Raw genomic sequence first — 72,089 nt, 5'->3', positions numbered from 1 at the left:
GAGCAAGTACTACTATATTTGTATTTGCTCACGTGGATTTACTCTCTTTTCTCATTGTCTTCTCTCTAATATCCCACCATTTTGAAAAATAATGAAGATAAGTGAAAATAGGATTCTTCCCATGTCAACATCCCCCCTTGCCATATATAGACAAGATCTGGCAACAGTAGTGATTTGAAAGTATTCTCTAGTATGCCAATGAGAGAGTCTCAATGGGGAGTTTCAGGCTGTTTGTAACATAACAGTGGGGGTCTGTATCTTTAGGCTTATACCACAGAAGCAAAATCCTCTTTGTGGAGTTCAAAGGAAACAACATATACATGATTGTCAAAAACATCATGTTTTGAAACTTTATAAATTTAATTAGTCATCATGTCTAAACCCTATCACTCTTACAGAGCAGAGCAGAGCTCTGGCACAGAGCTCTCCCAACACAGAGCCCAGGCAGTCATGTAAGTCCTCTCTCACTAGTTCTTACAATCACCCCAGAAAGATTCCAGACATGTCACTAAGAGTAGTAGGCATGCATTAATTAGAAGGGCTAGAAAGAGGGAAACCAGGGACTATTTTAGTCAGCTGTTTTCACTGCTATGATCAAAAGACCTGATAAGAACAGGTAAAGTTTTTTGGAGGCTCATGGTTTCTGAGCTTTCAGTCTATACATAGCTGGCTCCATTCCTTGGGGATCAGGGTGAGGCAGAACATCAAGGTCAAAGGATAAGAGAGACTGAATGACAAAATATATATCCCAAAGACATGCCCCAAATGACCCATATCCTCCACCCACCTTTTCTAGCCCTATCAGACTTCAGTTACCACTCAGTTAATCCCTATCAGGGTATTAATTCACTGATAGGGTTAAGACTTTCAAAATGCAATCATTTATCCTCTTAACCTTCTTGTGTTACCTTACACGAGAGCTTTTGGGGAGCACCTCACATATAAACCATAAAGGGACATTCTCAAGGGAGATAGTGACTCTTTTCAGAGAGAAGAGGGATGGCACATCTCTTTTGACTTCCAGTTTTATTGGAGTTTCAGGGAAGTGTCCAGAGAGTCCTGTCTAGGTCCACCTCTTTTCTTTTGACTGACAGCAGGATTTCCTCAGCCTTTCAAGTCTGTACATGGTAAAGGTCCAAGGCAACTCTGGGTCACTTTGACCCACATTGATTAGTTCTAATTGGATCTTGTTCTTACAGATTTTGTGGTTAGGGGCAATTAAATTATCCCTCTGAGTTCTTGGATCTGGTCTATGTAAGGGTCACAAAATTTACTCCCCTTCAGGGTAACTTGTGTCCCTCTTACAAACAGGGAGGAGACTTTCTTCAGGCCTGCATTCCTCCTACAGATAACAGGCTGTTTGTTTAGGAAAGTAACTTGTCCTATTGACTTAAGTGAGGCAGAGCTTCAGGTAAATTTCTTTTTAAAAGAAAGCATGTGTTGGGCTGGGGATGTGGCTCAAGTGGTAGCGCGCTCACCTGGCATGCATGGGGCACTGGGTTCGATCCTCGGCACCACATAAAAATAAAATAAAGATGTTGTATCCACCGAAAAACTAAAAAACAATAAATAAATATTTTTAAAAACCTATCTTTCTCCCTCTTAAAAAAAGAAAAATAAAGCATGTGGGGTCAGCACAGTAAGCTCAGTTTATAGAATTATCCCCTTAACATCATGTTACCACCACTCACATCTTTCTGTTCCCTATCACTACTAAGTACACATACACCTTTCTCATTCTTTAAGAGCAGAAAGTGCAAATGTTCCTCAACTTACTAAAGGATTATGTCCTGAAAAACCATCATAAGTCAAAAACATTGTATGTTGCAACTGCATTTAGAAGCAGAAGAAACAGATGGGCATTTTGTAGACATGACAGGATGTAAAAATGTAAAACACAGTATCCTAAAATTGCTAGCAACACAGAACACTGTAGACTATTAGTTTTTTACCATCATGATCACATGTATGACAGGAAGCTGCAGCTTGCTGCCACTGCTCAGCATGGAGAGACAGTATTGTATCACATATCACTAGCCCAGGAAAAAAAATTTGAAGAATGGTTTCTACTGAATGTGTATAGCTTTTTCATCATCTTAAAGTTAAAATAAAATATCATAAGTGAAGCAACTCTATGTTGGGATTCATCTGGATTTAAGGAGAAAGTAAAGGAGAACTATTAAAATCTAGATTAAAAAAATCTTTGCGGACCTATGGCTTTGTAGATTTGGGTCAAAACTAGCTTAGCAAATTGGTGTGAGTTGAGGTGAGAAATGATAAAATTGTCAATGAAAATGGCACACTCCTTATTGTTTTCTTAATCCCACTTCTTTACGTGCATTTTAGTGGAAAAAATTTCAGGAAGGTGATAATAGAGGCTTGGGAGAAAAATGGGGCACATTCATTCATACCCATACAATTTTGATTAGTTGTATTCTGTTATGATTCTTTAGTTCTTTGTTTCAACTTCAAATCTTAAAGAGCAAGAACTATGCCTTCTAGTTCACTACTGCATTCATTCATTCTGCTAACATTGATTGTCTACTATCTGACAGGCATTTTACTAGGTCCTAGGTCACAGTAGTGAATGAAAAAGACAAAAATTGTCACCCTTTATATTTGCCACAATGCCTTCCACAATGTGCATGCCAATGAATGAAGGTCTTGACCCCAAACATGCCCTGCAAGGAATTGAAATGCTTGCAAAAGGATAAAAGAAATGTATTTTACTGCCAGTTTCTTATATTTCTTTTGGGAGCTTAAATTGGGTGGTTAATTTGAAAGGATAGTTGTTCTTCTGTTTGACAGTCCTAATATTCTTAGCATCTTGGCAAAATTTTCTGTGGGTTGGTAATGGGCTGTATCTATAGAGGGTTCTTAGACTCATTCTAATTCAGTTTCCAAACTTAAATAATAGTAAGAAAACTGTAGGAAAGAAGTGAGTGGGTCTGGGAAGAGAGGTAATATTTACTGAGTATTTTCTTTGTTCAGACACTATGCTAAGTGTTTATGTCAGCTAGTAATAATTTTTCTTCATCACAAAGAGATTGTCAGGTTCAAAAATTGGAAACCACTTTTTTTCTGGGTTCAAGGCAACAAGAACAAGACACTTCTTTTTAAAAAAATTACCTTTATTTTGTTTATTTTATTTTATTTTTTTTATGTGTTGCCAAGATCGAACCCAGTGCCTCATGCATGCTCAGCAAGCACTCTACCACTGAGACACAACCATGGTCCAATACTTCTTAAAACAAATTTGGGTGCATATGTCACCACATTTTGATAACATTTATGTATCTTTGGAAACTTACATTCCTTTGTATTTTCCAGGTTTATATATTGTTATGGTTTCAATATTAGATGTCCCACAAAGGTTCACTGTGAGATAGTACAAGAAAGTTTAGAGGTGAAATGATCAGGTTATAAGAACCTTAACTTAATCAGTGCATTAATCCACCTGAATGTATTAACTGGGTGGTAACTATAGGTAACTAGGCTGAGTCTAGAGGAGGTAGATTATTGAGGGCATGTATTTGGAGTATACATTTTGTGCTCTGACCTTATCCTCTATCTGCTTCCTGGATCCCATATTCCTAGCTACTCTTTTTGCCATAATGTTCTATTTTATCTCGGGTACTGAGCAATAGAGTCATCTACCTATGAATTGAAACCTCTGAAATGATAAGCCCCCAAATAACCACTTTTCCTCCTCTAATTATTCTTGTCAAGTCTTTTGGGCATAGCGGCAAAAAGCTGCCTAAAACATGTACTTTGGAAATATGGAATCTATTTGAAAATGGGAATTTCTGATAAAATGTGTTATTCAAAATGATACTACAAATGTGGAACATTAACAACAAAAAACATTGATAAACCTTCATCATTCTAAACAATACAAACATCCCCAATGGTAATTACAAATTATTTTCAAATTGTTAGAATAAATGGAAAAATGTCTTGTTCATTTGGAAGTAACTTATGGCAATAATTGTTTCGTAAGTTCAGCTAATTATTTTTTAGAGGACTATGGAAAATAAGTAGGAGACATTTCAAAGAATGAAGGCTTAGAGTATAAAGTTCTGTGCATATCAACTGTACTTACTGTACATAGGCAAGACATGTCACTTTCCTAAGCATTCTCACTCCCTGTCATCACTTCTTTTTGTGTCCAAAATTTCTCTCACCCTTTGCTGCACAGAGGTTCCCCCTCCTCAATCATTGTCATACTTAGACCAGGAGTGGCAAAATGAAAATCCTCTGGGGAATTGGCAGACAATATGAAGTGTTACACCTGGTGTGAGAGACATGGTGGGTGATTGGGACTGTGCCAGAAGAAGGTATGTGCCCTTTCAAAAGTGGCAGCTACCATGCCAGATATTGTTATGCAGGAATGCTGACCTACTATTTCTAGATCTGATTTTTCAAAAGAAACTAGAAATCCAGATTGTCTTGTGAATTATCCCCTCATGGAAATGTTAGCTTCTTTTCTACCACAATGCCCCACCCCCTTCCATACCCACCCAGAGATAAATAATAATCTACCTATTCTGTGTTTTCTTTTTAGATTCTACTGGGTAATATCATTCACTAATCCTTGTTAAGGTGTTTACTTTTGACAGTGTTTTAGTATGCCTTCAAAGCTAGTTTGCATTTAAACTGGGGATAATGCTTTCCTTAGGAAGGGTTTGATATCTAATGGTAGCTGGCTATTAGGATGAAGAGTTGTTTTCAAGAAAGGGTTACTGTGGGTTCTTTAAAATCATAACAAATATAAGGTGGTTGGCTCTGCCAATATATTAAGCCTGCCATGCTCCAGGCTAATCTTACAGGTGTGACCTGAGCTCAATTCAATCCAAAACACATTTATTTATTAAAACTCTACTATGTGCTAATCAACTTTAAAAAAAAAAAAAACTGGAAAACTTTAACTTAGTTTTCTTTGAGGAAAATGCCTTTTTGTGGAGAGGGGAAACTTCGGTTAAAAGAATGGTAGTCAGCTCCTGCAATCATAACAAAATATTATAGACTGGGTCATTTACACACCAGAAATTTGTTTTCTCATGGTTCTAGAGGTTAGAAGTTCAATATCAAGGTGTAGTATGTTTGGTTTCTGGTGAAGGCTCTCTTACTGTCTTGCAGACTGCAAACTTTTTGCTGTGTTCCCACATAGGATAGGGACAAGGGTAGAGAGTAAGAGAAAGCAAGTGTTCTGGTGTCCTTTACAAGTATACTAGTTTCATTGGGAAGGTCCTACACGCATAAACTCCTTAATTGTCTCCTTAAAACTCCATCTCCTAATACATTTAGTGTTAAGATTTCAACACATGAATTTGGAAGGGATATAGTTCAGTCCATATCAGTAGGTGATAAATGTTATAGAATATAGGAATATTTGTTTAAAATCTTAATCTCTTAATATACAATAGTAAGCTATTCAGAAATAATAATAATATGCATTAGTGACCTGTTCTGTAATTTGTAATAATTTTGTCATTTAAATTTATGTAGGCCAATTTTAAAAAGCAAATTTCTTTTTACAAAGAAACAGTCAATATGCTGATTTTGTTTCTGTGTATTTTATATTCTTTTCCTACTTTATTAGTTATCATTCTGGATCTATGTTCATGAAGGAATTTAACCAATGTACACAATAAAATCTGTGCCTGAATTAATAGTCCCTTAGCAACCATAAATGCTTCAAAGTTTAGTCTTAGAAATTATTGACATTTTATTTTTTAATATATTTTTAAATCTATAAAGTCAAAAATTAAGTAAAGATAAATATAACTTTTGCCACTTCAACCTGAAATAAGAAAATATGCCAACAGAACAGTAACTAATATGCTAAGATAAACCCTCCTCTGACTTAGTTTGTGTTCTGTTTTTTTTTTCAGATGGTTAATTTAAAAACAAAAATTAGGCAATTAATATGAGCCTAATCCATAGCTAGGTACCACAAAGTAAATAAAAGCAGATAAGGCATAGTTCTTGTTCTCAAGTAGATTGAAGTTTATTTGGGAAAGGGTTTCATATGCACAGAATACATGGAGAACCGTTAAATTAAAGTGTCCAGTTCAGAATATCAAAGCATGAAGAGTTCTGAAAGGCATATAGTTGGCCTGAGTTAAGTAGCCAGAATGGCTGAGTATCAAAATGACTGAAAACATTAGATGTTGGCAAGGATATGAAGCAGCAGGAACTTTCACTCATTGTTGGCAAGAGCATAAAATTACACAAAGACTTTAGAGAAACATCTGAGAGTTTCTTATAAAACTAAACATAATGGATGCACCTTTTAGGGTGGCTTAGAAAACCATACTCCAAAGTATCAGCCTTGAGCATGCCGAAAACTTTGAACTAAAGATTAGAAGATCTCAGAAGTAGACTCAGAACCAAAGACTCTATGAATGTATCCTATATGTAGCCCATCTTTTTCCCCCTGAAATGAATCATAGAAACCACAATTCCTCTTCCCTAATGTGTGTCTTTTGTAGTTTGGATATGAAGTATCCCCTAAAATCTCCTACATTAATGCAAGAATGTTCAGAGATGAAATGAATAGATTCTGAGAGCTGTAACCTCATCATTAAATAAATCAACTTGAAAAATTAATAATTTGGACTACTGGGTGGTTAACTGTGGGCAGGTGGGACATGACTGGAGGAAGTGGGTCACTGCAGGTATGCCCTTGGTGACTATATCTTGTCCCCTGACTCCTCCCTCTTGCACTCTGCTTTCTGGCTACCATGAGATGAATAGCTTTCCTCCTCTGGGCCCTTCCACAATGATATTCTGCCTTACCTAAGGCCCAGAGCACTGGAATTAGCCAATCATGGACTGAAACTGGGAGCCAAAATAAATTTGTCCTCCTCTGAGTTGTTCTTGTTAGGTATTTTGGTCACAGTGATAAAAATCTGACTAACACAGTGTCATAGAAATTAGAAACCCTCTGCTCAATGTAAGACATAAAACCTGGAAATATTGTTCCAATGTTCCCCTGCCTTTCTGACTTGGCCATTAAAAAATCTGACCTACTATGTTCAGTAGTAGATCATAAAATTCTCATTTAGAAGTGATCCATAGCTGAGAGGTAGAAATGCTACAGAGGCAGAAAGCCAAGAAGAATGTGAACAGATAAACCTTCCTTGATTTTTACCTTCAGTTTACTACCATTAGATCATATCTTTTGCCCGATCATATTTCTACACTGCTGTACATATTTATTGGAACTAAGCATAAAAATATTCAATTTTCTCTGGGTCTTTGGGTCTTCATTTCTGAAGGCTCCTAAGTCATGTAAAACTTTGATCCAATAAATTTGTTATACTTTATTCTTCTTATCCTGTCTTTTATTAAGAGTGTCAACTATGACCCATAAGGTGGGTGAGGTAAGGCATCACATCTTCTCATCTCATACCTTGAAAACCTTATGCTAAATGAAATAAACCATACAGAAAGGCCAAATATTAAAACATTCTACTTGTATGAGGAACGCAGAGTATGCAAAATCAAAGAGAGAGAAAACAGAACAGAGGTTACCATTACCAGAGGCTGAGGTTTGAAAGGATGTGAAATTATTTTAAGTGGGTACTCAGCTACTGTTTAAGATGATGAAATGGTTCTGGAAATGGACAGTAGTAATGCTGGTACAACACTGTGAATGTATTTAACACAACTTAATTGTATACTTAAAATGGTAAGTTTTATATTGTATATATTTTACAATAATTAAACAATCACACAGAGTGAAGTGAAAAATTTAGAGCATATTACAAACCAAAACTCAAAAACCTATATATAAACCATCCCAATTATTCAGCAGCTCCAAATTTAGTAAAAGAAATAAAAATATGTACAAAGCAACCTACAAAAACATTTTACAAGAAAGTAGAGTTATTTATACTAACCAAATCCTGGAAACAGATCAAGGTATTCACTGACAGGAAAATATATGAACAAACTGTGGTGTAGGCATACAATATATTAGTATTATTCATAGAGCAACATGGATTAATGTCAAATACATAATACTGAAGGAAATAAGACAGTATATATGTAAATAAAACAGTATTGACTGTCTGAACTCATCTATATGAAATTCTAAAATGGCAAAACTAATTTATGATGGAAATTATCAGATTAATGTTTCCCTCTGTGGATCAAGGAATTGATTCAGAAGGGACAGAAGAAAACTATTGAGTGATGGTGAAGTTCTACATCTTGATAGGCCTTTGGTTTCCACATGCATGTGCATTTGTTAAAACTCATTAAATAATAGTCACCATTTGTATATTCCATTAAATAAAAATTTTTCCTAACCAAAAGGAATGTAAAAAATATTGAACTCTAGTTAATGACATACATCCTAAAGATTTGGAGATGAAAAAAACGATGTCTTAAAATTTGTTTTGGAATATATCAAAAAATAAGATGGATTAATGGATAGATAGAAGGAGGTGGAGATGGAATAAAACAAATAGAGCAAAATATTAATTGGTTATAGAATCTAGGTAGTGATATACGGATCTTTACTTTTGGCTTTCTCAATGTTGTAAATGATATTAGTGGAAAGTGTGAGAATTGAAGTGGGCCTTTAAGTGTGGGAAACATTTTTATTGGTCTAAGGAGAAGACATATCATTGTCTGCCAGGGTAATCATGGTTATTAAAGGCTCATTGAATAGAATGGAAAGGTAATGGAATGGTCATGATTACCATAGACATAGCTGTACATATCAAATTGACTTCAAGAATTTTAAAGAGGACTACAACATTTTTCTTATATAATGAATTTACATGTACATACATCATTTACTGTTAATATCTTTTGGTAACACCAAGTGAGCTAGCCAGTTAATATGTTCATGATTTTTGTGGATAGCAGACAGGATCTGCAACAATTACCCTTGTTGTTCTTGCTGCAGTCTGGCTAGGCAAAGTAATCGGGAGGTGACAAGCAACTTGAAGGTTGAAACGGGAACTCCTTTCTTACGGAACAAGAGAGGTATATATAACCAACTGATTACACACAGCTTGACTCAATTAGCATCATCCAGATACAGCAATCAGCCAATAAGGAGTCTCCATCATCTTAATGGCTCTGTGGTATTGCCTCACAAACCCCTCCTCCTGGCAAACTGCCAGGTGCCATCTTGACTTGGTTGCGGCCCTCAACAGTTCTCTCATGTTTCTAAGGCAGATGAAGCAATGTAAAGTAGGAACTGTACACCTCAAAGAATGATTATTATAATGACAGAGAATCATAAAGAGCCTAGTAATAATGTAGAACTATTAGAACTTAAAGTTTGATGTATTACAACATGTTTAAGTAAACTAGCTATTGAAATACTGTATACTGTAGGCCACCAGACAAAAAGGAACAAGTAGACTGTAAATGATATGAAGGCATATAAAAGGCTTGTAAAGAGGCCAAAATGGAAGTAGTAATAAGAGAATTTTAAGTATCTAGGGATAGATTGGTAGCATTAAGTAGGAGAGACAAGACTGAAACATTTTTATGGGTTTGAAACATGATTACTTTTTGACTCAATCTGTATCACCCACTAAGATTAACATGATGTTAAATAATAATCTGTGAGGTGAACAGAGAGCTTACATCCTGTGAGAAAATTTTTACCCCTCACACACCAGATAGAGCACTAATCTCTAGGGTATATAAAGAACTCAAAAAGCTAAGCACCAAAAAAACAAATAACCAAATCAACAAATGTGCCAAGCACCTGAACAGACACTTCTCAGAAGAGGATATATAATCAATCAACAAATATATAAAAAATGCTCATAATCTCTAGCAATTAGAGAAATGCAAATCAAAACTACTCTAAGATATCATCTCACTCCAGTCAGAATGGCAGCTATTATGAAGACAAACAACAATAAGTGTTGGCGAGGATGTGGGGAAAAAGTTACACTCATACATTGCTGGTGGGACTGCAAATTGGTGCAGCCAATATGGAAAGCAGTATGGAAATTCCTTGGAAATATGGGAATGGAACCACCATTTGACCTAGCTATCCCTCTCCTTGGTCTATATCCAAAGGACTTAAAAACAACATACTACAGGGACATAGCCACATCAATGTTTATAGCAGCACACTTCACAATAGCTAAACTGTGGAGCCAACCTAGATGCCCTTCAGTGGATGAATGGATAAAAAAGTAGCATATATACACAATGGAATTTTATTCAGCAATAAAAGAGAATAAAATCATGGCATTTGCAGGTAAATGGATAGTGTTGGGGAAGATAATGTAAAGTGAAGTCAGCCAATCCCCCAAAAACAAAGGCCGAATGTCTTCTCTGATATAAGGAGGCTGACTCATAGTGGGTTAAGGAAGGTGAGCATGGGAAGAATAGATGAATTCTAGATAGGGAAGAGGGGTGGGAGGGAAAGGGAGGGGGCAGGGGATTAGCAAGGATGGTGGAATGTGATAGACATCATTATCCAAAGTACATGTATGAAGACACAAAATGGTGTCAGCATACTTTGTATACAACCAGAGATATGAAAAACTGTGCTGCATATGTGTAATAAGAATTGTAATACATTCTGCTGTGATTTTCTTTAAATTAATAATAAAAAAATAACATATGGCTGAACACCTACAAATACACTGAAGGATGTTGTGTTTTGGTGACAAGGATTCTAGTGGTGAATAGGAAAGGAGTATAACACCTGGCTTATTAAAAAAAAAAAAGATTATTAGCAGAAGGGTTTAGAAAGTTACCTTTAGAAAGGTCAGATACCAGACAAGTGCCCAGCTTTGGATATATGTAGCACTAAAAAAGAAACATAAGTGTTTATAGATAGAACATTAGAGAAAGAAACATAGAAGCATACAGAATTAATTAGAAAATGTACTATAGCAACTGTGACTAAAAAGGAAACTAGGATTAAAATAAATATGCAATGTTTTAAAGGGAAAAATATCAGAAGGACAGGCAAATGATGATTACAGAGTACCAAGTTGCCTTGCTGATTCTTTGGTCTCAGATTTGTAAAGAAGTTGGGTGTGCATGGGTGTGGACAGGGGAATAACTGCATTAATCAGGATAAAAAGCAGGACTATCATATCTGGACTGAATGAGAAAGGGCAAACTTCTGGGGCTCACTGGCTGAGAGCTAGAACGAAGAGGAATTGGAGAGACCATGTTCCCTAGCCTCCAGGTGGTTAGGCCTAATGAAGAGATCAATCCATCAAGCCACAGACAAATCGAAAAAAACCAGAGGAACTCTGAGCATGGCCAAGCATAAGACAGGGACTGTCCAGCATGCGTTACAGATTTACACTTCCTGTAAAACAGTAAATTTCTTGGCAGCTTACAAATTCCACATGTATGTTGGGAAGATTCTAAGTGTATTTGATTTGCTCAGGAACAGGTGTAATCCATCTAAGACAAGTAGGCCGAAAAAAAAAAAAAAAAAAAAAAAAAGAGAGAGAGAGAGAGAAATGAGAAAAAAAAAATCCTTGAAGCAAATAAGTGCCAGTGTTGGCAAGAAAATCTTCCTGATCTCATCTGTAGTTACAGCTGAATAAGTACTAGCAATTTTTGGATACATGTGATTTCACCTGTCAAAGAAATGAAATTAGAAATCTGTGCCTGACTTTGACTCACTAGTAGCATTCAGGTTTCAGTCCTTTGGAGGACATTGAAGTCAGAAACTGATGGATGAATTACAAATGATACAAAAGTAGAAGGTTCAAAGGGTTTATATACCTTCAAACTATACTTGCAGGTCTCTTCACAATATAAAGTGTGCATTTCCCATTTTAAAAAATATTTAATTGTTCTTTTTTTTCTAAAATAAAACATGATTTAAAGGGAAGGCAACAGAACACAGAAATAAATATTTGCAGATTCAAAGTGTGTTAAATACTGAAATAAGAAGAGACAAATCCAACAAGCCCATACAGAAACACTGCAAAATAAAGAACTTGATATAATTTATTCCTTTTGTTTAATTACAGAAGGATTAAGTTAAAAAATACAACCAATGCACTAGTGTGAGTATGGATATTGGCTAAATAATTAAAATTTGCATTTTCATCATCTGTATTATATGCTATATTTAGCAAATATAGCATCTGATAATTTATGCAGAACAATTATTCAGATAATCTGGTAATGAAAAGAGTTACTTTGCATTCATAAATGCTTTGTACTTATATACTGCAGTGCTTTTCAATGGAGGAGATCCAAGCCATCTGGGGTATATTACTTGGAAGATTGTTTCTGTCTATATTACAGCTAAAATCAGACACAGTACTACATTTAATAGGAACAAGAATCTATTTTCTTGACTTCCAGTACACTATCATATTCAGTAAGTCTAAGATTTTATGTAGAGAACCAGTAGGGGGTTTATATGATCCTATAGCCACAGTAAAGTTCCTTTAATTGAGAAAAACTTGCTTAAAGTTAGCTTTAGCTATAAGGTTAACCTGAAATTGAAAACAGAAAAGAGCTGTCATTGAGAATTGAAACACAAACAAAGTTAAATCTGTTCCTACACACAGACCAACCTTTCATATAGAAATCTTTTCTTTATTATTATTATTATTATTGTTGTTGTTGTTGTTGTTTTTAAAAATGATAACAATCAGCAACTGTGCAAGTATTACAGGTAAAGAATTGGGAGGAAATTTAGCTTGTAATAGGCAATAGCAGGTTTTCTGACATGTAAGAAAACTGATAAGTCAAATGCAGGTTTTGGTTTCAGAGAACTCCAGGTATTAGTGTTCTGTGTAAAGTAAATAACCGTTTATTGCCTTAGACTGATGGATTTTAATATGTGAAAAATATTCTATAGAGTCTAGAAACAGAAAAAGAATAGGCTTAGCCAACCCAATGTCTATGTGGATGTGTTTGGGAAAAGTTCCATGTTTCCTGCAGCAGGTGAATTTTGTTATTAATAATGGCCCTCTTTCTAACTTTCACAATTCTATAGAAGTAAAAGTCAAAGAGAATTATAGCTTTAAATATATGCTTCCTGAGCATGAGGTTAAAAAAACACCCTAACTCTTATGCCAATCAGTTTATGTCTTGAGGCATAAGTTTGATTGTCCTTATCTTAATATACATAATAACAAATGTTATTACTGACCAGAAAACATAGTGCTGATTGAAACTGCTGAGTTTTGAAAAGAATTATTTCCTTTCAGTATTCAGGAAAGAAGGTAACATCTCAGTCATTTTGATATAAATTTCCCAAGGAAAGAGGAGAGACAAAGAATGTAATGTTATAGTGATAAATAAGTAATGTTTATACCCCTGAACTGATAATTAGAACATCTATCTCTAAAACATTTTGGGCCAAAAAAATTACCAGGCTCAGAAAAATTCAGATGAAATAGAAGAGAAGTGTTGGAGAATTATAGCACTTCGCTAGAACAAGTTGGTTGGGTACCAGAAATGTACTTTTCTAATAAGAATGAATATGCTTATCCTTCCTCTTCCTCTTTCTCTTCCCCATTCTGTGGATTGAGGAGTACCTCATGTGATTAGCGAAATTCAAAGGAATGTCTGACTCTTTGGTTCTGCTGCTGAGTGGAAAGGTCAGTTCAACTTTGGGCTGGTGCAAGAAACACCAATTGTTACTGTAGGTTGTGTGCAATCAGATTTACAAGCACTACAGACAATATTTTGATTCCTATCTGACTCCTGTGTGCATTTTTCAATTGGTTCAAAAAATCTATAAAAAAGGAGATCAGTAGGATCATTGACTTTGGAAACCGTGAAAGTCTTCTAAGAAGATAGATGCCAGGGGCTCCAATAATCTTCAGTCTTTGTTTCTCACAAAAAGTTTTTCTGTCAAGCTAGGGACAGTGCTGCATGCTGTAATCCCAGAGAGTTGGGGGCTGGGTGGGGCAGGAGCCTCACAAGACTGAGGTCATCCTCAACAATTTAGCAAGACCCTCAGCAACTTATCAAGACCCTGTCTCAAAATAAAAAGGGCTGGAGATGTAGCTCCATTGTGGAGTGCCCCTGGGACCAATTCCCAGTAAGAAACAAAAACTAACAAACAGGAAAGAATTTTCCTGTCATCCACAGTTAAACTAACCTGGGAGGCAGTCAGTATAAGGAGGTGCTTCAGAGCTTGGGTTTTGGAGTCTTACTGGTTAGTTTGAATCCTATATTCACCTTTATAAGCTTAGGCAAGTCACCGACCTACCCTAGGCTTCAATTTCCTTATCTGCAAAATGAGGATTGTAAATAACAAGACCAAGCAATCACCACAAAATAAGAAGTTTTATAGTGTTTTAATAATTTTCCTTTAATACACTTGGATACTAACAACCTATTTCATACAATTGGGGAAAAGAGGAAGCATTTCTAAAATGATTGCCTCAAACTTTCTAACAAATATCAAAGTACTATTGTTAGAGATGTGAAATTACATAATTCACATTGATGGGTCTGTTACAAATTACATTATATATCCCATCCCCTTACAGGTATATTCGTTTTCTGTTGCTTCTTTTACAAATTGCCACAAACTTAGTGACTTCAAAAAACACAAACTTTATTAAGTTCTCTAAATCAGACATCTAAAATTGGTTTCACTGAGCTAAAATCAGGAAGCTGGCAGGATTGTATTTCTTTCAAAAGGATACAAGGGAAAATCTATTTTCATATCTTTTCCATAGACACTGTATACATTCCTTGGCTCATTACTTCTGCCCCCATTGTCATTCATATTGCTCTCTGACTCTTCTGTTTCCCTCTTCCACTTTTAAGAACCTTTGTGATTGTATTAACCCCCTCAGATAATCCATTTTAAGATCCTCAACTTAATCACACCTGAAAAGTCCCCTTGCCATAGAGTCTAATACTCACAGGCTTAGAAAATTAGCATATAAAATCTTTGGTGGTTGTCAACAACAATGAATAAGGAAATTGAGGCTCACGGTAGATAATCAACACTCTAATAGTAAAAAAATTACTGCATAGTTAGGATGAAATTTTAATGTGTAGTTAGGATAAATGCAAAGGTCTCTGCTTTTTCTAGCATGTTTGATTGAAAAAATTATCTCACATTTGACTGTTTAGTAAATTGAGGACTGCAGTCAACATGGGACTTAGGCTATTGTATACTATTTTGACCTTTCTTAGGGTTAATTAAAAGAATTTAGGATGTTAGGAAGGCTGTATGTTTAGCTGCAGGAAGGATTAGCTAGATCTATTCTATTTATTCAAGTACAAAAGGTCATAGGCTAGAGAAGAAGTGGTTATAATATAAAATCTGAGCTTGTCTAGGGTTATTAGAATATGCAAATCCAGTAATTGAAGAAACGGTTATCAAACTTAGAAGGTGGAAGGAGTAGACTCAAATTAGGTATAATGTCAACAAATTCAGAATTCCTGAGTTTAGAAGAGTGCCACTTGTCCTTTGAAATGCTTGTTTTTCTGAAAAACAGAATACTTTCGCTATTTTCATACAATTGATAGAAAATTCTGTGAATAATTCAAATAAAATAGAGAATGTGGTCACTATTTTGTAGTTTGCTGTCTAACCACTAACCCCAAAACAAAAGAAAATGAAAAAAATAGGGAAAATTAAATAAAATTCTTGTATGCTAATGGATATGTGTACAATTGGTTTAGAGAAAGAGGAGGATCATTGGGCTACAGTGTCCAGAGAAAGCTCCATGGTAGAGCTAAATCTAGCCTTTGAATCACTAATAGAAGCTTCAAAAACATTGACACTCCTTGACCTAGTAAATCCACTAATAAAAATTTAGTCAGAGGTATTAAAAATGCAACAAAATACATATTATTGAAGCTTTTAGCAGTGAAAAATCCTAAATGCCTCCTAAATAAGGAAAATGTTGAATAAATTATAGTAGAGGAATATATGGGAATAATATATGACTTTTGAAATTATGATCTTGAAGAATTGAAAAATTTTGCTATATTGTTATGCCAATAAAAATAATACAAAACTATTTATACTGTATTTGTTAAGATTTATTATTTTAACACAGAATCATCTTTAAAAGTCAATAAAATTCATTGTTTTTCTATTAGGAAAAGAGTAAGGTAGAAAGTTGCCTCAGAGACCAGAAAAGCTACTTGGTGCAGTGGCCCCACCTGTAATCACCTTAGGAGGCTAAGGTGGAAGAATCTCAAAGAGGATTGCAAGTTCAAGGTCAGCCTCAGTAACTTAGCAAGACCCTGTCTCAAAAATAAAATATAAAAAGGGATGGGAATGTAGATTGGTGGTAAAGCATCTCAGAGTTCAACCCCAATACTGAGACAGAGAGAGAGACATAGAAAAGAAATAGAATCACAACAGAAGTTGTCCTCTGCCCTGAGGAAGCAAGTTCAGTTACTGATGGCTATCCCATCTTCTCCTTAGGACTTCTTAAATCTAAGAAACCCTGTAGGAATTTACTTTAGAAAAGAGTCTTGCCACTACCCACACCAAAGGGTGGCAAGCTCAACTTATCTAGGATAATATGGGGTAAAGCAGGGAAAATATCCAACAGGTGAAAATGCACTAGATGCTAAAGTGAGTGCCAGGTGAGATTCTGTAGCCATAATAACTCTTGTTTGGATGGCCAGGGGAAACATTGTGGGAGATGGAGTTTGTAGATGGGAAGGAAAAAGGTAGATAGGTAGGCAACTGATGGGATGAGGCAGTGTCATCAATGTACTACATAAATGATGTTCTGAGATGCCTGGAAGTACTCTTGGTCCAGGTTCAGGTAAGTCTTAAAGCAGGTTAAACCAATAATTTTGCAGCTGTGGTTGTACCTCAGTGGTATAGTGCTTGCCTAGCATGTGTCAGGCACTGGGTTCAATCCTCAGCACCACATACAAATAAGTAAATAAAGGTATAGTATAAAGTTAGAATTAAAAATTTTTAAAAGACCAACAATTTCATTCCTAGACATCTATCCCACAAAGAAAAAACTAAGTCCACACAAAAAAACTTTTACAGCAATATTCCAAATGGCATTATTCATAATAGCCAGCCAGTAGGAAAACAAATTTTCATGAACTTTTCAATAAACAAAATGTGATATAACTATAAAATGGAACATTATTCAGCAAGAAAAAGAAATTTTGATGCATGATTTAACATGGATAAAATTTTAAAACATGATAAATTTAAAAATCCAAATGTAAAAGGCCACATATTGTATGATTCCTTGTATATGAAACGTGCATAGTAGGCCAATCCATTGAAAGAGAAAGTGGTTACTTAGAACTTCATATGGGGTGATAGTGATGGGGTGCTACAAGTGTGGGGAATGCCTATTTATAGGTATGAGGTTTCTATTTGAGGTAATGAAATGTCCTAGTATGACATGGTGATAATTATTTCATAATGCTGAATTTATTAACAATCATTAAATTATATACTTAAAATAAGCAAATTATTTGGTATTAACTTATACCTTTATAAAGTTATAAAAAATATAAACATCTTATTCAGAACTCTCCCTCAGTCTGTAGGATAAGCTCAAAGCTATATGGCTTCCTGGCCTTCAACAAAGAAAATTTCAAACCTGATACTACACTTTTATACCTAGTGGAATAGATAATCTTCTGAGTTTCAGAAGGCTTCAGATCACAAGGGTTCCCTTGGAGTGGGCTTTCCACATCCAACCTGTTTTTACTATAAAGCAGTAATCTGTTATATTTTATGAATGGTTCAGAGAGAGATTGGCTTTGCTCTGCTTCTGTCACAGTTGGGCCGGATACCTGTAGAAGGTGAATTGGACCCAGCTCAAATGACAGGAGAAAGGAAACAGGATGTGATGACTTAAGGCTTGGCTAGAAAAAAAGGCTTGTAGGTCACTTGGTGAGATCATACCAAGGTAGCTGTTGTTAGTATGGCGGTTTCTCAAGTTGACTCTGGCTAAGTATGCTCCATATATGTATAGGCCTCTAGGCAGCATGTGGTAGGCAAGAAGCAGCATTATGCTAAAGTGGGCATCTACTGTCTTCCAATAGCCTAGTTAGTAAAATCTCTCCTCAATTCCATGTTTAATAACATCCTAGTAGTAGTCTAAAATCAATTGTGGTGAGAGTATTTACCCCGTGGAAAGTGGCAGAATCTGCCAAGTGAGGCTTTGTTTTGATAGTCATTTGTTAAACACTGAACAAATAACAGGGGCCATGAATGTGTTTCACATACGTATTAATATGTTGACAGTGTGCCATTGGCTCCCACATTCAAGGTAGGGGGTCTCTCCAGCTGGTGGCTGTGGGTTGTTTTATTTAAAGTCTTGAAGAAGTGGGTGTAGGAAGGCTGCTGACCCAATCTTTAAGATTCTGGATCTGAAGATTAAAGAACATGGCATTGATTAGCAGTCTACATCCTAGATTAAGAAAGACACTGGACATACTGCAAGATTTTGAGCATCAGCAACAACTTGATAGAAAATCCCTGCAACATCTCATCCTCCATTTACTTACTGTTCTGAAACCAAAGCAAATGGAGAAAAACTGGTTCAATGGTCTTAATTTCCGGAATGCCTTTGACAGCCTCTATGTAGAAGCACAGCTGTGGTTTTTTGAAAAGACATGTGGGAATGCCACTGATGAGTGCCTGTAGGATAAGAGAGTATTCTTTTTTGTTAGGATGGAGTACAAGGACTGAGTTTGCACTGCATAAATATTGATGGGAGTGAGAAAATTGCCAGGTGCTGAGTTTCTGAAATCGAGGCCAAAGGCAAAATATCTGTAGGTAGATGGAACCATTGGATTGTCAATTTGATTGAATTAAGGGCTGCCTCAATTAAGAGACTTCTTGGTATGTTGATGAGGGTTTTTCCCAGAAATGATTGTCATCTGGGACAGAAAACTGATGGAAGAGACTCACTCTGTATGTGAGAAGCATAGTCCAAAGGCTAGGGGCCTGAATGGAACAAAAAGTAGGAGGAAGCCAGCTCTATTCTTCTTGAATGGGTGTTTAGATTGCTGCTGAGGTGGCCTGAGGACAAATAGATCCCAGTTCATTCACTCTTCCAAAGTACACTCTGACCAGCAGTTCTCTAGGGTGTTTCTAGGCCTTCAACCTCTGACAGGTGCTGCATCATTGGTCTTTCTTCTGAAACTCCAGCTTCTTGGACTGAGCAGTTCCTGGTTCCTCCAGCCATCTAATCGGTAAACAACAATTGTAGGACTATTCAACTTCTGATTCTGTAAACAAAGCTAATAATTTTCCTTCTAAAAATAGAGACATGCTATTGTGGTCATGGCAGAACAGTTTGTTTTGACAAGGTATCTGGAAAAACACAGGAAGCTGGGCATGGTGTTGCATGCCTGTAATCCCAGTGATTTGGGAAGCTGAGGAAGAAGGATTGCTTAGGGCCTCAGCCACTTAGTGAGGCCCTAAACAATTTAGAGAGACCAACTTAACATTTTTAAAAGATGAAAAGGGCTGGGGATGTAGCTCAGTGGTAAAGCGCCTCTGAGTTAAATCCCTAGTAACAACAACAAAACACCATTAAAAAAAAAAAACAGATTGATTAATTTCAGGTTATTTTGGGTTACTTTCTTTGTAAGGGTTAACTTAAAGCAGAGGGGTCTTTCTTATTTACATTATGTAAAACTGGCCTATTTGGGGATTTGGATATTATCTTTCCTGATATTCTTAGGAAGATGGGTAAACTTATTTTCTGTTTGCAAGGTGGAACTTAAGCATGAGTGACTCCAGTTTGGTTTGGTCCCTTGGGGTATAGTGCAGGAAGTCAGTCTACATCAATGGTCTCCCACACATTTTATTTAACAGTTGTTTTGGGAGGTTCTCCACCTCCACATGTCATAGGGTTATTGAACAGTGTCATTCTATTCATATTTTTTTCTGCATTTTACAAAATTTCCAAAATAAATGTACTTAAATTATTCATTTTATAATCAAATTAATGTTATCTAAATGTGGGATTGTTTTTTAAAAAAATTAGAAGTCAAAAAAGAGAACATGATAAACCAAAGGAAAAGCATGAAGTAAACAAGGTTCAGGACAGAATTAAAATTCATGCAGATAAGTTAGGATTTAATAGCAATTTTGAGTTATTATATATTCTTCATTAGTTGCCACAAATGTGCTTCAAGGGCCAACTTCACATTGTTTAGAGCATACCCTTCCAGGTTATCTAGTTCTAACCTTTCATTACCTTTAAGCATTTTATAACTCTAAATTGTAAGGAACTGCTAGCAATAATGCAAATGATTCTTATCTATGTACATGGAAATGAATCCTATGGTGGAGGGGCGGGAGACAGAGTCAGTTTACCTGTATTTAAATAATTATTTCAATACTTCAGATCTTTAAATGTGTCTATTGTTTGGATCTGTTGTAAAAACTACCAGATTCTTCAATTAAAAACCACTCATAATCTTGAACACATGGTCAGTTTTTATCTAAGGTCTTGGTTTGCCTTTTAATTTTCAAAAATTATCTTGTAATATTGGGTAAGTGTACAGGCAGAGAGAAATGCAGCTGTAACATATGGGCAAACTTCCCCAATGTGAGCTGTCTGATGACTTAAAGGGAAGGCACACTGAACACTTAAAAAGATAAAATTATATAAGGAGTTCTAGGGTAAAAGCAATCTAAATTTGGTTAAGAACAATACCAACCTGTTTTCTTCAGCAGTCTGGTTGCTATGACCTTTGTGCTATTGCATTGAACAGTGTTTGTTTTCCTTTTTCATTGCTAAGCTGAAAAACAAATCCATTAGGAATCCCATCTTTCTTTCTTACTTGGGACCAATGTGTTTAAATATGATAATTTCTAAAATTAATAAATGAACTCTCAATTATCTGTGTGGACCTAGGGGAATATTAGCACACTGAAGCGTTGCTAATCAGCCCAAAACTTTCTCTCCTACCACTACATTATTGAAAGGGGATCTAAAAGATAGGCACCAGGGAGATCCCAAATGTCTATCCATGGACCATCAAGTCCACCTAGGACACTCTAAAAACAATGAGATACCCAGGGTACTACTCTATAGATTCTGATTTTGGAGTCCCCAAACTCTGTATTATTAACCAGCTTGCATGTGATTTTCATCCCAACCCAGAATGGGAATAGTGCAGGTGATAGAGTGAATTTAAATGTATCATTCTCTGATGACTGTCTCTAATTGGGCTTTTAAGAAATTCTTTCTCTTGTTGCAACCTGCAACAAGATAGTGCTTGAAAGTCAAACACATGCTACTCTAACTTGGTCATAAAGAAGAACTCTGGAGAGCAGGGAGATCCAACTAGGTTATTACCAGTAAAACTAGTCAGGGTGTTAGTGGAAGGCTTAGGGGGAAAAAAAATCTTTGTGTCCGCTATTTCTCACCTCCCAGATGACTTTCTTCTTCCGTAATTGGCTGGGACAAAGGAGGCATTAAGCCGTTAGGAGAGAAAGCAATGAAATGTAGGCTTTGTAAAGAACAGAAGGGAAGGCATAAAAAGCAGTAGGGAAAGCCCATGCAGAGTGAGGTGGGTGGGAAAGGGGACCATGAGATCAGCTAAGTGATGAGTGGGAGGTGGCTCCCTGGGAACATGCAAAATCAAAATCTTTAGTTATTGCTCGATAGGAGATGAGAAATGTTGGAAACAAAGCAGTCTTTTATATATCTGATAAAATAGTTTCTCATGAAGCTATTCAGAATATACTGCTTTGAGTTACGTGTTCTTTAAGGGTATTTCGAGCATGAGAGTTTGATTTAAAAAGACTAAATTACAATCTACTCTTTAGTATGGTTAATTTCCTTCCAGGAAGCTCGGTAGACATTGAGCCAGTCTGGGCTTTTAAAGAGCTTGATTCTTCACAAAGGTTTACCTGTAAAAACTGTAACAGCACATGATACTTCTTTCCAGTCAAATATTGTGCTGTGTAAATTTAGATACTATAGAGTGAAAAATACACATCCTGACAGAATCACTGACCTCACCAAGAAAAGACGACTAATGCATATGTGTGCAAGACCAACTACTAGCTGCAGGCTTAGTAAACAAGTTAAGGAACAACCATAATAAGAATGTAAGCCTTGTCAGAAACACTGAAATGTCTGGTAAACACTTGAACCAAGAAAGTGACATTTAGTCTATAGGTCTACCCATAAGTGGTCATCAGCAAACTGCATTAAAAAAGGAAAACAGTATGAGTTTTATAATTTCATATCTAGATGTTTACTACAAATAGCAGTGTTTTAAATATGTATTTTTCCAAATAGATGAATAGAAATATAATTACTTTTTTACTTTTTTGAACACTTGCAAATTCCTTCAGAGCCTCAAGGCCTGGTTCATTTCTGGGTCTTCAGGTTTCTCATGCTCACTGAAGACTTAGGTTGACTGATCTGGAGAAGAAAACACAGGACAAAAGTGGATTTTCCTTGCATCTTCTGCTTTGCCAGAGGTAGGCCAGATCCCTTACACTCTCAATTTATTAGCATTAATGGAATGTGGCAGAGAGGGTTATTTGAAAATGACAGAATACAGACAAAAGAACTAGAATGTTACCAAGACCAGTTCTCCTCCCAGATGTATGAATAACACTGTGATACTGTTCATGAGAATAACAATAGTAATGGCTGAAATTTATTAAGGCCATGTTTGATATGTGTAGGTAGTATTGGTCTATGTTTTTTTTCATGTGTTATATTTAATTGACACAATGCACCAATGAAGTGATTACTATTATTGTTTTTATTTTATAGATGGAGAAATTAAGGCATAGAACAATTAGATTAAAGGCCTTTATATTTTATTTATGGAAGGGAAGGATACTAGTTCTGTCTATGTTCTAAAGTTCTTCTGAGCAATAAATGCTGAGCACTTTCCAAGGTTTTATAATATTTTTTAATACAACATATGAATCCAATAACACATTTCCTGCCTTCTACTAAATTTACCCTAGGAAAATATCACCAGCTGAAATGTACTACTTGACTTGGAATTCATCAATTCTATTTGCACCAGAAAATATAAGGTTGCTTATTTAGTTTTTGAGGTATGCCTCTAAATTAATGAAACTAATTTTTATTTGTCACCCAGGAAACCCCTTCTATTCATTTCATAGTCATACCTGTAAGGCAGAAGCATGAAATAATTATCCATATGATAAAAGTTAATGATAAGAAAGAGTCAAGACCTTTTTATTTTCAGCACTATGACACCTGATGGCACCTATACCAACAAAATATAAACTAATACCACCAAAAGTTACTTCTCTGGTGGTGCCTAAAACCTTATGTCTCCAGATAATCTCTCTAAGGACATACTTCTTATAATTATAATGTGTTTCCTGGTATTGCCTGCTATTATAATCACTGTTGTGATGTTGAATAGAACATTCCAAGAAGATGAATTCATTTTATAATCTGTGCTATCCAGTATAGTAGCCACTAACCACATGTAGCTATTGAGCACTTGAAATGTGACTATTGCCACAGAGGAATATAATTTAATTTAAATTAACTTATATTTAAATAGCCACAGATAGCTTAGTGACTATGATATTACATAATGCAGAGTGTATTTTTGAAAATATACATCCCTGGCCCTACCCTAAACCTACAAGATCAGAACAATTAGCTCAATGTCATTTGAATTCATATTATTAACATCATATTACTTGATTCTGACTGAACACTGAGTTTATTTAGACTCTTTCACATTGATGCTGATTTTCAAACTCATAATTCTAGGCTACTTCTTTTTTCAAATGTAATACTGCATGTAGGATATATTCAGTTATTTATATGTAAAATTTACTTTAATTATAAAAATAACAAGTTGCATTGTTACCAAGAAACACAAGTAGTCTGTACTTCCTATATAGGCCTAGAAGTGGTACATAGCTTTAAGAAAGTGCCATATGAAAATTTGCATTTTCAAAAAAAGAGAAATTAGGGACCAATTATTCATTTTACAAAAGAATTCACCAAAGGGCTACTTTAAATAGCTAGCTCTCTGAAAATGAATTCTAAATAAGATTCAATTAACAAAAATTCAATTTGCACACAACTCTTCAAGAACACATCTGTTTCGTCAAACCAGCCACACCTGTGGATCATTTATTTGCAAAAACTCTGGAGATTGCAAGAGGTATAAAGCTGTAATGCAGGAGTTGAGAATATTCTACAGTTTCAAGCATTAACATTCACTGTGTAGAAAGAGAATCCATGCTGTCTAGCGAATTTCTTTCCTGAGATGCTAAGCACTGTTTACAATATTTTGCTCAATATGTAGCACAGAATAATGCATTCAACCAAAGATTCCACATAGACTTGCTTCAAAAATGGAAAGAAGAGGTAATATCTAGACTTCTAGTTTCTGGTCTGGTAGAAGGATTTCAAAAGTTGATGCTCCATCCTAAAACTAAGAAAAACTCTGAAGAAACTGATAAGTCAATAACTCTGCTTAGATCATCATAGAGGTGAGGTCACAGGGAAAAACACTCTCCCCCAATCTGGAAAGGCAGACAAGCAGATACAGAGAATCACAATTTACCAGAGCAAAAACTCACAAGCAAAACTGCCTCAAGAACTAGAGCCAAGACAGGAAAATCTGAACAGAAGTTGATAAATTCCAGAGGTTTAGTGTGGACAGGTCTATAAGTTAAAATGTCCAGATAGATCCATTCATGGAAGGGGTCCCCACACAAAGGAATTAAGTTAAAGATCAATTACAGAAAGATAATAGGGAAGTCCCCAAATACTTGGAGATTAAACAATATATTTCTAAATAACACAGGAGTAAATAAAATTATCAAAAGAAATTTGAGAATAGTTTGAATTAAATGAAAATGAAAATAAAACTTATCAAAATTTATAGAATACAGTGAAAGCAGTGCTTATAAAGAAACCAATAGCATTGAAAGCCTATATTAAACAATCCATTTAAAATCAATAATCCAAGCTTCTATCTTAGAAAACTAAAAAAAAAATCATATTGAAAATTCTGATCTGTGAAAGACAATGTCACAGATTAGGAGAAAATATTTGAGGGAAATAAACCCCACAACCCCACATCTGAGAAAGGACAGTCATCTAAAACATATGAAGAATCCTTAAAACTTAACCATAAGAAAATGAGCAACCAGATTTTAAAAAATGGGCAAAAGACCTTAACATACATATTCTTAAAGAAGATATGCAGATGAAAAGAGATATGAAGAGATATTCAACATCATATGTCATTAGGGAATTGCAAATTAAAAGAGTAAGGAGATACTACTATACACATATTAGAATGGCCAAAATCCAGAGTACTGACAATACCAAATACTGATGAGAATGTACTACAAAAGGAATCCTTTTCATTACTGGTAGAAATGCAAAATAGTATAGAAACTTTGAAAGACATTTGGACAGTTTCTTCCAAAACTGCACATACTCTTACCATACAACTCAGCAATCATGCTCCTTGGTATTTACTCAAATGCACTGAGATCTATGGGAACACAAAAAAACCTGCATATTGGTGTTCATAGAAGCTTTATCCGTAGTTTCTGAAACTTGGATGCAACCAGGGTGTCCTCCAGTAGATAAAATATATTAAACTGTGTTACATAAAGATAATGTTTATTACTTAATGCCAAAAATGTGATTTCAAGCCATGAACAGACATGGAAGGAACTTAAATACATATTCCTAAGTGAAAGAAATCAATCCAAAGCTGCAACATATTATATGATTCCAATTATATGACATTCTGGAAAAGGCACAACTGTACAGTAAAAAGAACAGTTGCCAGGGGTTAGGGGAAGGGTGAATAAATGGAGAATAAAGGATATTTAGGGCAGTGAAAGTACTCTATGTGGTACTAAAATGGAAGATATGTGCCATTATACTTTTGTCCAGACTCAAAGACAATAGAAAGTGTGAGCCCTAATGAAAACTATGAACTTTAAGTGATAATGATGTGCCAACATGTATACCACTCTGATGGTAGATGTCCATAGTAGGGGAGGTTGTGTGCATAATAAATACATGGAAACTCTGTTCTTTCCACTCAATTTTTCTGTGAACTTAACATGCTTCAAGAAATTAAGTTTATTTTCAAAAAAAAAAAAAAACTAATATGCTAGTGTGAAGTAGTATTAGATTGACAAATGATCACATTTTGCCCAGAATGACCCCATCTATACCCATTGTTATTGCATAATTTTTTTTAAAGAAAGAGTGAGAGAGAGGAGAGAGAGGGAGAGAGAATTTCAATATTTTTTTTTTAGTATTTGGCGGACACAACAACTTTGTTTGTATGTGGTGCTGAGGATCGAACCCGGGCCGCACGCATGCCAGGTGAGCGCGCTACCGCTTGAGCCACATCCCCAGCCCGCATAATTTTTTTAATAGTGACACTTTTTTTCTCAAAATATCCTGGCTTGCACAATAAATTGCATGCCTCTCCCCATTATCATACAGTCTTTTCGTGGAAATCTCATTTGTGCTATCACAGTGTTTTCCAAATATCTTGTTTAAAATTTTAAAATTTTGATCCCTCCCTTGGAGATTCTCATTCAGTAGCTCTGAGATAAAGGCTAAAAATCTGTACTTTCAACAGCATCCCAGTGGATTTGCATGACAACAACGCATTAAACCAAACACTTGATTTAGGCAACCTTGAATTTCATGCAAAAGTGGCATGTTTTATTTATGTATTTTCGATTAAGATTAAGATTGGCTCTGGTCATAGAAATTTTATTACTGTTGTTTATCAACCACCATAAGTTATTCTGACAAATTTACATTTTAATCTGGTTAATATTTTGGTTTGGGGATAGTTCTCACAAAAGTAAATATGTGTTAGGACTTGAGAATATGCCATTACCTTAACAAAGGTAACACAATAATGTCTAACAACAGCCGTCTAAATATCTATAGTCTTTTCTTTTTTTTCTTACTGCAAAATTATAAAGTGTATTTTATGAGGAATGTTGATTCTGCTCTCGGAATATTGATAAAATTTACAGACAATAATTGCAGAAACAGAGTTCTCAATGAGGATGAAAAATCTAAGCTACTTTCTAATCAGACAATTTGGAGGTTGCCATTACAACTGCAAATCCAAATATTATTTTCTTTTTTAAAAAACATAATTTTGTTACTTGTGTTCCTGTTTGGGAAATAGAGATGACTATAGGTGTTAGGTGCAAGCAAACCAATTTCTTCAATTCCCTCAAGCCTCTGACAGGACCTATGTACTTGTACCCTATTTTCCTTACCCCAAACTCAAATGCAAAGCAAAGCAAAACCTTTGGAATACAAACCCTTTCATGGATGTGTTTGCAAAAGCTTTTGTCTGGAGGTGTCTCTGTTAAATAGCACACACTGTATAAAGACATCTCTTATTCATGTCTACTTCTCTGGGTGGCCAAGCTGAAACAAAGATCACATTTCAAGCATGCCGTGATATTTCAAGCATGCCGTACTGGCTATGACATGCTGGGAACTGTGCAAAATTTCATCATTTCCATCCTTTTAACTTAACACAAAAATGCAAAGAATATAGATCAAAAGCTTTTCATTCTGTTTCAGATTTTATCTTTCTTTCCAAAATTGATATTTTGACATGTTTAGTACTGTTTCCTGTCCAGTAGAAAAATATAAAATATTTGCCAAAATCCTACATAATTGTTCTCTGTTATGCAATTTGAATTCAAAGGATAGATAAACCTGGTTAGTAACAGATGCTGCTGCAGTGAATGGAATTTGGCCAATGCAAAGCAACCTTGAACATGTTCACATGACCAAGTGAAAGCTTTATAAAAATTCTGTGCACCTTTTCTATCTAATTACTCTATTATGTTTCAAGTAATCACAATGCTGTGTATTTTCTTTTGAGTGGGAGAGAAAATTGAATATGCCTTGTTAGAGTAAATAAAGAAAGGAAACTAACAACAACCACCCTACTAGGAAAAAAAAGCCTGTTGAAATATGAATAATCTTTTCTCTATAAATGTTCAATGATAATTTTTCATATCTTCCTTATAAATAAGTTTTTTTGTGTTCTCTATAAATTACCAAAATATAATTTTATTCCCTAGTTCAATTTTAAAGGGAAGATAATTTTTATTATTGTGAAAACTAGAATTATTTAATGGAATATGACTGCTGCTATGTATGTGTGTGTGTGTGTGTGTGTGTGTATGTGTGTGTGCGCGCACGCGCATGCATAGAGGGATGTAAGGGGAATACCCATCTCTAATTCATTTCTAAGAAATTATACCTTATGCCTTATTTAATTATCTGAAAATTGCAATATATTAAATCTAGTTGCTAATTAGAACTACAAAATTTGAACTTTATCTTTTAACTATTTAAGTGTTACTTAAATAATTATTTTTTCTCTGTTAGAAAAAGCATATGGTATAATTGAGTTTGGTAATGGAGATAGTAGCTGTTAACACAGGAAAAGAGTTTCAACTACGAAATACAAACATACAACCAGTAATGGAGTATTTATTCTTTGCCTCTGCCTTTTAATTTAAAAACAAATCTAAATTTTATGTGTTTTATGATAAAAATATATTTTTTTCCACAAAATGGAAAATATTAGGAACAAGAATGTTGCTCACAGTTGACTAATCTAAAACTGATTTGGCATTGATGTTGTAACCTAGGCATTACAAAAAGGTAGTTAAATATGGTGTGCAACATGTTTTGTTTGTTATATAAAGTGTTGATCTTCTCTTAGAATTAATGACAAATTAACCAAGAGATCTTACATAAAAAATCTTTATTGAAAAGTTGAAAACTTAGGAAATAAATCAACATGGAGCCTTTATTCCTTTAGGGTAACAATGATCAAAACCCAAGGAGCAATTTCTTATTCCAGATTGCATATACCACAGATCCCACCACTCTTCATTGCTCCATGATAGTGAAACCAGTTGCCAATTCCTGATAGTCTTTACTCATTCATTATTTGCCTTGCCTCAGGAGGCAATAAGTTTACAGTTAGAGCATATCAACAATTTTCAAAAACGTATAGTGAAATCCTGGGCTTCCATGGTAGTGTTTGTTGCCAAGATTGACAGGTAGCTGAAAGGGTAGACTCTGGGAAGCTCCACACCTTCTCCAAAAAATATGTATTTTTAAGAACTTTTATGTAATAGAGTTTCTATTCATGATTTTAAAAATGCTCCTGTGAATATAAAAAGTTAATTTGTAAAGCCATTTCTTTTGACCAGTAGCTTCCAACACTTTTTTATTCATTTATAAAATTGAACCCCTTTCAGAACAATGGCTTTGTTTCCATCCCATAGCACTATTGGAAAGTGATGGAACCTGTAACAGATGGGCCCTAGGTGAGAGTCTTCTTGGCATATGGGGTATGCCCCTGAAGGGGATAAGGGGAACTTTTTCCCTCCTCTTTCTCTTTTTGGCCACCATGAGGTGAGCAATGTCTTCTGTCATGCTCTCCCTGTCTTGTTGTGCTAACTTGCACATAGCTACCATGGACTGAAAACCCTGAAACTCTGAACAAAAATAAACCTCCCTTCTTTGTAAGTTGATTATCTCAGGTATCTTGTCACAGTGTTGGAAAGCTGACCACCAAAGTTTTATAGGCCAACTAGGACTAGGCTGTAGTATTTTGTTTTTTAATAAATACTAATGTAGTTGTTGTGAAGGTATTTTGTAGATGAGGTTAATATCTACAATCACTTGATAAAGGGGATAGGCCAATCCAACACATTAAAGAATTTAAGAGCAAAACATGAAGTTTCCCAGAGAAGAAAATAATTCTGCCTCGAGACTGCACTTTAACTCCTATGTGTCTCCAAGCCCCATAAAGATAGTAACCAGATTTTTACAAATCTGTATCCCCCCAACACACACACGACCCTTTGTATCTGCTGGTTCCATATGGTGGATTCAACCTATTGCTGATGGAAAATATTTGGAAAAGAATTACATCTGTTCTGAACATGTACAGACTTTTTTCATAATTCCCCAAACAATACAGTATAACAACTATTTACATAGAATTTACATTGTATTAAGTATTAAAAGTAGTGTAGAGGTGATTTAAAGGATAGAGGAGGATGTGCTTAGGTTATATGCAAATACTATGCCATTTTATATGAGGAACTTGAACATCTGCAAATTTTCATATCTGTTGGGAGTCCTGGGAACAATCCTCCATGGATACAGAGGGACAAGCATGTGTGTGTATACATGTGTGTGTATCCTAAGAGTTGTTTTTGCTGGAGAATTCTGACTAATAAAATTATAGTATGTAGAAATAATTTTAAGTAAAATTTTATTCAAATCACTATATTATCAAGTATCAAATTATAAAGTTAATTTTAAAGAAATTCATTATATATTAAATATCCATAAATATACATCTATATTTTTAATTTTAAATGCTATTCAATTTTAATTAATTTTACGAAGACAAACTATGATTTGCTAACAAATAAATGGCATGTATATTTTAAGAAGTAAATATATTAAAATGTAAATTGATTGTAAATGTAAATGTTAACTATAGAATCAAGTAGACAAAAATATTTTTATGAATCCACATTCATAACTGTTGTTTTGCCAATAAGAAATGAAATAGTTAGGCTTTTGTGATTACACCCCTGACAGTATGATAATACTCAAAGGTTTGCATTTTTTGAAAATGTATTTATTACTGATACACAAAAACATAAAATTGTACATATTAATGGGATACCATGTTATGTTTTAATACATGTATACATGCCATAATATTTAAATCAGGTTAAACACATTTATCTCCTTATATCTGTAGCATTTCTTTATGTTAAAAACTTTCAAAATCTTTTCTTCTATCTTTTTGAAATGTACATCATAAATTACTATCTATGGTTATGTGCATTAACACACAAGAACTCTTTGTTTCTATGTAAATGTACCCATTGATCAACATTTCCCCATCCTTCTCCTATTTCTTGTCTCCCCAGTCCGTGGGAAAAGATTTGCATTGTAAACACTAGTCTATAAAAGATATAATGTTACTCTATACAATATTCATTCCAAATAATATTAAGAGAACAAAGGACATATGTTTGTCCTTAAATTTTTTCATACCAATGAAAATTATTCATAGTAGCTCAAATATTACCATAACTTGAGTTAATACATAGAATTCTTTAAAAGTTTTAAGTTTTTATTTTAATTCCATAAAATATATCTGTTGGAAGTCTCCAATTTAGTAAGTTTTCGTAAATGTATAGGGTTTTTTAGTCTTACCACAATTAAGGTTTAGAGCATTTTCATCATCTCAAAAATGTTTTTTCATGTCAATTTGCAGCCACTCCCTAATCCCATCCCAATCCACAGGTAACTATTGATCTCATTTTTGCCTCTATAGCACAGAAGCTTTAATTTTAGTTACTTCCATATCAAGTTGAAATCATACTGAGGCAAATGTATAAAATTATTACCATATTTATGCTTTTATTGTCTCATTCATTTATTCAACATATTGAGAATCTATCACATGGCTGATACAGTAATAGATGTACTTTATGTCCATTATGATAGACATATTAAAAAGAAGGAAGTGTGAGTTGAAATGAAATAGAATGTTCCATAAGGCAAGGAGAAAAAAGCAAATAAAATCTCTGCTTCACTATATATATATATGTTATTGATGTAAATTAAATGATATATTGCTTAGAATATAAACAATATAAATTGATAGTATTCAAAATTACCACAGCTCTTCCAAACTCAATAAGTAGAGCTGTGAAAATACTGTTCAGATATCTACCAATTCTTTTATGTATTAATACAGCATGCCATGGGATGTCTTTAAATTACTTCATTTTGTGGGGAATAATTAAGTAATTTCTTTATCTTCATTTTATGAAACAGAAAGGACATGTACCCAAATTATTTACATATATATATATATATATATATATATATATATATATCTCCATAGATTTTCTAACTTTCTTGAAGCCTTGACCCTAATTGCATATTTCTTAGTCCTATTAGTAACATTTACCATTATTCCCTTGTTGATGTATTCAACAATATTTGTTTTATCTTTCCTATGTGCCTGGCACCATTCTGGATGCTGAGAAATTAGTATTAAAGACAAATACAGAATCCCTGCTGCTCTGGAGTTCACATTATAGTGGGAGAGACAGACAAGAATGAATTAAAACAAGAATAAGTTAAAAGGTAATTGAAGAAAATAAAGCAGAGTCCTGGAATAGGTAGTGATGACTGAGGGGAAGGTAGATTACTTAAGTTGGGTGGTCCAGGCAGTTATTTATGAGAAGCTTATTTATAAACAAAACCTGAATGAAATGGTAGAGTAAGATACACACTTTCTGGATGAAGAGAAATCCAAGATTTCTGAGAGAGGCCCTGAAGCCAGAACCTGCTTGACCAACTTGAGGGACAGAATGAGGCTAGTGAGGCTGGTACTGAGAGAAGACAGTGCATAGAGATCAGAAAGGAATCTATAAATGTGATCATGTGTGCCATGGAGACTATGCCAAGTGTTTGGATTTTATTCTGAATAACATGATAAACCACTGAAGTGCTTGGAGTAGAAGAGCAACATAATCTAATTCACATATTAAAAATCTAATTCTTGCTGTTGTGTGGAGAGTTGACAATTCAAGATTGGATGCCAAGAGTGGAAGCCCATAGACTAGTTAAAAAGATAATGCTTTAAGAGTTATCCATGTACAGGTGGTATTTCAAAGCCATGAGTCTGGATGAGAGGTTTGGGGATTTAGACTTGGATAACTACATGTTTAAAGTTTAGAGAGATGAGAATAATCTCATAAGGAGGATTGTGAAGGAATATCCAGAAATGTTGAAAAAGAAGAAGGATGGTATCCCTGAAGCCAAATGGAAAAAAAATTATATATATATATATATATATATATATATATATATATGATCACTGTTATAGAATGAGGTGAAAGGAGACAAATAATTATAAAAAATTGTTACTAGGGCTAGGAATATAGCTCAGTTGGTAGAGTGCTTACCTTGCATGCACAAGACCTAGGGTTTGATCCCCAGCACCATACACCCACACACACACACACACACACACACACACACACACACAAAGTTACTACTTATTTTATATATATATATATATATATATCAAGTTTCCCAGGACTTACCAGCTGTGGGAGGACATTGGATGCAGAAAACATGTGCCATAAGATAAAATTAAAACAAAGTTAGCTTAAAGATCTAATTGGCTTTTATTTGTGATTCAAGAATCAGGCAACATTTTGTTCTGTAAAATGGAATGGGTATTCGGATTAGCTGAGCAGAGTCATTTGGTTTTGTACGTAGAAAGAGGCTGAAGAAAGCAGAAACAGAGAACAAAAAAGTGTATTGCTTGTTTTAAAGTTTCTTTCCTTATAAGGTTAAAACAGAAGTGACTCGGATTGACTTGAATTTTGTGTTTGAGGAAAACTGGCCCATTCAAAGTTGAATTTTGTTATGTAGCACAGGTAATTCCATTTGCGTTTGGTCTAGTTTGCTGAGCCCAGTGAAGGAGGCTAGACCAAAAAATTGCCTCCATAAGATTTGTTTACTTTAATAGTACATAAATTGTATAAGCTTTATCCTCTGATGCTAGACTGCTATTTAGCCCTCTACAGATCTGAATAGCAGGAGCTGTGCAATATTATATATATATATATATTTTTTTTTTTCTTTTGGAATAATTCCTATATTAGTAAGTTATATTTTATCTTGTCTTTGTATTTATGTTTAAAATATAAATTCTCTTATGGAAATTCTTCATTATTTCTTCCAATAAGACTTTTCTTTTGTCCATACTTAAGAGTTGCTTGGCATGCTCAGATATGTCTGAACCCCAACAGTGGACACAGTTGGAATTATTTTTCAGAAGATTCCTCAGCAAATAGACTTCAGTTCAGCCTGTCTCATCAGTTCATCAGAACATGTCCAAACATGTGTGAACCCCTAGATGGTCCTGGTTATATACTTACCAAGATCTGGATTAAATTTTCAGCCAGGTTATGTACAAAATACAATAGAAAAAGATACTTTAAGAAAACAGGACAGAGGATTGAATTTTGTTGGGGAATTATCATGAGAATTGTAAACTTGGACAATAGGAACATTTCAAAAAAAAAAAAAACCTCTGACCTTTGAGTCATTATATATATATATATACATATGTATGTATATATATATAATTTATGTATATATATATATATTTAATGAAAAAAACTGATATATTCAAGAATAAACAAATAGGGGCTGGGTGTATAATTCAGTGGTAGAGGACTTCTGAGCATGTTTGAGGTTTCCATCCTCAACACTGCAAAAATGAATAAGCCACATAGCCTCCTTCTTCCTAGGGTACAGAATTGATGGATGAAATAAAAATTAGGAAAAAATTCAGATCTAGTCAGAATGTGAAGAGTTTCTTGCATTATGTGAAGAAGTTCAACTTTTATTCTAATGGTAATGGACACACTGAAGTTTTGTGGGCTTTTCTTTTTTCAAGAAGGTTTCTGAACTGGGGAAATGAATTATTGAATTTCTACTCTAAAAAACTAATTCATTATTATTTAGAAAACAGGAAGAGAGATGAGAAGTATTTGAACCATTAAATGTTAGTTGAAGTCATTGACATGAGGGTCACCTAGGGGAAAATATGATAATTTTTTAATTAATTAAACATGTTCCTAACAAGCAGGTACTGAATTCTAGGTGTTGAGATGGGAACTAAGAACAAAATTGTTAGATAAGAGACTTAGACTCTTGCTTTTTTAATTTGAAACTATATTGCAATCTTCTAGGGAGACAGACTTCAAACAACAAATTGTTTAAATTAATGAATTACAATTTCAGTAAGCGCCTATGAAGAAATTTTACATGTGCTAAAAATATCTTATAGCATAAGGACCCAAAATAGATTTTAGAGATTTTAGAGGGTAGAGGGGTCAAGGAAAGGTTCCTAAGGAAATAACTTTTGAGATTTGAAGTATGAGCAGAAGTTAAGAAAGCAAAAAGAAATGGGGACTAGAGGAAGTATTTTAGGGAGAAAGAAATTTCTCCAAAGTTCCAGAAGGCAGAAAAAATATAGAATTTAGTAAAACAAACAGTAGGTCAGTATGCTTACAGTGAACACAAAGAGAAGATGAGTGTGTGTATGTGTGTGTGTGTGTATGTGTGTGTGTGTGTGAAGAAATATTGGGAATTATATAAAGAGAAAACTTTCTACTATGAAATATCTAGTGGTGCTGGATAATGCATAATAAATAGACTTTTATATGCATATCAGAACTTGCAGTAAAAGGAATTGTTTTGGAACTGTCAACTTATGATATATAGGGAGTTATAAACAAGTTTCTAATATAAATGTGAAGTGAAGATGTGTCAAAGATTTATTTTATTCAGTAATGAGGTAAAAAGCAGGATGGTAAAGCTGGATCAAAGAAGAGTTATAGGAATAGGACTGTTGTAGTCCTCCAAGAAAGGCAAACTGAAATAATATTTTTGGATTGGACACAGAATTGGTTAGTGTCCTATCAGTAAAAATAACAATTATCTTTGGGGTTTGTTTCCTACAAGATACAAATTATTAGCACATCTACTAGACATAAGGAAAGAAGTTACCATATGACTTTATAGGTTCAGCTCTATACAATAGTAAACCACATTTCAAACAAAGCACCTTTCCCTAATAATAATTCTCAAGTAGACATTTATACAATGTTCCAGTATTACATTGAATGGTCATATAGTTATTCTAGCACCTAATTTTTGAGTTTTGATATTTTCTAATAGTACCCAAATAATTAAGAACTTCAATACAAGTGTAGTAAACATAAATTCCATGAGGGCAGGGACTTCATTTTATATACTGCTATTTATCCAATTCTTCTAAATAGTACTTGGCATTATAGTAATTTACTAAATATATGTCGAATGAATAAATTTGCACTTTAGTTGATCTGAGCAGATTTGCTTTTCTCTATAAATTTGATTTGGATTTTAATGGCCACACAGTGACAGAGGGTAAATTTTGGTTAAGTGAGGCATAAGAATTTGAAGTCTATCCATTTTGCCCTGGTTGCTAGACAGTAAATTTTTTTTCCTTTCTAAAAAACAATTACTACAACTCTTTCCTCACAGGAGTTTTGTACTACCTGCGTATTCTAGGAAAACCAAAGCAAATAAATTGACATAACAGGTGATCCTATTCTGTTGATATTTCCAAGGAATTTGTCAGAAGCATACCCAAATTTCAAATGTCCCCAGAAGGTCACACTCTCATCCCAAAATTGGCATATAAGATACCCAAAATAAAAACAAATAAAATAAAACAAAACAAAACAAAAATCCAGCAAGCACAGACTCATAAACCATTATTACAAAGCACACCAATACATAGATTGCCACCAGCAAAAGTTAACAGAACAAATAAACAGCAGACCCTGAAGAAATACTCCACAATGCAGCCTAAAGAAGCATTGTTTATTAATCAATCTTAGAAGAGGTTTAGGATACATTCAGAGTGTCCCATATGTATTTCATAGAAGGAAGGTTCCAGCAGGAAATAATAATTGATATGGAAAGAGAAATATTCAAATCAATAATGGTTAAGAATTTTCCACAAGTGATGGAAGACATATATTCTTATATTAAAAAAGAATAAACAACATATTTGAAAACAAAGGAAAAAGGTACCTGAGAAAGTGAACAGTTACATAAAGACTAGATCGTGGAGGACTTTTGAAGATCATAAGAATTTCAATCTTTATCTCAAGAACAATGAGAAACAACTCATTTAAGAAGGGTCTTGAATAGGGAAGTAATTTAGAATGGGGATAGGTCTTAAGTATTAATCAGATTTTACTTGGATGTAAAATGAGATTTATATGACAACAATATGAAGATTAGGTTGATTGGAAAAAGGCAAGACTAGTTTCAAGAACACCAAGTTAAGAAGCTATTAGAGTTAAGAGATTTTGTTGGAATGAACTAGAATGGTTATGTCAAAATCAGAGATAAATGGATATTTAGAAGATGTAATTGATGGGCTTTGATGGTGAAGTGCATATCATTGTGAAGAAGAGAGAACATTTGTTTTAGTCAGCTTTTTCACTACAATTGTAGAGGAGGAAAAGTTTATTTGGGGAATCATGATTTCAAAAGTGTCAGTCCACAGATAGCCAGCTCCTTTCCTGGGGGCTCGAGGTAAGGCAGGACATCATGAGAGAAGAGTGTGAAATAAAGAAGCAGCTCATATGATGATGAGGAAGCAGAGAGAGAGAGAGACTCCACTCACTAGTTACAAAATATATATACCAAAGACATGCCCCCAATGATCTACTTCTTCCAACCATACCCTGTCTATCTTCATTTACATCTCAGTTAATCCCATTAGGGGATTAATCCACTGATTGGGTTAAGGCTCTCATACCACAATCATTTCTCCTCTAAACCTCCTTGAATTGTCCCACACATGGGCTTTTGGGGGACATCTCATATCTAAACCATAAAAACAGTCAAGAATGTCATTCAATTTTCTGGTTTGTAAAACCAAACAACAGTAACACTTTCTGGTTTAAAGAGTATTACATGGAGTTTAGGTTTATAGAAGGGGGATGGGGATTTTTTTGAGGGGGTATTTATTTATTTATAGTTGTAGGTGGACAGAATTGCTTTATTTTATTTTTTAATGTGGTGCTGAGGATCAAACCCAGTGCCTCACACAGGCTAGGCAAGAATGCTGCCACTGAGTTACAGCCCAGGATGGAGATCTTGACTTCAGTTTTCAATATAAGGAATTTGAGGTGCCTTTGAGACATAGAGAAGGGAAACTTTTGGGGCACTACCATGAAAAATGTGGGTTAAAAATGTATACAGCAGAAAAGTTGGACCAAGAAAGAGAAATCATAGAAGATGGAGGAAAATAAATAGACCATGATGACTTGAAACACAGGGAAGGAAAGATTCAAGAAATTTTCAAATATTGTATGAGGGTAAAGAAGGATATGAACTGAAAATATTGCATTGTATTTAGAAAGTAGCAAGTCATTGATAATCTCAATAAAGATCACTTGCTCTCATTTAAAATAAAAACTCATCAGAATGAATAAAAAATAAGAGAGTTTCTAGAGTGAAATACCACTGTGGTGATATCATTTTATTAAATGCCATGAGTCTTAATTCATGTCGGGAACAATATAAGCATTTCCATACTTTAAACATTAATACTAATAGAAAAAGACTTGGATATTACTAGTGGTTCCTAAAACATTTTAGGGAAAAGATCTGCTAGAAATCAGATTGTTCGATGGATTATTTACTGGAATGTATACATAAGGATTAAAAATGGCCAAAAGACATATAAATAGTGCAGGAGAGAAAAACACCATATAATGCTACTTGTAAGTGATTTAATTATGAAATGATGGGGAGCAATAGCAAATGTACAGAATAAGGTAGTGATTAACATTAACTAGTTGGTTCATTCAACCAATTTTGTGCAACTACTGAGAAAAGCATGGGGGACACATAATAGAATGTGCTTGCATAGCCATAGGAAAGAATTGGGACTATGTTGGGAGTCACAGATGTTACATGCCATATTTGGTCATTAAAAAAAAGATGACAGTTTAATGGTTTATGTTTTATAATCTGTCAAATATGTCTGTTTTAAAACAACTTTTCCCAGTAAGCATCATCAAAAGGTCTTCGCATCAAAATGACTGTTAAAATGACTGCATTAAATTGTTTTATGTTATGTACCCTAATGGGAGATAAATTCATCTAAGTAAATGTCATTTGATTAAGGAGGGTCTTAAATGTCAGGTAGAGAAGTTTGGACTTACTAATATAGGTAAAAAGAAACTGTTGCAGATTCTGAGTGCAAAAAAGGCATGATATACATTGTATTTAAGAAAGAATCATTCAGGTAAATTCAGATAGATGTATTAGGCTGTCATGACTGGATGGCACTAGCTATTAGGAATATACAACTAACTCTTCTTGCTTAGATTTCAGGTTCTCCAAAGCAATATCTGTTCCTGATTTGGCTTCTCTTATAAATGTGCCTACAGGGATAGAGGGTACTGTGCAGTGGACATTAACACCTGAACAGTGGATAATTATATATCTTATTATAAATTAATAAATGTAATCACTGATTAATGAATAAAAAATAAATTCTTAGCCTGGTGGCAATAGTTGGATTACAGCCCTATCTTCAAATAATCTCAAATTACAAGGAAACTCCTAAAGGTATTTTCATTATGAATATTAAAAAAACTGGAACTAAAGAGTTTTATAAATGAATTAAATAGATTTTGAGGGTTGGAGTTTGTAGCTCAAGAGTAGTGAAGAGCTTGCCTACCATGTGCAAGGTCCTGAATTTGAATACCAGTACCAGAAAATAATAGATATTGAAATGTGCCAGCATTAAATACAAATATGTATTATGAATATAAGTATTATGTTAAGTATTAGGTTAAGTGGAATAAGTCAGACACAGAAAGAAAAATGTTGTACAATCTCACTTATATGTAGAATATAAAAACAGTTAAATACATAGGTACAGGGTATAATGGTACTTACCAGGGGCTGGGACTAGAAGGAAATGGGGAGTGGTAGGTCAAAATGTAAAATGTTGCAGTTATATGTAATGACTAAGTCTAGAGAACTAATGTACCACAGGAGTATTACAGTTAGTGATTTTGGATTGTAGACTGAAAATTTGCTAAGAGTAGATTTTAGATGTCACTTACCACACATGCAAAAAGGTAACTGTGTGAGTATAGGTATATTAAAACATCATATTTTACACATTAAATATTTGCATTTTTTTAAAAGCAGGAATTTCAAGATTCACAGTACAACATGTAGGTTTAAAACTTTCCACCTAGTACCCTTTGCTCACATTACACTGTGATGACTTTTCTACTCTTCTCCCTTTCTCCTTTCTGTCCCTGGTCAATTTCTGTTTTCCTGTTATCCTTCTTGAAAAACCAGCTTATATGCCACCTGCAACAATAAACCTTTCTCAAATCCCTTGAGTCAATATGACTCTTTCTGGGGCTGGGGATTTTAGCTCAGTGGCAGAGCACTTGCCTAGTTTGTGTGAAATACTGGGTTTGATCCTCAGCACCACACAAAAATAAATAAATAAAACAAAGGTATTGTGTCCATCTACAACAACAACAACAAAGAGCAGTTTAAAAAATTACTTTTTCTGCTTTTGCTCCCATAATTAGGACACTTAGCATCTTTACTCTATGTTAGAGTTTGTGGTTGTACAGATATGCATCTCAGGGTATTTTTAAAGAGCAAGAATCATCATTTTCCCAGAGTTGGGGCCAGATAAATTAGTACTAAATGGACTTATCCTGATAAGGCAGGGGTAACTTTATGATCTGTACTACTATTGTCCAATAGCACTTTCGGTGGTGATGGAAATGTTGCTAGTGTGATTGATGGACTGAATTTTTAGTATTATTTACCTTTAATTTAAATTTAAAGTAGTCATATGTGAGTAATGGCTAGTCTTGGACAGTGCAGAATATGACTGTAACAATTCAGCAGGTGTGTGACTCAGTTCTGTGAAGTATTAATTAATTCTTTATTGTCAAGAAGAGTCTAAACAATCAGTTGATTGGCAGGCTGTTCTTGCTTCACTTCACGGGTTTTACACTGTGCACAGAGATCTTTCATCAACACTGTAGGGGAAGTCTATGCTAAGCAAAATGTGAAGAATAACAACAAAAGCAGCCCCTGGCTTCCAACAAGTAGGCATTTCATAGAAAAGATTATAATTTAGGGGCATTAGAACACGTAAGACATTTAAAAAATCTTACCTCCACATGCTAAGAAGTAAATTATAAAATTTTTAAGAAACACAGCACAGTCTATAACTCTAATTTGGGGAAAACAGTTTTACGGATCACTCAGTAGGGTAGAGTTCACTGTTCCAGTGTCTGTTACAGAGAGACACAGCTAGAGTGTTTTAGCTATCATCTACCTCTCAGAAGTATACAGCTTAGCACAAGAGAAGCACAAGAGAAAATGGGGAGCACAAGAGAAAATGCAGGGGTGGCACAGTACACACCAGTCCTCACAATCAGAGAAACAATCAAAAGCTACAACAGAGTGAGTGGAGCCCAGTGGTTCCTTTGAATGCAGAGACAGCTCACCTGCCAGCAAGCGCTTGTATGGTGGCTTGCTGAGAATCCCTGTTGCCAGGGATATCCCAAACTCAGAAAAAGCTCCTAGTCCTTCTGCCTCAGTGCTATCACTCTTTCATTTTAGAACTTGTTTGGAACCAAAGAGATATCCAGTGGTTAAGAAGAGTCCTTTTTAGGCCATGTTGATCATCATTATTTTGTTGAAAGATACAGAAACTTTGGCGGAACTAGCCTCAAAGATATTTCACTATGTGATTTTCCTCAGTAAGTTTCTTTTCCTGACTTATTATATTTAATATCATTTTTGGCCTACTGAGCTTTTCATAGAAGCTGTTGGTACACAGAATACCTCCTCTCTGCCTACTTCCTCTACTTTGACTTACTTTTATACTTAGTTTTATATCTAAGCTCCTAGTAGAAAGTAGAGAACAGGCCTCAGAGAAGGATACTGAATTGCTACAAAAAAATTAAGAGGGTGAGGAGGTTGGTAAAGCTGATGCCTCCATATGCTCTCCATCCCTACAGACTTGTTTTGAGGGACACTATTAAAATTTAAGAGCATAGACTGTATAGTTAGATAGGATCAGTTTAAATCCTGGTTCCTTCCTAACCAGCTCTGTGATATGTCTAGAACTATAAAATACAGATAATAATAGCTCTTACCCAGCAAAGTAATAGTAAGAACAAAACAAAAGCAAAAACAAAGCATTTAGCATAATTTGGGGTATCATCATAACTAGAATATTAGTTCCACATAGCCAAGGACCATGTCAGTCATTTGCATTGCTGTATAACTAGCAACTAACCCAGTGCTATCACTGAAGGAAAAATTGGGCTCCACTCATTCTGTTGTGGCTTTGGAATTCTTTCTCTGATTGTGAGGACTGGTGTGTACTGTGCCACCCTTGAATTTTCACTTGTGTTTCTCAGTGCTAAGCAGTACACTTTGAGAGGTAGATGACAGATAAAACACTATCTGTGTCTCTCTGTAACAGACACTGGAACAGTGACCTCCACCCTACTATGTGATCCCTAAACCTGTTTTACCCAAATTAGAGTCATAGACAGTGCTGCATTTTGTTAAAAAATATAACATTATAAAAATATAAAATATAACTCAGTGAATGACTGAAGAGTTAAAGAAGAGGGGAGTTATGGTTTAGATATGAGGTGTTCCCCAAAAGTTCATGGGTGGAGACAATGACAGAAGGTTTAGAAGCAAAATTATTGGATCATGAGAACTTTAATCCAATCAGTGAATTCATACCCTGATAGGGATTAACTGAGTGGTAACTATAGGCATGTAGGGTGTGGATGGAGGGTCAGTAGGGGTGCTTTGGGGTATGTATTTTGTCCTTGTTAAGGAGAGCGCTCTCTCTCTCTCTCTCTCTCCCTCTCTCTCTCTCTCTCTCTCTCTCTCTCTCTCTCTGCTTGCTGTGATATTCTGAGACACTTTCCTCCACCACACTTTTCCCTCATGATGTTTTGCTTCCCCTCCAGCCCAGAACAATAGAGCCATCCATTTATAGATTAAGACCTCTGAAACCATGAGTTCCAAGTAAACTTTTCTTCCTAAAATTTTTTCAACAGGTCTTTTGGTCACAGTGATCAAAAAAGCTGACAAAAAAAAGAACTATAGGAAAAAGAGGAACCTGTTGAAAAGAGACTGCAAGATTTTAGGTGAAAACCGTGGCAAATAATTGAGAAGCAGAGAGTTTTCACAGAATTCAGAGTTTGCTTTGGCTCAAGACAATTGCTGGGACGACCTTGTTTGAGCTTTGGGGGCAGGTATATAGGAGTGTTTGTGATGATTAGTTGCTGGGGTGTGGCTCCTTGGCTTTCTGGCCTTTCCATAACCCATGGCATATGGTCCAGTGCAATATTTAGTACATTGTACAGCTCTTAGGAATTTTTTTAGTTGCTCAACCTGCCCTATCACATTGAGGATCACATTTAGGATTCAAGATGTTGCCAATCCCTGTTAGATACGATTGCCTGGTAAATAACTTCAGACAGAATTTTATACTTATTCAATTTCATTATGAAGAGCAATTAGCAGCTACTTAAGTGTGTTAAATGAAGCTATGTGGTCCAAGAGGAATTACAAATATAAATTCATTTAGTTTTTCCTTGAAGTGGCACTTACTTTTATAACTTATACATTAGTTTCCATATATTTTAAAGAAGGAAGAGCAAACAAAGAGAAACAAAAATAGAGGTTAAAATTGGAGTGATGAAACAAGGAAGGCTGGGACTAAAGAAGAAGAGAACTGATATGTTGTAATTTACAACTGAAGGGCACATCCACTCCAGGGTTTTGATTATCAAGTATATGCTTTTGATTCTCCAATATGTATCTTTTCCCCTAAGCTTCAGTATCGCATATGTAGCTCTAGCTGAACATCTTCTATGACCTCATATTCCACATGTTCAAAATGAATGTAACATCACCTCTTCTGTCCTGAATCTCTCTCTTTTCTCTGTGAGGAGCCCTATCAACATCACAAATGACCAAGTTGGAAATCTCTTCTCCCTTAGGCCTGAGTGATTTTTTAGAACACAAATCTGATCTTGTCACTATCTTTTATAAAATCCTTCAGTTATTTGCCTTTGCCTTGGGATAGAATCCAAACTTTTGAGATGTGAAATTCAAGGTTCTCTGTAATACATACCGTCCTACCACTCTAGCCACTGTCAAATAAGAAAAACAGAAATCCAGACTTCCTAAGGAGAAGTGTTATTCAAAAAGATTATTGCAAGAGGAGACAGGCACAATTGCAATTGGGAGGACCTTGGATCAAAAGAACTGCAAATCCAAAGAGTTAGGCAAAAAGGAGCTTTCTTTTATGCAAGGGTAAACAGTGTTAGACAGACGTAGGTATAGGGGAAATGACAGCAAAATATGGCATGATTAAAGATTAAGTAGATCTGAGAATGCTATCCTGAGCCCAGTTTATCCTCAGAAGATGCTGTCTACTGACTCAGCCTGAGGGTGGTTTGGATAAAGTTCAGGGACCTGGAAGGAGAGAATTTCAACTAAAGTTCTATTAATAGGGCATTTTGTTCCCATTGCTCAGTAGACTTAAAACAGTTCAGCTTACCAATTATGAAGCCCCCAAAAAGGTGAATTTGAAGGATCTGTGTCCATTAGTGTGTTTTACCCAAGTCCTATAGATCAGGATAATTATTTGTGTGGGTGAGTTTCTTAAACTTCCCCATTTCATGAAGCACAGGTCTCAGGTAAAATTTGCCATTGTCATTACTTTTACTTTCTTCCTTCACCTTTTTACTCTGCTTATTGTAAAGAGACCCTATAGGCATTAATCTTTAGGATAATATTTTCTACTCAAGTATCATTTATCCTGCTCTTTCCAACCCATCTTGCAGCAAGCACCATACAAACCACTGAACTTGGTGTTTTTCCTAACCTCTGAACAAAGATAGGTGCCTTGCAATGTAATCCCATTGATAATGTTAAATATTACCTGAGTCCCTATATTCCTGAAAAATATAATTAAGACATTTCTACACACTTTTATATTCCCCAAAATTGCTTGTTGCAAGAAATCTCCGGACTTAGATAAGACTGATAGTTGTTCCCATTGTTTACTTATGGCAGGACAAAGGCCCTCGGTATTAGGATACTCCAGAGAAATAGAATCAATAGGATATAGATGATAAGTAGGTTAGTTAGGTAGGTAGGTAGACAGACAGATAAAGACATATAAGAGGGGCTTATTATGTGAACTGACCTACACAATTATGATAGTGAGAAGTCCAAAACATGCCATCTAAAAGCTGGAAAACAAGGGAAGCCAGTGTTGTAATTCAGACCTGAGAATAGTGAAACCAATGGTGTAACTTTCAGTCTGATTGAAGGCCTTCTGATACCTGACGACAGGAGAAGGTAAATAGATGTTCCAACATTAGAAGAGAAAGTGAACCACTCTTTGCCTTTTTGTTCTATCCAGACACTAAAAGGATTGGATAGTTCCTGACCACATTGTTGAGGGAAGATCTTCCTTACTAGGGCCACTGGTTTAAAAGGCTGATCTCTCCCATAAATATCCTCATAGTCATACCCCCAAAATGGTGCTTAACAGGTATCTAAGTATCCCTCATCCCAGTAAAATGGACACCCAAAATGAACCATCACACCCCTGAGTTCCCGTTCTTTGTTTCATGAATGATTAATAGAAGTGTTTGTTCCCAATGATCAATAGAAACAAAATGACCATAAGTCGGATTTGATGAAATGTTACGTTTTTCACCTTCACCCAGGTCTTTTGACTTTGGCCCATTGAGCCAACATTACAATTCCATTAGTGGTTTCTTCTGAGACAGGTTGACTTCAGGATAAAAGTGTCGGATTTTCAAAGAAAAATAAAGCTGAATAATAGTTAAAGGCTGTAGAGGTAGATTTTATTTAATAGTACTATTGCAGTAGGAAAGAGAAATCAGTGTAATCTGAGCTCAACTACTCAATCTTAGCAGAGTTTAAACAAAGTATTTCAAAGGGGGAATGAAGGAGTAGGAAGGGAAAATGTATTTTTTGCTGGGGTGGGAGGGCTTGAGCAAAATTAGGAAAGTGAAAAATTATAAAAACACATGTAAGAGGGTTGGTCAATGTCAATGAAATCATGCCATATGTATCTGCTAACTAGCATTTATCTAAATTAGGTTTCTACCTTCCCACAGAGACCAGGAGACAGGGTTCTGTCTTTCCTGATGACTCCTTTTCCAAGAAAAGGTTCTCAAATCCTTGAGAAAGACATTCCTAACTGGTAGGAGATACATAAACTATTCAAAGGGACAGAGAAATAATTTAAATTGTAAATTTTAATTTAAAGTACAGTAGTTCCCTTGTCCATGGATTTACTTTCTGAAATTTGAGTTACTCACGGTCACTACAGTCTGAAAGTACTGCATGGAAAATTCCAGAAGTAAAATTATCATATATTTAAATAAATTTTACTACAACTTATTGTTAAGATTGTTATATCATGTTATTAGTTATTTTTAATATCTTTTTTGTTTAATTCATAAAAAATAGGGTTTGGTGCTATATATGATTTCAGGCATCCCCTGGAGGTCTTTGAATAAATACTTTGAAGATAAGGGAGGACTACTGTACATGCTTCTAAGAAATGTGAGTTCAGGGGCCAATAGTTAGGTTTGGACTGAAACTAACAGTACATTATTTTGGCAGTGGGATTAGAGTTGTCATCCTAGGGATGTGGCCTTGAGCTATAAGAAACTATGTAAGGAGCCAGGTAAATGGGTGTCCTTTTGTAATCTCAGCTACTCAGGAGGTTGAGGAAGGAGGATCACAGATTTGATGTCAATATTGGCAATTTAGCATGATCCTATCTCAAAAAATAAAAAGGACTGGGGATGTAGTTCAGTAGTAGAGCACCCCTGGGTTCAATTCCTAGTACCTGAAAAAAAAAAATAAAGAAACCATATTTAGTGTTTGTTCAAGTCTCTTTCTTTCTTTCTTTCTTTCTTTCTTTCTTTCTTTCTTTCTTTCTTTCTTTCTGTGCTGGAGATTGAATTCAGGGCTTTGAGCATGCGAGGCAAGCACTCTACCACTAAGCTGTACCTTCAGCCCTGTTCAAGTCTCTGAGTATGTGTGAGTCAGGAGTAGATGAAATCATTTTCTGCTGAGAATCTGCTGCTCTCATAGACTCAGATTTAAGCCAAATCATGAAGAAGACCAGAGGAGCCTGAGTAAAGTTTGGTCAAGGAGACAGTCTTTGTCACATCTACTGTCAAATCATGCCACTTTCACATATTCATCCCACTTCCCCACATTGCTTCCTTCTAGACTTGTTCACTTCTTCTATAAAATTTAAACCCCCTTTTCCTGTGACCTTTGAAATGCTTGCAGAGGTCAGATTGTACACCCTATTATAATGGCAACACCCCATTTATATGGTGATAATCCCTGCCCCCACTTACAAAAGCCTTTTTGAATAAAATTTCTCCTTACTTAAATCTAGATTTAAATAAGATTTGACATCATAGCACTCTGAAACCTCACATCTTGTATTATAATTATTTGATACATATATATGCTGTAAATCCCATAAGGGCAAGAATGATGTCTGTTACCCAATATTTAGTGTTTGTTCAAGTCTCTTTCTTTCTTTCATAGTACAGAATGATGTATTGAATAGGTGCTTAATAAATGTTTATTGACTGAAGAGTTCATAAACCGATGCTATATGACTATTTACAAATATAGATGGTCCACAACCTATGATAGGTTGACTACATGAAATATTCAACATTTTATTATAAAATACACATATTGTTAGATGGTTTTGCCCAACGGCGTGGCATTTAAGGTAGGGTAGGCTATGCCATGATATTCTACAGGTTAGGCTTATTAAATTCATTTTTACCTTACAATATTTTCAACTTATGCTGAATTTATGGGGACCTAATCACTTGGTAAGTACAAAAGCAACTTCCCTGTGGACAGAATTATGGGATTCTGCTCTTGTGTATCAACTATGAAAGTTTTCAAGAGAACAGTAGGGTTCCTAATGGTATTAATAATTCCTTTGTGGCAGTTGAGCTCTTGGATAACTAAAGAAGAATTCTTTTCTCTTTGTTTTCTCCCTTTCTTATAAAAATATGAAATTTCCCATTGTAGATTTCAGGAGAGAAAAAATATTTTTCTCTACTTTTGTAGGCTTAGAAACTTGTCTTTGAATAAAACGAAAAAGGAGATTAACAGGAGAAAAGGCATACCATTTTAATGCTAGTAATTTTGCATGGATGACAGCTTTATAGAAAATAAGTAAAAATAGGGTTGAGGTTGTGGCTCAGTGGTAGAGTGCTTGCCTAACACACCTAAGGCACTGGGTTCTATCCTAAGCACCACATAAAAATAAATAAATAGAATAAGAAGTTATTATAAAAAAGAAAATAAGTAAAAACATAAAATGTGATCAGACTCAGAAGCTTATATACCACTTTAACAAAGGGAAATATATTGTAAAGTGACTGGACAAAGGAAAAGAGATTTGCATTTCTAGGGGCAACAAATTGTGAGAAAATGACTAGGAAATATGTAGAATAATGATTGGAAGATAAAGGTTATTTTATTAAGGTTTGTTTATGCAGACTCATCTCAGTGTCATTTCCCCATCACTCTGACATGTTGTTCTCTCCTTCCTGGTACATGCAGGGCACCTTTGTCATGGAAAAATTTTGCTCTGTTTTTAGGCAAATTGGAGAGGAAAGAGCTATTTCTGCATCTACTATTTCTCAATTACTGTCAGATCAGAATAGTCCAAATCCCAAAGTTGCTTGTCTTGTGGTGACATATTCTATTCTTCTTAAAGATGCTTAGTCATTTCCAACAGAAAGAATGTGGAGACTTACGTTTTGAGCCCTAGTTTGTTGTATTTCTTTTAATCAATGGAAAGATATTTTTCAGTTCTTCCTGGATTTAAAGAATAAGCTAAAAAGATAAGGTTATTTTTTATTCTCTACTGTTTCCTAATGGAATATAGTACACACTTAATTGTAAAGTTTGGCAAACTGTTTAAATTAATCTTGAAGATTATATTTAAGGTAAAGAACTATTTGCTGAGTATTTAACAGTTTACTAAACTCATTGATCTCATTGATATCATGGCTCAGTTTCTAGTGTGAGCATGGTAATTAACAATGTAGATGAGTTGCTACAGGCAAGATCTTTATGTGTTGATATTCTGGCTTTCAGCTCTGTTTTTAAGAGCACTAATCACATTTGCATACTTTTTTCATCTTGAAGACCTTTATTGCTGTCTATAAAATTTTAAAATATCTTAAGCATAGCAGCAACTTTGTTCAATTGTTCATAGTCTCAGTTCATTCAGACTTTAATTGTTAAGTGAAAGCAGTATTGCTGAACAGGAAAGAAATATCTCAATTTGAAGAAAAAGAAATACATTCCTATTTTGAAACCAGTTAAAATTAAAATGACATGAAATATGTACAAGCAAATAGAATGAAAATTCTTTATAATTTAAATGGTATAAAGGGTAGCAACTAGAATTATTTGATATGAAGGTCAAGCTCAAAAAACAGTGGTCACATTTTTAATAGATTTCTAGTGAACATGGAAAATATAAATACAGCCCCATTAAAGATCAGGGAAAGTATGAATCACAGGAAGCCCCATATTGTGTTTATAACCATAGGTGGCAATGTTTACTTACCTTCTAATCCAGTTTCTCAGCCACTCTTTATCTCCATGAGAGCAAGATGATGGAGATTACTGGACATATACTATATGAGCAAAACAAAACCAAATGATTCATGGGAAAGGAAAAATTTGAGCTAGGCTTAATTATATTGGTAGAAAATAAATGAAAATGACACAAGACTTAAGACTTAAGTGGTAGTTTGAGAATTAGTTTTACCACTAAAATGTACTTGTTAATATATTTTATTAGTATATAAAATCATTCCACTGCCATTTTTAATGACATAAACAATAATGGCTCAAGTATCCATTGTGACTTTTGGCAGATTGTGGGATGCCTAGAATCTCAGTTGATCAAGTCAGTTTCGTTCTGGCAGACCACCAGATAGAGCTGTTGCTACAAAATATATCATTGTCTGTCCAGGGAAGAACTAAGTAATGCACACACACAAACACACACACACACACACACACACACACACACACACAGAATGAGAATGGGAGGTACATAAAATAATGGTCAAAGGACTTTGATACAAGCACTATTAAAAGATTCAATGTAAGGGGTAGGCAGCATTCTAGGAAGTGTACCACAATATAGGAAGGTTACAACCTAAAAGCTATGGTTCGTAGGTAGTAGGCAAATCTCACACATGAACATTACAAGTTAAAAAAAAAAAGAGCTAGAATCCTTAAGAGACCTAAGTCTTAGGGTATAGAGGAAGAAAAAAAATTTTTCTCTAATCTACTTCAGATTATTTATCTGGGAGTTTTTAAATTAGATTGATATAAAACAGATTAACAAGAGAAAAACAAACACGTTTATTAACATGTGCCTCACACAAGTATATCAAGCAACAGAATACTCAGAGATGAGTAAATCAAAGGAGTGGTTAGAACTTTGGCTTATATAGCAAATTCATTTAGCAAAGGAACAATAAATATTTAGAGAAGTGGCATGCAAAGGGTACAAATTAATTCCATTCATGAAGAATTGCTTTCCCTCCATAATAAAAAGCAACCAATGCAATCTCCCTGCCACCAAGTGGCTGATTGTTCTCTTTAAGAGAAGGTACCATAACAGTGACTTAGATTTGTTCTCTGTTGCTAACTGGGGTTGTACATTTGGTGACAGCAGCAACTATATAAGACTTAGAGAGATTCAGTGATGTTTAGTCTATGCTTAGCCACCATATTGCTACAGGGCTTCTACATTTCTGTGCCCATTGTACCTGACTATAGTAACCTAACTAATGTAGTCATGCTTTGTCATTTTTTATTTCCAAATTTTCCATATTGTATGCTCTCTAATAGGTATTTAGGTGCAAGATAAATATCTTCACATTGCATGCCAATTCCCACAGGTTCATCTGCTGTGTTTTTTTTCCACAGACCTCCTTATCCTTGATCTTTCAATTTTTTCCTTATAGGCCTCTCATCCATCAGTCCAGCCACTTTCCTCTGTCCTTGAGTCTAGATATATTCTAACCTCTGGCCACTTCATTTTTCTTATAAAGTGGAAAATTTGGTATATCACATGAATTTCTGGCCATTGGGAGGGTTTTCCTTCATACCTGTCCTTCAAATTCACCCCCGAGTGGGGCTCTAGTACTGCTAGAATTCATTTTTAGCTTATACCTGCATAATAAGCTGATTCAGTCATGAAATAAGCTCAAGATTTTTTTTTCTCTCTCCACCAGCTGATCATAGAGACTCCCCTAGATTACAGGTATTAACTTATGGAGAGGAAGTCGTTTAGCAGTAGTGGATAGATGGTTTGGGAGGTAATGACCATCAACTCATGCATATTACATGTGACTTCTGGCCTTTATAGTGCTTAATCCTGGTCCTGCCTGACCTTAATAGTATATAGTCAGTATGTCCAAGAGATATCTATACTAAATGTTTATTACAATACTATTCCAAAATATCCAGGATATGGAATTAACCAAAATGTCCATCAAAAAATAAGTGGACAAAGAAAACGTGGTTCAGATACACAATGGAATAAAATTCAGCCATAAACAGAATTAAATCCTATTATTTGTGACAACATGAATTGGACTAGAGATCATTTTGTTAAGTGAAATAAAATCGACACAGAAAGACAAGTTAATATCTTCACATTGCATGCCAATTCCCACAGGAAGAGTATCTTGAGGATTTTTGTTGGTCTTGTTTACTATTATAGTAGGCACCTAAAAGTGCACAAGGATAATAGGTATTCAATATCCCACGTGATCTCATTCATATATGAAATCTAAAAGAGCTGATTTTGTAGAAGCTGAGAGTTGAATGGTATTTACCAGAAGCTATAGGAAGTATAGGTGGTAATGGTTGGGGTGATCAATGAGTACTAAGTTATGGTCAGAAGCAAGAAGCTCTAATATGCTGTCATATAGTATGGGGACTATAGACAGTATATCTACATTTCAAAAAGTTAGAAGAAAGTATTTAGAAAATTTTTCACTATAAAGAACTGATAGGGCTGGGGTCACTCTACTGCTGTGACTCAGTGGTAGAGTGCTCACCTCGCACGTGCGAGACCCTGGGTTCAATCTTCAGCACCACATAAAAATAGATAAGTGAAATAAAGATATTGTGTCCAACTGCAACTAAACAAAATAAATATTAAAAAAAGAACTGATAAATGTTTGAGGGTATAAATATGTTTAACCTGATTTAAATATTATACAATGTGTAAATGTATTAAACATTATATGGTACCCCCTTAATAGGTATAACTTTTATGTTTTTATGTGTCAGTTTTAAAAAATAAAACAAGAAGGAGAAAGGAAAAGAAAGAAAACAAGGCTAAATGCAGTCATGAAAACAAAACATGTAAACAAAATATTTTATAGCACTCAAGTAAACATTTTAAAGTAGAAGAAAATAAGACTTGTTGATTTGAGAGAACCCTGGTCCTGATGGGCAGTTCTGGATTCTTATATACTTTTCAAAGCATATCCTCAAGTGAGGCTGTGACAAAGCACCTTTCCACAAGATCCATTAATTTATCCTCCATATAACTACAAAGAAAGCTTTTTTTTTAACACACTATGAATATTTTTTTAGAAAGAGAGAGAGAGAATTTTTTTAATATTTATTTTTTAGTTTTCGGCGGACGTAACATCTTTGTTTGTATATGGTGCTGAGGATCGAACCCGGGCCACACACATGCCAGGCGAGCGTGCTACCGCTTGAGCCACATCCCCAGCCCCCACTATGAATATTTTTATCTCCCCATCCAAACTCATATCTTGAAATCCTAAGCCCAAAATGATTGTATTAAGAGTTGATTAGGCTGTGCTCTTGTGAATGAGATTAGCACCTTTGTTTGAGGCCCAAATGAGACCACTTTTATCATATAAAGTAACAGCAAAGAGAAAGCCATCTAGAGAAAGGGCCCAAAGCAGACACCAGATCAACTGTTTCATTTATCTTAGATATCCCAAGCCTCCTGAACCACAACAAATACATTTATGAGACCCCCAGTTTATGGTATTTTGTGCTAGAAAATAAACACACAAATTAAGCAATGTGTCAAATTATGTCACTTCTCTGCTCAGGATGCCTCAGTAGCTTCCAAAGTCACTGAAAATAAAACCCAAAGTCACTGTATGACCTACAAGCACTCTTCTGAACTGGCAAATTTTCATACATTTCTATTGTCATTTGAAACCACTAAACATTCTTATTATGTACTAGCCACACATGCCTTCTTGCTGTTTGAATATACAAACCATATTCCTATATCGGACTCTTTAGATTTACTGTATATTTTGTCCAGAAAATTCTTTTCACAAGTACCTGCATGGGCTACACCTCTACCTCTTTTACATCTCTGGTCAAATGTCTTCATATAAGAGAGAAATTGTTTGGTTCCCTTAACTAAAAAAGTTACCATACTCTTCATTCATGCTATGCTATGTTTCCTTAGTCCTGATGTTTATTTTTTCAGAGCATTTAGCAACCCTTTATGCATTATATACTTGCTTATCTATATTCTGTTTCTTCCTATTACATTAGAAGACACAGAATTTTGAGGATTTTTGTTGGTCTTGTTTACTATTATAGTAGGCACCTAAAAGTGCACAAGGATAATAGGTATTCAACAGCTATTTGTTGAATAAATGAATTTATGCATTTATCATTTTTTAGCAGCTAACATAGCAGCCAGAGTTACCTTGTTAGAATATGTGAGTTGGGGTCACTCCTCTGCTTGAAACTCTCCATTGATTTTCCATCTTAGTGTAAAAGCTAAAGTCTTCACTGGTCCACAGGGCCCTATATAATTTGATCTCTTTTTCCTTTTTTTTTAAACCACACTAGCCTCCTTGCCTTTCCTTGAGCACCTCAGATAGGCTCCAAACTCAGAGCCTTCGGACTTGGTGTTATCTCTGTAAAATGCTCTTACCCAGAAAGTTGGATGGCTTGCTGCTGGCTTTTCTTCTCTAGGTTTTTCACTCCAGTGTTTACTTTTCAGGAAGAATTTCTGGTCCTCTTATTTAAAATTGCAATTCTTCCCTACCTTTTCTTATCCCTCTTGCCCAGCATTATCTTTGTCCCTTGTAATTCTGGACATCCAATATACTATATATTTGATTAATTTGCTTATTCTCTCTCTTGCCCTTTACTTCATTGTAAATTTCATGACAGCAGGCATTTTTTTTACTTTTTTTTTTTAATTTCACTGCTTTGTCTTCAGCACTGAGAGCAGTGCCTGACATATATAAGGCAAGCACCTATTCAATATTTATGGCATGAAGAAATTCAATTTCTAGTGGCAACAGATTCAGTGAATCTAGTGGTATAATCCAATGTCAAAGGTTCTTGTCATAATCTGCTTGAGCTATGATAAAAAAATGTGATTTACTGAGTGGCTTCTAAATTTTTTTTTCTCAAAATTCTGATGGCTGGAAAGTTCAAGATCAAGGCACCAACAGACATGGCACATATTTGGTAAAGGCTCATCCTCATAGACAGTGTTGTCTCACATGGTGGAAAGGGCAGGAACACTCTCTGAGGCCCCCTTTTTTAAGGACATTAATCTGGTTCATGAGGACCCCATCTTAATGATCTAATCACCTCCTAAAAGGCTCCTCCTTATAATACTATCATAGGGGAATCACGTTTGAATGTATGAATGTTGTGAGAATAAATTCAGACCTTAATAATGTGTAAATTTCTGTTTGCTTCAAATGGCAGAGGCAATGGCATTGGCAGTAGTAGTGAATTTATCACTCGATCAATTCTGTGGTATAATTTTGGGTGAGTTTTTTATTTTTTTATTTTTATTACATACTCTTTATGCCAAATTCTCTTACTCTTTTGGAATTCCGAAAGCTTTTCAATATCTTTGATATCCTTGCATAAACATCATTTATGCTTACCCACCCAAAGTTATTTTCTGTCACTTGTATCTAAGAATACTGATATAGACATTAGTATTATTCTGTCAAACACATATCCTCTGGGTTCTATGGGATACCTGGAATCTTCTTCTGGTTTGATTTCAACTCAAGGTAGTGGAAGTTCAGATGGTTATCATAAAATGTGATTCATTATTAATTTCCATATAGAATTTTTCTTGCATTGGGTTTAAAGATCCCTATATCAGCAGAGTTCTAAGTTATATGGCTAGGATAAAAAAAAAAAAAAACCTTGCAAATGTGTTCTGAGCAAATGAAGGCTACAAAGCAAGTTGTTCTGCCATGTGGTTCTAATGATCCTATAGAACCATGAGTACAAAATACACCTATGGCATGCTGGGATGCAAGGTGGAATGAGACAAACATTATTATCCTATGTGCATGTAAGATTGCACGAATGGTATGACTCTACATCATGTTCAGCCAGAGAAATGAGAAGCTGTGCTCCATTTGTGTACAATGAGTTAAAATGCTTTCTGCTGTTATGTATAACTAATTAGAATAAATAAAAAAGATGGATTCTTGGACAAACACCTTTGTACAACAGAAATACATAGTACAAACCCAAAGGGTTTTGGAACATAGCTATGCTTTATTTGGAAAAAATCACCTTTCTCCCTTTGAGAAACATATTCTACTTTTATGTTAACACTAGTAGAGATCTAAACCTAACCATGAATGTCTAGTACAAATATGACCCAAGCTAACCATCATGATAGTTATAATTTGATTCACTAAGTCATAAATTATAGGTATAATAGCATTCCCTCATTTAGAGGAAGTGGTGTAAACATTATTTGACTTGAACAAATCTGAAGGCATAAGTAATTCATATGAACAGATGACTCACACTCCCAATATGCCTATTTCAGCTGTACTATTATCTTTTTGCAAATGACACCTGGAGATTTCCTTATGGACAGATAACAAAGGAGAAAAAATTGAACTGGTTTATAGATGACTATGCAGGATGTGCTGACGCCACATAAAAAAGTGGACTACTGCAGTGTTACAGGCTCACATAGAGGTTACCCTGAAAGACATTGATGAAAAGAAATCCTTCCAACTGGCTGAAATTCAAGCTGTATATCTCACTGTCCACTTTGCCTGGCAGGATATATGGACTGAGGTGTGGAACATCATTATTCATGGGTTGTAGCTAATGGTTTGGCTGGGTGATCAGGAAATTTGGAAGAGTAGGATTGTAGGATTGGTGATAAAGAAGTTTGAATAAGGGGTTTCTGCATGGATCTCTCAAAATAGGTGCCAAGTGTTAGAGTGTTTGTGACACATGTGAACACTTACCAAAAGCTGACCTTGGCAGAAAAGGTTTTCAATAATCATACCAAAAAAGCCTGTTCCTATAATAATAAATACTTTTGCTGGTCTCCCCAGTGCTCAATGAGTCAATGAAAATCTATGGCCAAAAAGAGACAGGAATGGAGTTTCTACCTGGCATGGACAACATGAAATTTCTCTCAACATGGTTGCCTTTAGTAAGTATCCAGTTTGCCTACAGTATCAACTGACCCTGAACCCCAATACATCAGGGAACCAGTCACTCACCTTGTGACAGGTGATTACAGTGGATGCTTTCATGAAGAATGTTCCATTTTTTATTTTCTGGAATAAAGTGTATTTTCTTTCTTTGCCAGTCTTCTGTTAGAACATCCATTATATTAAATGCCATATATTCAGATATAGTATCCATATGGTATTACCTGCATCCAAAGAACTTATCTTTTAGCAAAAGAAGTATGTTAATTAGTTGGATGATTTTCATATGATTCACTGGTCTTACCATGAACTCCATCACCCAGAAGCAAATTGATTTATGAAATTATATGTCCTACCGAAGATACAGTCATTGAGTCAACTCGATGACAAATGTGAGGTTGGGATACTCTTCTATAAGATGCAATATTTGGTTTAAACCAGTGATCAATGTATGGTCCAGCTTTTCCCACATTCATATTACATAGGTCTGGAAACCAATGAAAGAAAGTAAGAGTGATATCATTTTCTCATTATTATACCAAATAGAAACCTCATATAATTTTCACTTTCCATTTATGCAACTCTATGGTTTTTAATTCAAAGATCTTCATATTCAAAGGAGGAATGTTTCCACCCAGGGAAACAATAATAGTTATACTGAGTTAAAGAATATCAGTCCGTCATTTCAGTTCCCTTACTTACCATGAGGAAACTGGCAAAAAATAGAGTTACATTATTGAACAGGACAAGGTCACTATGATACAATTGGTTAGAAAGCAGTAGCATCCCAGGGCTGGGGCTGCAGCTCAGTGGTAGAGCACTTCCTTAGCACAAGTGAAGCATTTGCTGGGTTCCATCCTTAGCACCACATGAAATAAACAAATAAAATAAAGGCTGGCTGTCCATCTACAATTACAAAAAGAAGATTAAAAAAAAAAAGAAGTAGCATTCCTGGGAGTGCCCCCTAGCAAGGCTACATTCAGTAGCCAGTGATCAGAGAAAGTGTTGAAATTCTAATTGGGCTGATGGGGTGAAGGAAACACAATCCAAAAATATGGCACATGGAAAATTGAGAAAATAGAAGAGGCAGGAAGGTCTCTCCAATCTTTTTCTTTCCCCTGTCTCCTGAAGTTGGTTATAGAAAGTATAATTCACTTTACCACTTCTTCCCTGAAGCAGGTGATAAACCTAGGAAGGTCATTCTCTTTTTCCCTCCCTTCTCCCTTGAAGATCTTTATGTGACAAGTGTCCTCTCCTATACACAGAGGTGAGGAATGTCTTACAGATACTTGGAGAAGAAACTTATCAGACAGGCCTTGCTTAGTTTCTTCACCCTTCAGTTTATTACCATCAGATGATACTTCTACAAGACTTTTGTCCTCCAATCATATATGCCTAAAAATATTTTCCATAAAAATACACAGATTTCCTATTTTTTTTCAGTTCTCCATTTCTGAAGGCTCCCATATCAGGTAAAACTTATGTTAAATAAATATACATGCTTTTATCTTGTTAATCTGTATTTTGTTTAGGGACATCGGTCATGGACATTGCAGTGGATGAGGAAAATGTTTACTTTTTCTCCCCTGCAAGGCAGAATCAGTAAAAGCTTACATCTTTCAGGAGTAAACATTTAGTCACCCACAGATAAAGAACCCTAGCAAGGGGCTGGGGTTTTGGCTCAGCGGTAGAGTGCTTGCCTAGCATGTGTGAGGTGCTGGGTTCAATCCTCAGCACCACATAAAATAAATAAATAAATGAAATGAAGGCATTGTGTCTGACTGCAACTAAAAAAAAAATCTATTAAAAAAAATAGAGCCCTAGTAAGTAGAAATGCCAGATGAGAAAAAAAGTTTAAACTGAATGGGAAGTGGAGGAAGGAAGTCATGAATTTCAATTGTGACCTTGTGACTAAATGTAGAAAGGAAGACTATAGCTTTAAACCCTATTCTTTTCCTTTCTGGGTTGAGTTTTGTGCATTTTCAGATCATGGTCTATTATGTAATTCAGTTTTCAACTTAATAAATAAGAGTTTGGAATTAATAATTATTTCATTTTGGAATAAATGTGATTAGAAAAAGTCATCGAAAGATATTTACTTGTAACAGATACAAAGTTTTATTTCTCATGTTTGAGAGAACTGGGATTTGATTCATTGCTGGCTAAATATGTGCCCAATAAATACATTTGTGATATTTTTAACTGCATTCTTAAAATGCATTCATTTTATAAATTACTTTCAGAATTAAAGACACACCACCATAGTGTGAAGTACTGGAAGATGTTTCAGAATATATTTAAGAGAAAAGTGCTTTTTTATGCCAAGATTTTCATAGTGGTATTTCTGAATTTGGCTTCTCCCCAAATGTATTTTGATAAAGAAAATATTCTCCATGGTCTAACTGATCTTCTTCTATTCCATTCTATAGTGAATTCATACCCAGAAACTGGGACACTTAAAAAAAGAGAATGTAATGAGATAAATGGAGGATTATTTTGACCTTATTGCAGAAACTAGAAGAAAGGGAATGGTACTAAGAGAGAAATATGAGAACAACACAAAATTCTTGGTTAATTAATAGTTTCATCTTTAAACATTCTTTCTCTTCAGTTTTATCTCAGGTGAATATCCCCCATTAAAATTTGAATAAAATGTTAATACTTCTTGCTGTGAAAATTTGTTTTAAACCATCCTTAATGTTTCTAATCTGAGAGTTCTTAATATATCATAGAGCAATTCAAAGCAAGGAGAGTTGCAAAGAGTGACTTACTTTTAAATTTTCCCTTATTTATTGAACTATTTTAATTAACATTTGACACTAACATGCTTGAAAACCAGGGGAAAATACTAAATAATTATTCTTATTAATGCTATTTAATTTTCCACTTTCCACTAATGACCTTTTGTATAAGGCAAATTTATGAAGGATTATGGTATAGTTTTTTAATAATAAAATATTATATTACCTTAATTTTGGAAAGGGAACATTTTTACAGGAAGGAAATATGTAACCCTGTGAATTATTTTTCCTTGGTTATAACTAGCAATTTGTTTCTGTGGGATTCGTGTTGCTATTGGAGTATTCTGTGTACCTACATTCATTTGCTTTTAGTACTGACACATGGTCATAGTCTGTACTATATATAAAAAAAATCCTTAAAAATTCTTAGTTTGCTAATATATAGTGTTTAGTGACTTGTTTTCCATCAACTCAATATAAAGAACTTCTCACATGGAAATACAAATCCCATGCCCTCTTTCTTTCTGCTAAGCTCCAGTCGTAATGCCAGTAAAACCCATGTTTTACTACATCCTTTAGTAAAAATTGCATAACGGTGAGGAAAAAAGTATATAATTGCACACCATTTACTTTAATACAATCATTACAATAAGAGTTTAATTTACTGTCATTTGATATTTAGTAGCAAAATGAATGTAGTTCACTTTGACACTGCCCTGATTGCAGATATCCTAATGAATAGTTCTATGATTGATTGGCTAGATGACATCAGCACAATTATAGGCCTGTGCAAGCATTAAATGGCCAAATTGTTGGGGGGAGAAATACAAGAAAGACTGGAGCAGAATGTAGATGGAGTTGGAATATAAGCAAGGATCGAGTAGAATAGAACCCTTCTTTATGGAAATGCGCTTGGAACAATTTCACAGGAAGCCATTGCTGTTAGGCATTATTGCTATAGCTGAAAGAACAATGTTCTCTTTTGTAACAACAACAACAAAATGCACTGCCCCAGCATCACACCCTCTTAGCTGAGACTGTCAGGGGAGGTTTTTCCCAACAAGATCTTCAATTCTATAATATGAATTTTTTCCCAAATGTTATAATGAAAAATCAATGAATTGAGAATCATGATGAAAAAAAATAAAACAAAAATCCAAGAGCATGGGCTATATGTGCCTGACTGAATTAAATAAAACTTGATTTCACCAATGAATTATGCTGTTCTTCATTCATCACTATTCAGGATGTTGACTTGAATATTTTACAGAGCTCAATTCTCAATCTCTCTTCCTCTTTTTTTTCTAGATCCTGCCCCCATTAACACACACACACACACACACACACACACACACACACACAAACACACACTATGTATAAACGAGACTGAATTATTTGGGTCAGAGATTTCTTAAGCCTTTGGAAGCTCTCATAAGATAGTGCTTAAATGATTCTGTTGTAGCTTGGATACACAGCAGCTGGAAGTATGGAATGGTGGAGCCACATGGAAGACTAGCTCATCATTCCCATAATTTCAGCCCTTAATGTTTTTATAATTAAGCTGTGCTAGAGCACAGTATGTGCTGATTTATATGCCTTCAATTGACACAAACATTTCATGAAAATAAAACACTAGGATTAGTATTATAAGGCAGCTTCCAATGTGAAAGATTATTCTTCTGTAAAAAATGGGATCCACTCTTCAAAAGGCTAGATATAATTCGTGCTGTACATTGCGTATAATCATGATGTGAGGATTTGGTAAAATCACAGTAATTTTATTCAATTATTTTTTTATGTCTTCAAGAATGATACTACATGCTATCAATTGCAGATATTGGAGATAACTTAGTTGGAATTGAGTCCTGAAAAATAGCATAGCACAAAACTCCTTTACTGTATTTTAGTTGACATAAATGATATAATATATCAATGATTTCCCAAACTTGTATACTCACCAGATTTAATTTGTAAGTTCTTTAAAAACAATGATATTTGGGTTTTACCTCAGATTTACTGATTCAGAACTGGTAGTTTCTCCAGCATCCCAGTCTCCATTGATTAAGAGACAACCAGAAAGACTTGTGCTTTGGAACCTCTGCCTTAGATTGAATATCTAATATCAGATCCAATTCTTGGCAGCAAAATAGATTTATTTATTCTTTTTTGTTTCAATACTAAGGATTAAACCCAAGGTCTTACACGTGCCAGGAAAATACTCTACCACTGAGCTACATCCCCAGCCCTTTCTTGATTCTGCAACCTGTACACTCAGAAAAATGAGAAATTATATCCCATCTGATTCAAATGTATGATATGTCAAGGTCATTGTACTGTCATGTGTAACTAATTAAAACAAATAAAATTTTTTTAAAAAATTATATTTGAGACAGGGTCCTACTAATTTGCTCAGGCTGGCTTTGAACTTGTGATCTTCTCACCTTAGCCTTTTGAGTACCTGAGATTATAGGAAAAAAAAACTGATTTGATGTTCATGCTTGCATGTTCACCTCACTTCTCATACCTTGGTTTTCCTATACCGATGTAAAGAGACCTTGGTAAATACAAATAACTATCCTATTACTATAGCTATTAAAAACATCAGATAAATTCTAAAAATTATACTATATTCAGACCCTGTTTACACAGAATAATATTTTCTAAAAACAAGGACACAATTATGGTGCAGTTTTTAACATCATGAATGTATGGGTTGGTAAATTTGGGCTTGTTTTAAACAAATTCTAGAAAAACTAGAGACAAGGAGCAATACTGCAGTTGAAGAGGGCTAATTTAAGAGCAAATAAAGATCTTTTCATGAAGCAGGTAGTAAATCTATGAAAGTAATTAGAATGATAAATGATAAACCCAAAACATAAACAGGTTCAAGAGGCATCTTAATAAATTGTGGAGGATAAATCCATAACAGATTGTTATAGAAGATAGGAAAACTTTGAGATGATCCATTATTTATGCAAAAATGGGAAACAATGGAGTGCAAATGTAAGTTTTTCAACCTGATAAAAATGCTTAAAGACCCAATTACAGGTGGCTAAGATACAGTTTGATTGTTTTGTTATTATTATTATTGTTTCATCCTTAAACATTTTTAAAAATAATAATTTTATTTGTGTATCTCAATTATGCCGAATAGTGGTTTTCATTGTGACATATTACCACATATATAAAATTTAGATGAATTTCAATCCCCAATTCTCCCCCCGATCCCCACCACTAGAAGTTACCCCTCTACAGCTCACCCCCCTTTACTCCTACATATGAGGGAAAACATAACAATACTTTTCTTTCTGAGTCTGACTTATTTCACTCAAAATTATGTTCTCCATTTACATCAATTCTCCTGAAAATGACAGCTTTATTCTTTTTATAGCTGAGTAAGACCCCATTGTGTATATATACCACATTTTCTTTATCCATTCATCTGTTGATAGGCAACTAGGTTGGTTCCATAACTTGGTTATTGTAAATTGTGCTGCTATCAACATGTATATACATATGTTACTATAGTGTGCTGACTTTAATTCTTTTGGTAAATACTGGGGAGTGGTATAGCTGTGTCTTAGGGTGATTCCGTGCCTAATCTTTTGAGGACACTCCATGCTAATTTCCATAGTGGCTGTACTAATTTACATTCCAACCAACAGTGTATAAGAGTTCATTTTCCCTGCATTCTCACCAGCATTTATTTTTGTTTGTATTCTTAATGAGTTCCATTCTAACTGGAATGAGATAGATTCTCAGTGTACTTTGATTTCCATTTTCCTTATGGCTAAAGATTTTGCACAGTTTTTCATATAGTTGTTGGCCATGTATACTTTTTGTTTTGAGATGAGTATGTTCACTTCATTTGCCCATTTATTAACTGGATTACTTAAATTTTTAATGTTAAGATTTTTGAGTTCTTCATATATTCTGGATATTAATCCTCTGTCCAAAGAGTAGCTAGCAAAGATTTTCTCCCATTTTGTTGGTTCTCTTTTCACTCTTTTGTTTCTTTTGCTGTGCAAGAGCTTTTAAATTTGATGCTGTCCCATTTATTGATTCTTTTTTTTTTTTCCTGAGCAAGTCTTTTGGCTATACCTCTATGTTGAAGTGTTTTCCCTATTCTTTGTTTCAAAACTTGCAGTTTCTGGTTATAAGCTTCAGTCTTTGATTCATTTTGAGTTGATTTTTGCACAGAATGAGAGATGGAAATCTAATTTCATTCTTCTCCTTTGGATCACCAGTTTCTCCACACCATTTATTAAAGAGGCTATCCTTTTTCCAATGTATGCTTTTGACACCTTTTTCAAGGATCAAGTGATACTAGGTATGTGGGTTTCTGTGTGTGTGTGGGGGGGGGTGTGTACACATGCATGTGTGACTTCTATTCTGTTCCATTGGCCTAGAACAAATTAAAAGGGACAACTTTAATAAATTAATGAGCCATTCGTATGCCTAATTTTGATGACATCTCATTATACAAGAGGAAAAAAATGAGCGGCTTTATTGTCTGTTCTTATGCCAGAACCAAGCTGTTTTTGTTAGTATGTCTCTGTAGCATAATTTGAAATTATATATTGTGATGCCTCCAACATTGCTCTTTTTTCTTAAAATTGTTTTAGATATTCTGGGTTTTTTGCTCTTCCTTGTGAATTTTACATTTTTTCAAGTTTTGTGAAGAATATCATTGTTATTTTAATTGGGATGACATTGAATATGTAGATTGGTTTTGGTAATATGGGCATTTTAACAGTATTATTTCTCTCTATCCATGAACATGAGAGGTCTAGTATCTTTGATTTCTTTCTTCATTTTTTCACAATTTTCATTGTAAAGATCTTTTGCCATCTTGGGTAAGTTCATTCCTTCTTTTTAAAATTATTGTAAATGAAATTGTTTCTCACAGATTTATTATTGGTATATAGAAAGCTTAATTTTTGTATGTTGAATTTGTGCCCTGATACTTTGCTGTATTTGTTTATTAGGTCTAGAATTCTTCTAGTGGAAACTTTAGGGTACTCTAAGTGTGAGATCATATCATCTGAAAATAGGAATGATTTGACTACTTCCTTTGCTATTTGTATTTTGTAGTTTGACTATTTTAAAATCAATGGATTTAATGAGATTACTGAATATAATTATCTTCTATTACAGAGTAGGTTGTAATACAAATCAAATACTCTCAGTGACTTTTAGAACTTTTTAAGTGATTTTAGTGTGGAAACTGAAGGGAAATGCTTATAAATTTCAGAGGTATAAATGCAATCTGCAATAAAGCAGCTCATTTTTTTTCCTCTTGTATAATGAGATGTCATCAAAATTAGACATACGGATGGCTCATTAATTTATTAAAGTTGTCCCTTTTAATTTGTTCTAGTACCTAGTACTCTGGTTAATTTATAGTGATTGACAAATGTACTGCTAAAGTTCCTGGGTCATCTACCAAAAAACTGGATGTAGATGCTATTTAAATTATGTTCCAAGCAGTCAGCCTGGCTTCCATTTAACTTTTGCACAAGAAGTAGAATTTTTTTTTTTTACATCTTATATTTAAAATTCCTGGAATGAAATAGATTTTACTTGGGTTCACTTGCCTCCTAACCTGCTTCAAAATGTGATTCAAATTCTTTCACATTTCTTTTTTCTTTTTTTTTTGTCAATATTTTTTTTAGTTGAAGATGGACATGTTATCTTTATTTATTTATTTTTATGTGGTGCTGAGGATCCAACCCAGGGCCTAAAAAATGCTAAGCAAGTGATCTACCACTGAGCTACAGCCACAGCAATTCTTTCCCATTTCTTTACCATGAATGTTGACTTTCAGTTCTTCAAGTAATCTAAAGTGAACAGAATGCTTAATCATGACAAAATGAATTATATTTCTTGTCATTTATGTTTTTACCAAACATTTTTTTCTAATGATAAGTAAAGTATAATTGAAGTCTTGACTATAGGTTATCATTGTTTCCTTTGCCATACCTTTAGAATTTTAAACAGAGAACATGGTAAAGTATGAAGACATTTTTTTTCTAAACTAACGTCTAGTTTTCCTTAATTTCCTATTATCACTGTCAAGGTCAAACCTCTAAGTACCAGCAGAGTCAATCTGGCTCTGCAACTATGCTATAATATTCAACACAGGAAGCTCCTGTGCTTAGTGTATCTTTGACTCTACAAATTGCTGGGAAATGCTAGAATAAAGAACTTTCAGAGTGGTTCATAACTTTGAAAAATCAATTATCAGTTAATAGGACCTTTAGGACACCCTAGTTTTTGAGCATGGCACTCTGCCACAAAAACACTCAAAAACTTTTGCTATTACAGTTACATTGTAGACAAAAATCCATTCTGTTTCTAACTCCTCCTGTTAATCAATGCTAGGGGAAAAACCTAGCATTTTGTTCACTTAGAAGCAGACACATTTGATCTGGAAATGCCTTACTATAAATGGCCATATATGTACCAAACTTACAATTTTGATTAGATCTTTCTAATCAAAATTAGACAAGTGGACAACTTCCCACATTTTAATTTATTCTATGGAAAAAAACAAGAGGAAATGGGAACAGTTCAATGACACTATAAATGAATACATATATACATAATATAATATCTATAATATACAAATGACTATGTTGTATATTACATATAAACTACATAAAAACATATACCATGCATAACATATAATATACAATATACACATATAATTTGTGAAGAATAAAAATAAATCTCTAGCCGGGTGTGGTGGCCCATGCCTGCAATCTCAGCAGCTTATGAGGCTGAGGCAGGAGGATTTCAAGTTCAAAACCAGCCTCAGCAAAAGTGTGGCACCAAGCAACCTGTCTCTAAATAAAATACAAAATAGGGCTGGAGATATGGCTCAGTGGCCAAGTGCCCCTGAGTTCAATTCTTGGTACCCCCCAAAATAAATAAATAAATAAGTTAATGAATGAATATATAAATAAATCCCAAATTATAAAAATGATATTATTAACGGCAAAATAGAACTTGCTGAAAATACATTTCAATTGTAACATTTTGTTAACCAGCTATATACAAAAAATTTAAAAAACGAATTCATAGTAACTATAACAATGGTATCTGTATATTAGAAAACAACCAAGCACATTGATTGATTAGAGCCATTAAGAAAATAAATTGTCAGAGTTATATCATCTCCCTGCCTACTGTCATTCCAGTAAATCCAGCAAACAAAACATCAGGACAAAGTATTCCTAAAGTGAAAAGTCCTATCTCATATTCTGACAGAAATTTTGGGTAAGGTAATATTAAGTGAAGTCTTGTGTGTCTGAAAGACTAGTCTTACCCAGATTGAAATATTTTCCCAATAGTGAGATTTTCAGTTCTAAATTTGGGACAGTCCTTGGCAATCTGTGATGATTGTTCTGGTAGAATATTTTTTAACTGATACACAAAAATATAAAAAGTATATATTAATCAAATACCAGCTTCTGGGAAGGAATATATCTTTAGGAATGGATGTATAGATATGTTTAAGATTATAGCATACTCCATAAATCACTCTATTTATATGTGAGATCTTGATGATTCCTCTCTCAGCCTCTGACTTGCTTGGGAGGTAAGTAAAAAGAGGCAAGAAGTAATCATAATTTAGGGCCAAACATTTTTGAGTTATTTAATGAATATATAAAAACATATTACTTGGCAAATAGACTGGGGAACAATTTAAAAAAAAAATATATATATATATATATATATACGCAAAGAAGTTTAAATACTTATCATTTCAACATCACTTTTGTCTTGGGGAAAATGTATAAACATTGATGTGGCTGTGTCCCTGTAGTATGCTGTTTTTAAGTCCTTTGGGTATAGTCTGAGGAGAAAGAGAGCTGAGTCAAATGGTGGTACCATTCCCAGATTTCCAAGGAATCTCCATACTGCTTTCCATATTGGCTGCACCAATTTGCAGTCCCACCAGCAGGGTATGAGTGTGCCTTTTTCCCCACACCATCCCCAATACTTATTGTTTTTTGTCTTCATAATAGCTGTCATTCTGACAGAGTGAGATGGTATCTTAGAGTGGTTTTCATTTGCATTTCTCTAATTTCTAGAGATGATGAAATTTTTTTCATATATTTGTTGATTGATTGTATATCATCTTCTGAGAAGTGTCTGTTCATGTTCTTGATGCCCTTCAGTGGATGATTGGATAAATAATGTGGCATATATACACGATGGAATTTTACTCAGCAATAAAAGAGAATAAAATAATGGCATTTGCATGTAAATGGATGGCATTGGAGAAGATAATGCTAAGTGAAGTTAGCCAATCCCCCCCAAAAAAAACAAATTCTGAATATTTTCTCTGATATAAGGAGAGTGACTCATAGTGGGGTAGGGAGGTGGGGCACTGCAGGAATAGATGGATTCTAGATAGGGCAGAGGGGTGGGAGGGAAAGGGAGGGGGCAGAGGATTAGCAAGGATGGTGGAATGTGATAGACATCAGTATCCAAAGTACATGTATGAAGATATGAATTGGTGTGAACATACTTTATATACAACCAGAGGTATGAAAAATTGTTCTACATGTGTAATAAAATTGTGATGCATTCCACTGTTATGTATTTAAAAAATAAAACCAATAAAATAAATATACCCTTACTCTGATCCCACAATAACTGTGACCCAATTCTGAAAGAACCTTGGAATAAAAGTCATCATTTTCTGCAGATTTAAATGCTGTGTTTATGTCTGAAAACTACAGCACAGTTAGCACAGCCATTTGTTTTCTCTGACAGTTAATATAATTTGACAACATGATTGTTTGAGAAAAGAAATACAATATTTGCATTTGATCAATCCATTTTCCATAGAGTAGTTTTATAGGAAATTGATTTCAATACAATAAACCATATTCTCTAAACATTGGTTAAATTGTAGGTCTATGTAGACCCTGGAAGGACTGGCAGAAGATGATGGAACCATCTCCTAATATTCTTGGAATGAGTATGATAGGCTGTTCCACAAAAAAGAGAAATATTGCAACTTTTTCCTCAATTTTTCTTATCAATAAACTCAGAGTACCAAAGAACAACACTTTTACTTTTCCCAATGCCTTAGTAGATGAAAATTCGCACTACAAACCTATATGCATCATTCTTTGAATTGTCTATAAGCCATTTCAATATTATGATTTCTTCATTTCTTGGGCACTTACTACCCCATGGTTTGCATTAGGGCTATTTGAGTGCTAGTCTGCCAGACCTTTCTGAGGGAAGACAAATACACATTTTAACATCTGTTTAACACATTTATTGTACATATCACCTAATACATGCAGCTCAGTCCGATGTGAAAGATCATTTGTTGGTCCAATTCTCTGTGACTTCATTGAACTTGTTTCAGAACAGGCAGAAAACAAAACAATGATTTACATGTTTATCTTTATATCTCATGGCAGATTAGAATTATCACATGTTCTAGTCAGGCTTGACTCTACAACCAGGAAACAAAGGAAACAGGCTACACGGGAAAACAGTACAGAGGATCTGAGAGCTCAGGCTTTTTAAGAGAGGTATCTGAGTTTTTAATCCCCTTTCATACTTCCAATAGCTTAATGACCTTAGAGTGAGACAGACATAACATCTGTAGTTTTATGAAGCTTGATCACACAACAAACATTAGTGACTCATCTTTTGTCACAGAGTTGAAGAGTCCAAGAGGATTAGAGATAGAAGAGAGAAATATAGACAGATCTAGGGTAATTTCTAGGCTATGCATGAAAGGAGTCCTTTAGTTTGTTACATGAGCTTTGACTCAGATATATCCCTTCCTTCTGATTGAGTTGCACTAGGGAGAAGCCAACTGAAAATACTAGGAATTAATTATTAAGTCATGTTTATATATTTATATCTTTCATACATATTCATCTATTTATTTAATATTTAGTGCTTTAATTATTAAACTGTTTTTCAACATTGTTTATGGGAGAATATTCTTTGGCAGCCAAATATATTCTCAAGTATAACCAGCAGACTGAGAATCAGAGCATCATAGAAACACAAGATAGCCTCCATCTCTTGAATTCCTAATGGTGTTTTTGAAGTCAAAGCACTTAAAATGGGTAAGAGAATATAATTATGTGAACACATGATTCATTTGCTGAGAAGTTTGGTAGATGATTCTATATTAGAAAGCCTTTAATTTCAGCCCAGTTAAGGACAGCCCAATGTTGTATTGCTATTTGGGAGGTATAAACTATCAAAGTTCTATATATTTGATGTTAATTTTATATAAAGAATAACAGCAAGGACTGGAAAATTAAAATGATTTGAAACTCAAAACATTTAAAAAATGTTATTATTGTACTATCAGCAAGTGTAAGTATATTCAATACAAGCTGACAGCTATAACTCCACTTTGTGACCCAGATTCCATCTTGTGCTGTGGTGACCACCCTATGAACTTGCTTACATGCCAAAAGAAAGTTATTTTGCTGAGAAGAAACATCCCAAGGATTGTAAAAACTAAATACTTTCCTATAACAATCCTATGGTTTAAGTTGGTCTGTGCTGAACCAAGCAGCTCCAGAAGTAAATTTGTCCTCCAATCATAATTTTATATAAACTATTTATGTCACCCATTTAAACTTTAAAAGAATTATATGAACTTCCTTTAAAATGACACATTTAAAAGAATTATATGAACTTCCTTTAAAAGAATTATATGAACTTTTTTTTTACCCTTAAAAGAATTATATGAACTTCCCCCTAAAAGGACACATTCTGATTTCTCCTGGAATCTGTGCTCCCTAAATTGCAATTCTAAGACTTCAAATAAACATCTTTATACTTAACAGATTGTCCGATCCTTTGTGTAGACAACAAGGTTTAGTACTTGATTCCCTAATGAAGGGGGTAAGAAGAACTTATTATCACATTAAAATGGTTTGACTTTGGCCTCATCTAATTTATTTTCTAGTGATTTGATGTGGCATATGGTTGGAAAGGAAAGCAACATTATGTCATTCACATTTTGCAAAATTGAACTGTCCCTAGGCTACTTTGGAAAGGCCTGCTGCTTAAAGTTTCCTTTTTCCTACTCAAGTTTGTCCATCATCCTATCAACAGATTATATTAACTTGGTAAACATTAAAAGAAATATGAAGAAGACACTGAAACTCCTTAAGGAATATGAAATTCAATCCAATTTCACATTTAATGAGCATCTACAATATTGCACCTATGAACTACTATGATGAATGAGCACTGAGGAGCCAAAGTGAAGATGACATGATTCCTACCCCCAAGAATTTTTATATCTCAAGTTGGAAGGAGAAAGGAGCACTATGGAATACACATATAAAATACTCATGCTTAACTACCTCAGCAGAGAGAGAATTTGGCTTGTCTACAAATCCATTTAGTAAGCAGGCCCTCTGATTAGCATGATAATGAAAGATAAGAAGCTGCAATTTCCTCAGCTTTAGTTCCTACTTACTTCTCACAGGGTGAGCATCCATCTGTGCTGAGTGATTTTTAGGTTTTATTCATTTTACAACCTAGGTCCCTACATATAAGATAAGTACTTTAACTAGGGTTCAATTTAAAGGATAACCTTCCTAAGGCATTTCTTTCCAAGGTTAACTTGAAACTATGATATATTTTTCTTCTTTTATCTCTAGAAACTCACTCTCATGTAAGATATGATTCAGTTGTATAACTAACTGGGAGTATGATCATAAAGAAGCACAAAGAGGGAGTAAATACTTCCCAGGGCTAGGGGCAATGAAAGCTTCAAAGAGGATGTAGTCTATGAAGGGTAAAGATTTCAAGAGACAAATAATGAAGAAGGGTTTTATAGGCAAAGTGAGTAATCTACTACTATCCATACACATAAGGCATACAATGCATGACAGATTTGGAGAATGTAAGTAGACTGAGGTAGGTAGTACATAAAATATTTGAGGGCAGTAATGAAAGCTAAGGTTAAAAAAGCTAGGTAGAGTTGGACTGTGATAGTTCCTGAAAGTCATACTTCAGAAATATAGGCAGTGTCTTTTAAATGATGGCAGTTAGTGAAGGTTTTTCACAATGAACTGATAATGTCATAGTATGTGATAAAAAAGATTCTCATAGTTCCAAGTTAACCTGGGAAAGAAGTATCTTAGAGAGATTATCCTTTAGGTTGAACCCTAGGTATATTACTTACTTCACAAGTAGGGACCGGGTTGTATAAAAATATAAACCTCAAGCCTAAGAATCACTCAGTGGGCTGGGGTTGTGGCTCAGTGGTAGAGCGCTTGCCTGGCACGTGCAAGGCCCTGGGTTTGATCCTCAGCACCATATAAAAATAAATAAATAAAATAAAGGTATTGTGTTCAACTACAACTAAAAAATAAAATTAAAAAAAGAATCACTCTGCACAGGTAGACATTCACCCTATGAGAGGTAAGTGGGAACAGCTAAGGCAATTGCAGTTTCTTGTCTTTATTTTCATGCTAATCATAGGGCCTTACACACTGAATGTGTTTTAGACAAGTAAACTTTAGCTGCAATTTCATGCCACTGGCATGTAAAACTTGTTTCCTATTGTCCAGAAAACCACAATAAGAGAAGATCTAGTAAGGATAGTGAAAATGCAGATACATGAGTACTGAAGAGCCAAAAAGAATACAAATGAGCACAGGACCATTGTTCCTCACATATTCTGGGGCCAGGGTTCACAGTGATACTGACATTTGAATACTTTTGTGAAGCATGAGACCTAGGCACAGGAAGTAAGAATTAGATGTGCTAGGGCTGAGGTTGTGACTCAGTGGTAAATCGCTTGTCTAGCACTTGTGAGGCACTGGGTTCGATCCTCAGCACCACATATAAATGAATAAAAGATCCATTAACAACTAATAAAAATGTTTTTTTTTTTTAAAAAAAAGAATTAGATGTTCTAAAGATACAAGTCTAGAACCATAGTTTAGCATACCTGGAAGGAGTCCTAGTCATCATCTAGTCCAGGGGTAGGTAAACTATTGCCTATAGGACAAATCTGATCTATTTTTTATATGCCTCTTGAAATAAGA

The sequence above is a fragment of the Callospermophilus lateralis genome, chromosome X, assembly GCF_048772815.1.
Source record: "Callospermophilus lateralis isolate mCalLat2 chromosome X, mCalLat2.hap1, whole genome shotgun sequence".
NCBI classification, from domain to species: Eukaryota; Metazoa; Chordata; class Mammalia; order Rodentia; family Sciuridae; genus Callospermophilus; species Callospermophilus lateralis.
The sequence above is the reverse complement of the archived record's forward strand: the minus strand, read 5'-3'. Positions refer to the sequence as shown.